At 41.9% G+C, this 52,807-nt stretch overlaps 3 protein-coding genes across 10 annotated transcripts in view; 2 read left to right on the top strand and 1 right to left on the bottom strand.

Moving 5' to 3' along the window:
* Positions 1-4,931: 4,931 nt before the first annotated feature.
* Positions 4,932-9,625, top strand: NDUFB8 (NADH:ubiquinone oxidoreductase subunit B8). The gene is made up of 5 exons (XM_081268495.1): positions 4,932-5,087; positions 5,318-5,444; positions 6,688-6,787; positions 7,203-7,358; positions 9,436-9,625. The coding sequence occupies exons 1-5, from the start codon at positions 5,003-5,005 to the stop codon at positions 9,526-9,528; spliced, it is 561 nt and encodes a 186-aa protein (XP_081124621.1). The 5' UTR covers positions 4,932-5,002; the 3' UTR covers positions 9,529-9,625.
* SEC31B (SEC31 homolog B, COPII coat complex component) lies at positions 9,611-45,092 on the top strand. 8 transcript variants are annotated; one of them, XM_081268487.1, is made up of 26 exons: positions 9,611-9,937; positions 15,426-15,549; positions 15,862-15,985; positions 22,721-22,916; positions 23,126-23,221; positions 24,201-24,344; positions 24,707-24,849; positions 26,032-26,131; positions 26,260-26,421; positions 26,982-27,116; positions 30,112-30,342; positions 31,314-31,388; positions 31,645-31,743; positions 32,192-32,291; positions 32,789-32,967; positions 33,195-33,321; positions 33,712-33,857; positions 34,814-34,987; positions 35,501-35,662; positions 40,935-41,109; positions 41,763-42,077; positions 42,335-42,363; positions 42,657-42,803; positions 43,074-43,193; positions 43,624-43,695; positions 43,926-45,092. In XM_081268487.1, the coding sequence occupies exons 2-26, from the start codon at positions 15,471-15,473 to the stop codon at positions 44,103-44,105; spliced, it is 3,510 nt and encodes a 1,169-aa protein (XP_081124613.1). In that variant the 5' UTR covers positions 9,611-9,937; positions 15,426-15,470; the 3' UTR covers positions 44,106-45,092. The 8 variants fall into 8 exon arrangements, with proteins under 8 accessions (XP_081124613.1, XP_081124614.1, XP_081124615.1 ...); XM_081268488.1 differs by lacking the exon at positions 9,611-9,937 and adding an exon at positions 12,959-13,057 and having other exon boundaries at positions 24,204-24,344; XM_081268489.1 differs by lacking the exon at positions 9,611-9,937 and adding an exon at positions 12,959-13,057 and having other exon boundaries at positions 27,027-27,116.
* Positions 45,093-48,832: 3,740 nt separating this feature from the next.
* The window catches only part of WNT8B (Wnt family member 8B), a gene marked incomplete at both ends in the record, with an annotated part of 22,124 nt that continues 18,149 nt past the window's right edge, over positions 48,833-52,807 (bottom strand). The window contains 4 exons of the mRNA XM_081268211.1: positions 48,833-49,378; positions 49,540-49,682; positions 50,643-50,768; positions 52,277-52,415. Of these exons, the coding sequence (XP_081124337.1) occupies positions 48,833-49,378; positions 49,540-49,682; positions 50,643-50,768; positions 52,277-52,415 (954 nt within the window). The remainder of the gene's footprint in view (positions 49,379-49,539; positions 49,683-50,642; positions 50,769-52,276; positions 52,416-52,807) is intronic.

Below are 52,807 nucleotides of genomic sequence, written 5' to 3'. Positions count from 1 at the left end.
CATAGATGGGGAGAGAAGCACACTTGACCCACCTAAAGATGTCAGAAGGAAGAGCAAATTGCTATGTTGATAGATGTTAGGCAAAGGCTGCTTGAAGGTTGAGGCAAAGGATATATGGCAAGTTGAATTCCTTTAAAATCAAGGGAAGAGCTGGGTGTGGTGGTGTGCTCCTGTAGTCCAGCTACTCCAGAGGTTGATACAGAATCTCTTGAGCCCAGGGCAAGCCTGGGCAACATAGTGAGATCCCATCTTTTTTAAAAAATAAATAAAATAAAACCAAGGTATCATTAGATTTTTCTGTCTATGCCACCATCTCTCCTGCTTGAATATATTCTTGCCAATGGGAACAGTGTTACTATTAGTGGCCAATCATGGGCCTCTCCCATTTCCAAACAATCTATATTGGTTATAAAAGGTCTTATTAATTACTCTTGCTTACTTAGTTCTTATGGCTGACTGTGGAAGGCCAAATTCTAAGAGGGATCCCAAGATTTACACCCCGTGTTGTACATACCATGTATAAATCTCTCCCCTTAAAGGAAAGCAGGACTTGGGAATATGATATAATTAGATAACATTATATGGCAAAGATGTAATTAAAGTCCCTAATCGGTTAATTTCTGAGCTAATCAAATGGGAAATTTAGCCTGGGTAGGCCTGAATTTATCACTTAAGCCCTTTAAATCTGGGCCTAGGGCTGAGGATGTACCTCGGTGGTACAGCACTTGCCTAGTATGTGCAAGGCCCTGGGTTCAATCCCCAGCATCACCCCCCCAAAAAAATCTGTGTCTAGAGGTCAGAGACAGAAGAAGGTCAGAGAGATTTGACACCATGTATATCTTCTCTATTTGCTTTAAAGGAGCAAACAGTTATGTGGCAGAGAATGCTAGGTGGTCTCTGAGAGCTAATACTCTTTTTTGGTTGACAGCCAGCAAGTAAATGGAGAATTTAATCCTACAAATGCAAATAACTAAATTCTGCCAATAAATATTGAGCTTACAGAAGGATACAAAGCCACAAATGACCCAGCCAACATCTTGATTTCAACCTGGTGGGACCCTGAGCTAAGGACCCAGCTAACTAGTACCTGGACTTAAAAAAAAAAAAAAAAAAAAAAAAAAAGAAAGAAAGAAAGAATAAACTGGTATTGTTTCAGCTACTAACTTTATAGTTTCTTTTAAGCACCTAAAATAAATTTTAATTTTTATGAAGCAATAGAAACTAACACACTAGCTTAAAACTATGTAATTATGCTATATACTAACTATAATATACCCACCTGGAGTTATCTCTGAAGAAAAGTTTGGAACTGGGGATGGAAATCAGGCTTTAGTTTTATTTGCAATGGTTGCATTTTCACAAGAATATATTAATTTATAACATTGGGAATTAAAAATAAATTAAACTACTGCTATGGAAATCAGTATAGAGGCTCCTCAAAAGACTAGGCATGGACCACCATATGACCCAGGTATACCACTTCTTTGTATTTACTCTAAAGAATTAAAGGCATCTTACTACAGTGACACATGCATACACACTGGGAATTGTGCAGCACAATTCACAACAGCCAAACTATGGAACCAACCTAGATGTCCATTGACATATGAAAGAATTAAGAAAATGTATATATGTATGTATGTATATATATATATATATATATATATATATATATATATATATATATATGTGGTATATATACATACACACACAATGGAGTTTTATTCAAGCATAAAGAAAAAATGAAATGATGGCATTTGCAATGATGGCATTTGCAGGAAAATGGACGGAACTAGAGACCATCTTATTAAGTGAAATAAGTCAAATTCAAAAGGCTAAGGGTACTATGTTTTCTCTCATATATGGAAACTAGAGAAGAAAAAGGAAAATAAAGGTGGGGTGAATCTCCTAAACATCAAAAGGAGACCAGTAAAGGAAAGGGACCAAGAGGTGAAAGCCAGGGAGGCAGGAGGAAAATGCTGGGAAGTGATATTAGCCAAGTTATATTGTTATATTATATGCATGTACAAATATGTAACAACAAAACCCATCAATATGTACAATTATAATGCACCAATAAAAATGAGGAAATAAAATATATAAATGAAACCTAGAAGATTCAAATTACTAATATCAGGAATGAAAAAAGCAATATTACCAACTTTACAAAAATAAAAAGACATATAGAAGGAAATAGTAGGAACAACTGTGTACCAAAAATTAAAGAACCTAGATGAAACAGAAAAATTCCCAGAAAATTACAAACTACCACAACTGACTCAAGAAAAAAAAATAGAAAAATCTGAATAGACCTATAATGAGATTGAATTAGAAATCAAAACATATCCCCAAAGAAAAGCCGAGGCCCAGATTGATCATTGATGAATTGTACCAAACATTTAAAAAAGAATTAATATCAATCCTTCACAGAGTCTTCCAAAAAAAAAAAAAAAAACAGAGGAATTTGGTACATTGATGAATTGTACCAAATATTTAAAAAAGAATTAATATCAGTGCTTCACAAAGTCTTCCAATTCATTCTCTGAGGCCAGCATTACCTGGATATAAAAATGAGACAAAAACTTTACAAGAAAATAATAGACTTTATAAATATATTCTTTTTAAACATATGCAAAAATATTCAACAATATACTAACAACTAAACCTAGCACCATATATAAAGTGCTACATACCATGACCAAGAGAATTTATTTCAGGAACACAAGGTTGATTCAACATCTGAAAGTCAATCAAATGTAATATATTAATAGGAGAAAACTACACATGATCATCTCAATATACACAGAAGTAGCTTTTGACAAACTTCAATACCCTTTCATGATACAAATAGGGTTCCAAAGGATACCATTGAGAGAGTAAAAAGAAGCCAAATGACTTCGGAGGCTGGGGCAGGAGGATTGCAAATTCAAGGCCAACCTCAGCAATTTAGTGAGACCTAAGCAACATAGTGAGACCTTGTCTCAAAATTAAAAAAAGGGCTGGGGAAGCTTGACACGGTGGCACACCGCCTGTAATCCCAGCGGCTTGGGAGGCTGAAGCAGGAGGATCAAAGCCAGCCTCAGCAAAAGTGAGGCACTAAGCAACTCAATGAGACCCTGTATCTAAATAAAATACAAAATAGGAGTGGGGATGTAGCGTAGTGGTTGGGTGCTCCTGAGTTCAATCCCCAGTACCTCCCCCCCACAAAAAAAGGAAAAAGAGGGGGGCTGGGGATGTGGCTCAGTGATAAAGTGCCCCTGGGTCCAATCCCCAGTACCAAGAGAAAGAAAGAGAACGAAAAAAAGAAAAAAGATAATCCACAGAATGGGAGAAAATATATTTATAAATCACATACATGATGAGGGCTGGGGTGTGACTCAGTGGTAAATCACCCCTCTGGGTTCAATTCCCAGTACCCCCAACTCCTGCAAAAAAAAAAAAAAAAAGATATAGAGAGAGAAAGAGAGAGAGATGGGGAAACAATCTGGGAGTTTTTCAAAAGATTAAATATAAAGTCACCCTATGACCCAGCAATTTTCCTAGGCATATATTCAGAATTGAAAGCATATGTCCGCACATGCATGTGCTGTACAAAACAATTGTACAAAAATGTCCCTAGCAGCACTGTTCATAATAGCCAAAAATTGGGAACAACCCAAATGATGTGTTAACTGATAAGTGTATAAATATAATGTTGTAGATCCATATAACAGTATATCAGTCATCCATAAAAAGGAATGGAAGTACTGAAATGTACTATAATATGGACAAACTTTGAAAACATTTTGCTAAGTGAAAGAAGACAGAAATAAAAAACCACATATCACATGATTACATTTATATAAAATATCCAGTTAGACAAATCCACAGAGACAGAAAGTAGATTGGTGATTGCAAGTGAGTAGAAAAGGGGTAATGTGCTAATAACAGTTGTGAGGTTTCTTTTGGGGTGATGAAAATAGTTTGTTTAGAATTAGTAGTGATAGTTGTAGAACTTTGTAAGTATACTAAAAATCACTTTATTGTACACTTAGGGAATTGTATGATATGTAAATAATATCTTAACAAAAATAAGTAGATCAACTCTGTTTCTCAATCCAAATGAAATCAGGTCTTGCTAATGGATGAAAACAGATGTTATCCAATTCTGATGTTGCCTAACTAGTGCTGCTCATTTACAGGAGGGCAAGTTGCTATACTGTAGTCCTTACCAATAAGTATATACTGAAAAGTACATATCTGTTATTATTGCTTTATATATATTTGAGAGTGACTACAATAATGAATTCTGCTCCAAAACAGTGATCACCTTAAAAGCTGCTGGAAATAGAGGCATATTTATAAGATGTAAATTATTCAAATACCACATGTGTAAATAAGATGAAAACATAGTCATATGCAAACACGTCTCCCAATCTTATTGAGTTAAGAGCTTGTAAATTGTGGTCCAGTTTGAAATCTATTTATTCGGGTCCTAACAAATTGGAGGCTTTGCACCATCTCCAGAGAGCTGACTCTGGTGACTGGTTTAATTTTACATTTGTTGGACTGGAGGGTGACTGGGACATTCAGGTGTAAACACGGATTGAAACTGAGGATCCAATAAAACGCTGATTTGTTAATTGAATAAAGCATCTAAAGGAAGTCGATCGACCAATTAGAATAAAACAAGAGCAAACAAAACTAAGAGCTGAATTTGAAGAATGGTCACTTTGGGTATGAAAAGAAAAAGTACAAGTGAAGGAGAGGAAAAAGACAAGCAGACTGAGAAGAGAAAGGTTCATTTTACGAAGTGACCTGCCTTTTTCTTCCTCGTTACCCTTGCTGACCTCTATACAACCTCTCACCTTCCTACAGGACTCCCAGTTCCAAGTTTAAGCTCCGCCCCATTCAGCCCAGAAGATTTGCCTTCACGCCAGGATTCCCGAGTCGCCTTTGGCCGGACTCTGACGCCGTGACTGGCCTTTGCGCATGCTCAGGGAGAAGTGCGCGGAAGGTGAAGATGGCGGCGGCCGGAGCTGGGGCCTTGGGAGTTCGATGGCTGAGAAGGGCTGTCGGGAACGTGGTGCCGCTAGGGGCACGAACAGGTCCGCGAGAACTGGCGAGGCCACAGTGTGGGAAGGGGATGCCAGAAGATCTGTGTGAGGGAAGGGAGGTAGTGGATATCGCGCGGCGTCTGTGCCCTAGCAGGGTTGGAGGTGATGGAGGGTCGCGCTGATCCGGTGAAGTCCCAGCCAGGCTTCGGCCTCTGCAGCTTTGAGCCTTCCGGGCTGCTGGCGAATGGGGTTGGTCTGACCTGTGCTCTTCTGTGCTTCAGCCTCCCACATTACCAAGGACATGCTTCCGGGGCCCTATCCTAAGACCCCAGAAGAACGGGCAGCCGCCGCCAAGAAGTACAATATGCGTGTGGAAGACTACGAGCCTTACCCAGATGATGGCATGGGGTGAGGTAGAGAGGGTCAGCTCGTACCTGGGTAGTAGTGGGAGAAGACATGATGGGTGGTTCTACTCTGACCCTTTCTCCCGAACCCTCTTGTGTCATTGGTGTGGGTGCTTTTCTTCGTGGTGAGAGTGGGTGGGTGAGCAGCTGCAGCCTAGAGGACCTCAATTTTCTCCTTGGCTCGGGCTGTTTCCTCAAATGAGGAAGCTGAGATTTTAATGGCTCCCTGGAGGACTCCCGAATAGCAGGAACCTTCCTTGGCTCCTTCCACAGCCCTGGGTTTCATTTAGATTGAGCATCTGCTGGGCTTAGGTGCTGTCATCCAGGCACGTGACCAGACTGGAGCTGCCTCACCTCTGTTGGCCCCCAAATTTGCTGGACTCCTGTCATGAGAACCTTATTTGTAGATGGAGTACTCTATATTTGTGTGTACGTCTCTCTTTAGGGCTGTGGAAATGGCCAACCTCCTTTCTCCAGTTGATGTTACCTCTACATACCCCTATTTCCACATATCATCCTTGTGGTTAATTACCTTTAGTGATTACCCTCATCTTTACTTTCTTCCTAGTATCATTCTTTCAATCTTGATTTCAGCATCTCCTATCCTTATTTTTCAGTTATTATCTGTGACACATGTCTACTTTTCATCATTTCCCATGTTTTAATTGTATTTTAGACAGGAACAGCCTTGGTAGCAATCTTTATAAGGTGAACCTGCGTTTGTTGGGGGGGGGGGGGGCCCAGCTAAGCAAGATGTCCTTTGAGGTGTTTGAGGCATGGAGAGGTATACTAACTTGTGGTTGAGAAACAGGGCCTATGAAAAGAATGCTTTTCCAATCTTTTTAAATTTTTTCCAGTTGGCTGGGTGACTCTGGGTTCGGACCATAAAATTTAGTTTCATTTTTTTAATCTGGTAAGGGAATCAGATAATCAATAAAATTGGTAGCTAAGTTCCCTTTTAGCTGTAACATTATAGAATTGTGTGACCTTTCTTTTTGAAAGAATTTAAGGAAAGTTTATATGTTATAATGTTTAGAGTTTGATGTCACCATCTAATTACAGTCTATAGTCTTATTTGGTTGGTTCTGTGATTGTGACTAGAACTTGAAATCTTGATTTGGGAGGCAGTTCATCTTTCCTTAGGTGAAGAAGTTATATCTGTCACTTGGTTTTTCATCTCAAAGATGGGAGACTGAATTGTCTGAGACTGCTCATAGCCCCTTCCATAATTTCTTGCTGTCTCTTAGGTATGGTGACTATCCGAAGCTCCCTGATCGCTCACAGCATGAGAGGGATCCATGGTATGAATGGGACCACACAGACCTAAGGTTGAACTGGGGTGAACCGGTGAGAAAATTTTCTCATAGCCCATTTAACTTTTTTCTCCTCCCTGTATCTTCTTGGAGATTCTCCCTTTAGCTCAAGTGGCACTTCTCTGTCCAGTTAATACTAAGCTTTTCTGCTCAAATAAATAAGGTTCAGTGATCTGAGACCTGAGGTTCCACATGTGTCAGGCACATGGAGCAGGACTTCTGGAAACAATTAAAGCTCTGTACTGTGAAAGTTGTACATGATTGAGCTGTCTCTGGTGAGCAGAACCTAGACTGGGGCCAGCATCTACTCTTGTGGTCCTTTGTGTCTCAGAATATTGTCCATGGCAGTAGAATGCTTCTGTCAAGCTTTGTATGAGGCTGTGTTCACTCTGGACTGCCTGCCTTTGCAGGAAGAGTAGTTTATGATGGTTATTGCCTTTCTGCCTTAGATACACTGGGACCTAGACATGTATATCAGGAACCGTGTGGATACATCCCCCACACCTGTGTCTTGGAATACCATGTGTAAGCACCTTTTCGGCTTCGTGGCCTTCATGATTTTCATGTTCTGGGTGGGGGAAAAATATCCCACCTACCAACCTGTGGTGAGTATTCCCCCGCCCCTTCCCGTGGTATTTGAGAAGTGCTTCCCTTGGCATACCTGCTTAGCCCCCTTTTCTGAGGGAGTGAAGTCTGGAGTAGGGAACCAGCCATTACCAAGCTTAGCTTCCTGGAGTCTTAAGAGACAGGAAGATAGGTCCTTACCCATTGGTCTGGCACCAGAGCATTGCTCTACCCAAACTTCTCAGTCCAGTCCAAGTTAGAAGACTCATGTTAGGAGTAGGGAAGAATGATAATGTTGAAGTCAGCTAGTTTTCAGAGTTGCTACTTGAGGATTAAACCAATTATATTTTGGTGAGTGATCTTTTAAGGTAGAGTCAAGGAATCTAGAACTGAAATCTTATGCTTTGTTAGACATTTGAAAGGAACTTTACAGTATTGGAAGCAAATAAGTGTCCACTGCAAGCATATACAGTTATATTTTGGTCAATGTAAAGGACATAGAAAATCAACTTTCTAGTTTTAAGGAAGTTTAAGAAAATTTAGTTAAATGACTTGAGCAACTTTGAAGAGATGTGGGAGTTTGGCATTGTGTACATATTTATGTGTATAGTGAATGTGTGCAAAATGGAATGACCTGCTCTGAGAATGTATGGTTAACTTTATGTTTTATCCTAATCAGTTTTACATGACAGCAGAATGCTCTTTGATTCATTATACACAGATGTGGCACAAGTTTTCACTTCTCTGGTTGTACACAAAGTAGAGTCACATATGGTTAACTTTAAATGCCAAAGTGGGGGCAAGGATGGGGGGACTTGGGTGGTGGGAGAAGTTGGAGAAAACATTTGGGGCAAGAGAAGACAAAGAGGGAGAAGGAGTGTGAGAGAGCCAAAGTAGAATAGGTATAGTCATATAAAATAGTTCCTAGATAATTAGCTGCATTGATTTCCTAGAGAGCTACTAAAAATTCAGATTTCTGGGTCCCACTTCTTAGAGATCCTAATTCAGTAGCTCCACAGTAGGGTTCTAGGATCAATATTTTCAACAATCTCCAGGTAATTCTGGTGAAAATCTAGACTTGGAAATCTCTGGGTTGTTGTGAGGTGAGATGATTGGTTAGATTGGCAGTTTTTATTGTGTGGCTAAAGGATCTGGACTTCATGAAGTAGGGATGTATTAATCCATTAAATATTTGGGTAGCCCCTACTGTGTATGACCATGCTGGGGATTGGGGTTGCAGTAATGACTTGGTTTGCCTTGAGTAGCAGGGAGCCATTTTTGGTTTTTGAATAGAAAAGTGCATGATGAAGGCTGGATTCTTAGGAAGATTAATCTGGGAATAGTCTCTAGCATGGATTGGAAAGAGAGGGACTGAAGGCAGGAGGCTGTTTTGTTTGCAGTTGGCTGCCCAATGCTACCTCTGCAGAAATAATCAATGTCCTGAAGGTAGCTGCTGTATCTATGCGCACTGACACGAGCCTTTCTGCCAAGCCCCAGGGGCTCCTTGCTGGAGAGTGCACATAGGGCTGGGGTGAGCACTAACTTCACTTCAGGAGAGCAAGAAACAGTGTGGCTCTTCCATTTTTCAGTTCTGTAAGCACATCACCCTTTTCTCCTCCCCTTGAGCTGTGTTCTCTGACAGCTGTTTGTTGGTAAAGCCAGCAGCCCCTAAAGCACGTCCCAGCCATGTCTCCTCTGTGCTTTCCCCCACTGCTGATTCTGCACGCCTCATTTGCTAGGCCACTTTAGTGGTGGAACCATTAGAGGCTGAGTGACTTAAAGGAGATTGAGTCTGTCTCGACCCCGAGAGAGAGTGGGATGGATGGATGCATTGTCTCATTTAGAAAGCTTTGACTCTCTTTCTCTCTCCCTCCCTTCCCCATCCTGCTCCCTTTCTTCCCCTCTCTCACAGTGTAGGCATCACTTCTCTTAAAATTTAGGCTTTCTCTCTGCCTTGGGCTGAGTAGGGAAGAGGAGTGCTGCTCTCATACCATTCCCAGTCCAGCTGGGTCTGAACAGAGGCTAATGTGTATCCATTTACCATGCATATTTGTTAACTCAGAGTAAGGATAGCTAGGTATGTATGTATATTGTTGCTTACCTGTGTTTTTTCCTTAGGGGCCGAAGCAGTATCCTTATAATAATCTGTACCTGGAACGAGGAGGTGATCCCACCAAAGAACCTGAGCCAGTGGTTCACTATGAGATCTGAGCAGGCACCATGGGCTTTTGTGCTCTCTAACCAGAACTCCCTCATTTCTAGAGATTTAACCTTAATGAAATCCCTAATAAAACTCAGTGCTGTGGTATCTGTGCCTCATTTCCCCTGGAATAGTCATTGCAGTGAAGAACTTCATCCTTTTCTTTTTTTCTTTTTTTTTTTTTTTTTCCCCTGCTTACTCTCTGTTTTTCCTGCTCTGGAATTGGAAGGCTGGGAGTATAGAATGGGGCAGCTAAACATAAGAAGATGTTTATTTGTTAATTCCATTGGAACTGTGCAGGTGGGCAAGAATTTTAATTGCTCCTTTTTCATTTATAGGGTCAAAGAAGAAGAAGTGTGTGTTCCTGACTTTGCAAGTTGTAACAAGATTTATTTTTCATGAAAAATCTTAATAATAGTGGTTAGTTTTTTTTAAAAAAAGTTGTTTTCTAACATGTTTCAAGTACATTATAGAGTAGATACATATTTGTGATCATCTCTGATCTTAATTTGTTAAAAGAATATGCATTCTTTGTTTCAAAGCAACTTCTAAAAAGTTGCTTAAGAAGTTGACCTTACTTAAATTTATGAATTAGAGGACAATTGAGTGAATTACTATCAATCCTTTTTATAGCTTTCATTACCCTAATGATTAATACAGAGGAAAAGTGTGTTTTTAAGAGTCTTAACACATCTGTTTTTAAGTGAACCACCCCATCTTCTGTGAGTCTCTTTGGGTCCATTTTTAAAAATTATACTGCTGAAAACTGACCTATAAAAAAGCATGTGTTTAGCAGGGCACACTCGCTAGACTGAAGCAGGAAGATCGCAATTTCAAAGACAGCTTCAGCAATTATTGAGTCCCTAAACACTTGGTGAGATCCTGTTTCAAAAAATAAAAAGGGCTGGGGATGTAACTCAGTGGTTAAGCACCCCTGGGTTCAATCCCCAGTACCAAAAAACAAAACAAAACAAAAACATAAGTTCAAAGTAAGCCATAGAAGTAAGCCTATTCAAGTTAATACAGGGTCTTTTAGTGGTTGTCCATGCAGTGAAAGAGACCTTTGTAAGATTAAAGTGGATGGTTCTACTGAAATGCCACTCTTTGAAGGTTCCCACTGACTTTTTTATTTTCATTCTCTGTTCTCTGTAGCATTTAGTAATAATTTATTTAGCAAATATCTGTGTGTCAAATATGTATCAGAACACTGATAGGCCTTGGGGACATAAAATGGCACAATTGCCTTCCAGTAGATACCTAGGTGAGAAGTGTGGGAGACCAACCTTGCACATGACTGAGTTAACTCCCCTGCTGGGCGATGTGGCTTCAGGCACCCATACTGCTAGACTGCCCCGCTCTTTTCTAGGGTTCCAGTGACTGTCTTTTTTGTGCCTGGGCATGTCTTCCTACAACCCCGTGGGTGGAGCTATGCTCACCTGTTCCTTTGTTATATTACCCCTTATCCTGTTTAGGATAGAATGTTCCATGGAAGTGCCTTGTGTATGTCCCCTTACTGTGCCCTTGGGTGTGGCCTACCTAGATGTCAACCTGCTGACAGTGGACATCATGAAGATAGACTCAGCCCCTTGAACCCTGACCCTTTGCCTCTTTTGAATAGCTTCTCAATAAAAGGGGATAGTGCGTTCTCTCTCTCCCTCCCCCCCCCTCTCTTCCTGCGGACCCTTAAGGTCAGAGGAGCTGTCACAGTGACCCCAAAGAAAAAGGTATTTGTGTCTCTTATGTGGTTATTTGTGCAGCCCAGTTAGCCCAGTTTACCTGGAGTGATCCCTGAGCCTTTTAGTCGTGAGAACAGAAACCCAGCAGAGAAGACTGACAGTTATAATACTAAGAGAAAAGAATTAGAGATGTAAGTTGAGAAAGGTGCACTTTTTTGTTTAATCAATTCTTTTGAAAATGACCTTATGTCTGGTTCAAATTTCTTTTGAAGAACTCCCATCAGTGACACTTCCCCCTTTTTCCCAAATTCTGGGTATTGCCTGAGGTTCGATTTTAAGCCTGGTTTACTTTTTCCCTAGGTCTCATCTGCTGTTGTGCTTAAAAAATTCAAGAAATATTTGAGTGCTTAGGTAGAAAGAATGGTCTAAGTACAGATAATGCCACAAATTGTCTCTTGTCTGACTCCCAAACTCCCAAGTCCACATGAAAAGGAACTCCAGAGTTGTGTTGCAGAGTTGAATCTCATCATCAGGTACCCATTACCCCAACTTGGTAGATAATTAGGCAGGAATACAACAGGCTTCATGCATTAAATAGTATTTTTGAAATCAAATTAGTTCCAAGAACTTCAGCTACCTACAGAATATTTTTTTTAAAAAATTGAAAATGCCACAGTTCCCACAACAAAATAAAATAAAAATCCCTTTACACACCCTCTTGGAATTCTCTGTTAATGGCACCACTATTTCTAGTCTCCCCTGCTCTAGAGCCACAATAGCTTGAACTCCTTACCTTAATCAGTCACAAGAGTCTTGAAGCTCTTCACAATCACTGCTCTATTTAGGTTTTCTCTCTCTATATATATATATATATATATTTTTTTTAAGACAGAGAGTTTTAATATTTATTTTTCAGTTTTCGGCGGACACAACATCTTTGTACGTGGTGCTGAGGATCGAACCCGGGCCGCACGCATGCCAGGCAAGCGGGCTACCGCTTGAGCCACATCCCCAGCCCATCTATTTAGGTTTTCAACACCTGGTTCCTGGATTGTTCTATTGGTCTCTTGAGTTCCTTCCTTCACCTCTTCTCTAAGGAGTTCCATATTTCTAGCCGCTGCATCCAAATTCATAATTTTCACTAACTCCTTGTTATCAGCAGAACTGTATTTGTAAATCACAGTCTGTATCTGGACCTTCTCCTGCCCCAGTCTCTGTTTCATTCATATATGGGAAATGCCCGGGCACCTATGAGCTGGCTTGGCCCCTTCATCCTTGTTGAAATATCACCTGTTCTGCAGGTTGGAGAGGTAACAGCCCGGGTCTGCTGTAGTCTTGCCCTCCACATACCTGTAGCCTTTAATTCAACCAGCAGTTTGTGGGTGCCAGTTATTACTGGACTGGACTGCATCATTGGCTGTCATTACTTCGAGGCTGGATAGCTTTTTACCTTTTCAATTAAGTGGATGCACTGATAGCCCCTGGAGCTAGGGACTAGGGACGGGTTTTCTCCCGCTTTGATGACTAGATAATGAATCAAATTAGTATTTTCACACTTCAGAGACTGTCCTGGGAGACTGGTTCCACTTGAATGGAACTTACTGGTCTGGGATTTGAACCAGTGCACCACACCTGTGATCACAGGCAGGTGAGGGAGGCTACATTAAAGCTACGGTCCTATTTGATACATTCTCTGGGTCTGTTCACCTCACGCTCAGCGAAGCGTCTGGGTAGCGGTTCCATACCGGACCAGGCTACTTTTGACCCTCTGCAGCCGCCGTCCACAGAGCCAGCTGGGCCCCAAAGGCCTTAGCGAGCACAGGCTCCGGCGACGGCTGACCCCTGACCTGGGCTCTCCGCGCAGGTGGGTTTTCCCCGCGGAAACCCAGAGACCTTGCCAGGGGCGCTATTCGTTCTCTGGAGAGCTTCTCCGGGAGCTTGCTAGCTGCTGAGACTTCAGCATGCACCAGCCCCGCCGGCTGGTCGAGTTCGCCCACGGGACTCCGGCCAGGGCTCCTCTCAGAGACCCTTTTAAAGCGATCATCAGATTGCACCCGGGCCCACTCTTCCAGCTGCGCTGGGGATGCCCAGCGGAGTCTCTGAAGCGCTTCCACGGCGCCTTTCAATCCAACTTGGGCCCAGACCTGGGGTGGTCAGGAACCCGCACCTGTTCTCTGCGTCCTGGCGGGAAGGTCTGTCACGACTGACCCTGGTGCGCCGCGTGTGGCCGACGGCAGGAGAGTAGCTGTGCTGACTCTCCTCCTTAGGGACTGGACTGCCAAGGGTAGCTGGCGCTCTCCTTCGCTGCAGATTGACTGGTCATAGCGCCCCGCCCCATCTCACCCCACTAGGGCCATAGCCAGTCTAACCCCCGTGGAGGCCTCTTTTTGCGAACAGGTGCCTCTGAACCAAGCAGATTAAAAGCCTGTTTTCCCAGTTTCTAGACTGCCAGCGATTTAAACCCTTTATGGAGTTTAGATTACTAAAGGGCTAAAAGTACGGGCTCTTGAGGCTGACTGGCGATCTTGGCCTAGCCAAGTTGTCTCTGTAATAACGATAGTATTTATTTAATAGAGCCACTGGGAGAAATAAATGAGATATTCATGTCAAATGCACAGTTGCCAATTGTAGCTCCTTCTTTTGGTATTAGGGGATCATTCCCCCAAATGTGACAATGGCTGTGACCAGCAGGTGGCACCGTGACTGAACAATGTAATCAGAGGATGCTTGATAGAGCCTCAGGTGTTTAGAGGTCTCTTGGAAATCTCAGTTTGATTGGCAGCCTTAAACTTTCTTCAAGGTGGAAAGTACATTAAAGATTAAGTAATATTACCTTCTGTTTTTGTAGGTCAGCAGATCACAGTCCTAGGTTTCCTTCCTCAAGTTCAGTGTCTTTATTTTTATTTTTTTAGTTGTTGATAGACCTTTATTTTATTTATATGTGGTGCTGAGAATCGAACCCAGTGCCTCACACATGCCAGGCAAGTGTGCTACCACTGAGCTGCAACCCCGTGCCCAGTGTCTTTATTTTTTTAAAAAAACATTCTGCCCCCTTGCTGTCATGTTGGGATGGGATTTTGAATATGCATTAGAATTAGATTGAAAGCCATACAGTTAATATGGATATCTGCATTCACTGAACAAATATTTATCAAGCACTATGTGCCAGTCATTGATGCAGGTACTAGTTTTAACATGGTGAAACAAAGTAGAAACAGTGCTAGCTTTTATAAAGCTTATATATTAGTAAAAAGAACAGCAATGCAAAAATAAATAATTACAAATTTCTATAAAGAAAAAAAATTGAGGCTGATTTTGATTAGGTGGGTCACCTCTCTGAAGAGGTTAGACTGAGTCCAGAAAGATATGATAAAAGAGTTAGTCATACAGAGGGTGAAGGGAAGAGCATTATAGTATAGGGAACAGCATTTGCAAAGTCTCTCATGTAGGAAAAACTCAGGAAATAATAAAAGGCTACTTTGGCTTTAATATAATATGTAAGAAGAAAAGTAAGAGATGAAGTGGTAGACTGGAGCTTGAATTTTAGATTCTGAGTGTGATAGAGCATTGAAAGATTTTATGCATGGACCTGCAGAATCCTAATTTTTGTTTTAGAAGTTCATTCCTGCTGTGATGTAGAGAATGAATTGGATGATGGATGTAGCAAGGAGATAACCAGCTGGAGATTATTGCAGTAATCTGGCTGAGAGATGATGGTGGGGGAAGATATAGAATAGAGAATCCCATTTTATAAGACTAACTTAAGTATCTTTGCTATGTCTAAGGAGAAATATTTGATTAGTAATTGTATATAAGAACTTGGCACTAAAAGGAGAGATTTGTGTTGATGATATTAATTTGGGAGTCAAACACATATGATGATATTTGAAGCCAAAGAAATGAACAGAATCACTGAGAAATTATGTGGTTTGATAATTTCTGGTTGCCCAAGGCCCAATGGTTTGATTAGCAGAATATCACCATTGGGCCTTGGGCAACCAGTGTGGTTAAATGTCTGTTGGGCTTTAAGGAATTAGATTTCAATAAAAGAGCTGTCCTTAGTATTAGGGGATCATTCCCCCCAAATGTGACAATGGCTGTGACTCAAGAGCCCTCTTGTATTTGTCAATCTGTGTTGCCCTGAAACAAAATCTTGGTGGAGAGAAACAAAATCAAATGTCTATTGATGCTCCCTGGATCTGGACCTTAAACTTGCTGGTTTCTATTTTCAGTGGGCCAAGAGGCATGCCGGTTTTCTGCCACCTACAGGACAGACAATGAAGCTGAAGGAACTTGAGCGGCCAGCTGTCCAAGTGTGGAGCACAGCCAGTCAGTATCCTGTGTATCTGGCCACAGGTATGGTGATATTGTGGAGCCACTGAAAGTACATACATTGAGGAAAAATTTAGCACCTATAATTCATTATTGAGTATCAGAGAAAGTTTAGGATCATAGAAAGGTGGGGATGACTCACTGCATAAGCAAGGGGATAGAGATTTTTTGGGTACCTGGGATTAGTCTTGGACTATTGTTCAAGGATAGGCCCCTTATGCTTTCTTTGGAGCCCTCTCCTGTCTTTCCTTTCCACTCCCTAACCCATTTATACTTTAAATCCATGTGTGTATTGTTGCTCATATGCTGCCTCTTTTTGACTTTTCTTGTACCTAGGAACATCTGCCCAACAGCTAGATGCCTCCTTTAGCACAAATGGCACATTGGAAATCTTTGAGGTTGATTTCAGGGATCCTTCTATGGACTTGAAACAAAAAGGAGTCCTTTCTGCCTCGAGCAGGTACTCTGTTTGGACTATTGATGGATATACGGGGAAAACCCTCATGATGATACTCATGAAAAACTCCTGGGAGTAGTGTGTACATCTCAGGAATCATGAGGAGTCAAGTGAGGGGAGAAGGAGTTTTGCCAAGCAGGAGAGAAGTTAATTCTGGGTTTATTTTGCAATAAGATTTTAAAAAACAACCAGCTTCATCTTCCTGGTCAGCAGCAGCAGCAGCAGCAGCAACAACAGACAGCACATATTACACAGACATCTCACCAGAGCCTGAACCACATGGACCTCATCTCTCTTTGAACCTAGAGATGTTGGCTCTTTCCTCTCTTGGCTCTTGTGAAGCTCACAATGTTATACAATATCATCCTTTTCTGCCAACAGGGAAGAGAATGAATGATCCTTCTCATTGCTGTTTGGCATTGATTAGGTACTCCTGGATTTCATGGCTCTGGAAGACAAGGTACTCATGGATTTCATGGGTGATATTGTGAAACCGCAATTAGGAGAGGGTCATTCATTCTCTTCCTAGTTGGCAGGTTAGGCTAGAGGAGGCCTTGTAGCCCTTGATAAGTTAGGTATTATTGTTCATTGAGCACATATGCGTGTGCCAGACACTGCTAGGAGCTTTATATTTTATTCATTACTCAAAATAAGCTCAAGTGTTAATTACCATTATTTCCATTTTACATGGGCAGGAACTGAAACTCTGAGAAGCTAGGATTTAAGTCTAGGCATTGGACTCAATGCCTTCTTTCCATTATTCCGCTGCTTTTTTAAAAAATGTTCCCTTTTCTCTCTCCTTTCCGCTGCATGCTCAAACCTCTTTTTTTTTTTTTAAGAGAGAGAGAGAGAGAGAGAGAACTTTTTTTTTAATATTTATTTTTTAGTTTTTGGCAGATACAACATCATCTTTGTTTGTATGTGGTGCTGAGGATCGAACCTGGGCCACACACATGCCAGGCGAGCGCGCTACTGCTTGAGCCACATCCCAAGCCCTCCGCTGCCTTTTTAAAAAGTATTTATTTTTTAGTTGTTGTTGGGCACAATACCTTTATTTTATTTATTTTTATGTGGTTCTGAGGATTGAACCCAGGGCCTCGCACGTGCTAGATGAGCATTTTACTGCTGAGCCACAATCACAGCCCTATTCCACTGCCTTTTTAAAGGTTTTGTAAAGGTGGGACTTAACAGTCTGAATCAATGATCTGTAAGTTTTTATCCCATCAGAAAAATGTGAATATTCATTGTACTCAAGTTATATATTCAATATAAATAATGTATGTTTTACTATACTATTAATAAAGTGTATTTTCTATCATTTTATAGGTTGAATGTATAAATCTTCTTACAGCCTAGTGAGTAATCTTGCTCACCCTATTTTGGTGATTGTTTTTCTAAACAGAGTATGGTAGCACATGCCTGTAATCTCAGTGACTTGGGAGAGTGAGGCAGGAAGATTGCAGTTCAAGCCCAACCTCAGCAATTTACCAAGGCCCTAAGCAACTTAGTGAGACCCTCTCTCAAAATAAAAAAAATAAAAAGGGCTGGGAATTGACTCAGTGGTTAAAATGCCTCTGGGCTCAATTTCCAGTACCAAAATAAATAAATTAAAAGGACTCGGGATATAGCTTAGTGATAGAGTGACCCTGGGTTCAATCCCAAGTACCAAAAAAAAAAAAAAAAAAAAAAAAAATTTTTTTTTCTAGAAGGCAATCTTATATCTGATGGTTGGTGAACCCCTGTGCATTTCTTAGTCTCTCTCAGAGATTAAATATTTAGGCAGAAACACTCTCTTCTTTCTTTTCACAGTTTAACCTAATAACAGAAAGTCTGAGAATATGCTAAGACCTGAATTCAGGTCTTACATTCAATCTCTTTTCCCTTTCTTTTTTTATGGTAGTCTCCTTTTACTTTTTTTTTTTTTTTTTTTTTTAAAGCTTCTTCCTGTGACTCTTCATTATTAACTAGACATACATTTTTCAAAATCTTCCCCTTTCCTCTGCTTTCCCTTTTCACCAAATATATGCCTCAGCCAAATTTGGGTTATGAAGATTTCCTTATTCTCAATCCATGAAGTAGCTAAGAAATGTTATCTATCAAAAATATCTGACTGAAAGAAATGTTATGAACCACTGTGTGGGTATTGAAAAAGGGCAGCCTGAAGCATGCATAGATGAAGAGAATGAATGGATAAGTGCTTCTGGATGCAAGCAGAATCGATGCAGATTAGCATGTGCACTGAAGCAAGTGATGTTTGGCTTGTTAGATGAAGTTCACTCAAGAAGAAATGTTTCTGGGCAAATTATAGTTTTATGTCATTGACTGCAGATATAGTGGCTTTGGCTAAATGAAGTCAGAGTCCAGTGTGTGATCTGCTATACTATGCTCTGTCTACACTGAGGTTCTAAGTCTCTGAGAAGCCTCTGTAGGACATATCCTCTAAATAACATGGAGTGAGTAGGTGATCTGTTTTCTATTGTTCTACCTTTATCTTAATTCTAGGTAGCCAGAATGCTGTGATATCTTTTTGGATGCTTATGTAAAAGATAGTACTCAGAAGGAAAAAAATAATTTTGTGTACTTCTCAGTTTTTCTGTTCTCAAGACTTGCATTTTTGCTAGAGGCATCAAGTTTATAGAGTGGAGAGAACATGGGCTTTGTTATTGGATAGACCTAGGTTCAAATCCTGGCTCTGCTACTTACTGTCCTTTTGGACACAGTATTCAACTTTTCTGGCTCTGCTATAAACATTTCTTCACTAGCAATTAGAGAAATGCAATTAAAACTATGGTGAGGTTCAGAATACAAAGTAGATACTAGGTGGCCTTGTCATAGTAGGTATTCAGGAAAGTAGTTTGTCTCTCCAATAGCTGTTGCTCCATTTCATTGCTTTCATTCTCCAGCTTGGAGCACTGCCTCCACCATTCTGATGTTTAAGGAAACTTGGATTTCCCCAATGATTTTAGCCTGGATGTGAACAAACTCTTTTTTACTTCAGTTTGCTTGCATGAGGTTGGGATTTTTCAAAAGAAACCTTACTAAGCAAATGAAAGAAAAATCCAAAGTGAAGTTGTGCATAAATCACGGAAACAAGAACTTTCACACTGCAGATATTTCTTCCTTTTTTTAAAAATAAAAATCTTATTTGTTCTTTTTAGTTATACATGACAGTAGAAAATGAGTTTTTACATAATTTTTCATTTTTTCGGTTGTACGTGATGTGGAGTTACACTGATTGTGTATTCATTTATGAACATAGGAAAGTAATGTTTGATTCATTCTACTGTCTTTCCTATTCCCACCTCCTTCCCTTCTCTTCATTCCCATTTGTCTAATCCAAAGTACGTATATTCTTCCCTTCCTCCTCCCTTATTGTGTGTTAGCCATTCACATATCAGAGACAACATTCAGCCTTTGGGTTTTTTTGAGGGATTAGTTTATTTCACTTAGCATGATAATCTCCAGTTCTATTCATTTACCAACAAATGCCATAATTTCATTCCTTTTTATGACTGAGTAATATTCCGTTGCATATATATACCATGTTTTCTTTACCCATTCATCAGTTGAAGGGCACCCAGGTGGATTCAATAGCTTAGTTATAATAAATTGAGCTGCTATAAACATTGATGTGGCTGTGTCACTATAGTATGCTGATTTTAAGTTCTTTGTGTATAGACCGAGGAGTGGGACAACTGGGTCAAATGGTGGTTCCATTCCAAGTTTTCTAAGGAATCTCCATACTGCTTTCCAGAGTGGTTACACCAATTTGAGGTCTCACCAGCAATGTATGAGTGTACCTTTTCCCCCACATCCTCGCCAACATTTATTATTACTTGTATTTTGATAACTGCCATTCTGACTGGAGTGAGATGAAATCTCAGCATAGTTTTAATTTGCATTTCTCTAATTTCTAGAGATATTGAACATATATTTGTTCAACCTAATTTCTACAGATGTTTTCATATATTTGTTGACCAATTCTTTTTTTTTCTTCTATGAAGTGCCAGTTCAGTTCCTTCACTGAAGATACTTCTAATCATAAGGTGCTAAATCTTAGTCGAAGATGAGCTTTAATCGGTATAGCATCCTGATCTCATAGGCCTCAGTTTTTTCTTTTCATTCTTGTCTCTTTCATCTTGCCAAAAGCTTCACCATGAGCTGGATGCTAGGGTTGCTTCTAATTTTATGAAATTCAATGTCTTCCCCTTTTGTTCTAAGCTGTATCTAGTACAGTGGTTCTCAGCCATGGATGCTTATTGGAATCACTTGTGTATGCTCCTGTTAAAAATGTAGTTCTGCGATCTTCGCCCCCTTTCCTTACAGCAGTAAGGAGTTCCCAAAATTAGAGGGGGGAATGAAGCCAGATTTAAAGTTAGGTAGTCAGTGTAGTTAGGTAAATCGGGTCTAATATCGAGTAAGATCCAAAATGGAGGCCATGTTGAGAATGAATTCCAGGAAAAGCAGAACTACTCTTGGAATGTTAATGAAGTCCGGGAAAAGCCCAAGGCCCAGAGCCCATCCCAAAGAAATGTTAATGAAGATTACTTCTTTGCCCCGCCTGTGCCCCGCACTTCAGGCCTTCCCACCTACATTCCATCACTGAAAGAACTATAAAAAGGGGAAACAACTGCACTTCCACAGATTCCATCTCTTGGGTCCCCTTCTTCCTCTGGGAGAAGTCTTTTCTGCTGCCCTTTAATAAAGCCTCTACTTTCTACTCTGAAAAAAAAAAAATGTAGTTCTGATGTCTTGTCTCTGGACATTCTATTAATGAGGTCAGGTAGGAATCAATGAACCTATATTTTCTTTAGGAACCACCCATCATTCTGTAATACCATACGGTATCCATTATTGTCATAATTTATTCACATTATCTTGGGAATCCCTTTTGCAGAGAAACTCTCATGTTTAAAGGTTCCCATCTTTTTATAGAAACTCTTTTTCCTATACCTTCTTCTTAAACCTCTCAGTTCCTTTTTCAGGATAAATTTCATCTTTTTTTTAACTTTATTTTTTAAAATATTCAAACTCATAGGAAAATTATAGAAGAGTGTGATGAACAATCATGCTTTTCACTCAGAGACATCAGTTATTAACATTTGTCATATTTGGCCCCCCTCTCCCTTAGCTGCTGCCCCTCCTCCCCATGGTTATCTCTGGTTCTTGTTCATTTTCAGAATAGATTGTCGACACTGCTTGAGCCCACTGAGTGATCAAGTCCCCCACCTTGCTTAATTTCACCCAGGTGTTCTCTATCATGATCTCTCCAGATGCCAGCTTCACCCTCACTAGTGAAGGGTTGAACAACAAAAATGTACTTTCTGCCTGCATACAGAAAGAAAACCATTTTGTTATACTCTGTGTACTGCAACTCAGTCCCTCTGATGGCTTTTTCTCTGCTCCTGATGAGCTCTAGTCCTTGGATGATATGGAAGCCTCTTAAGCCAGTATGGACACATTCTTCTGTAAAGATCAGTACAGCCTTAGAAATCTGCCTTTCTGCTACCACCAATCTGCCTTTCTGGTGGTAGCAGATCTATCATTGTGTTAGCTTCACTGTTCTGCCTCAGATGCCAGCTGATCTGAACTGGTGCTCAGTTCTGCACTCCTGATAGGTTGACTCTGCTTGAATGCCTAGCAAATAAATTCCTGCCCTATTGCCCCATTCAGTTTCTTTGCTGTTCCCAGGATGTGAGAATATTTCATGTAGCTATGGATCTCATGATATTTGGTGTGAAATCTTACTTTTCTAAAGGGCTGTGGAAATGTCCTTGGTTAGCAACTGTGCGGGTGAAACAGACTTTAGAGACTTCACATCCTTCCCTGTAGGTTTTACATGGGACCAAATTTGTCTGCAGAGGATCCAGGGTCTATTTCTTTTGTGCAAGACACTGGCACTGTCTTGTATCCTCAAAAGCATCCTCAGAAAGCAAGAAAAAGTGTTTCCCATCTGGAGCATTTAATGTTTCATGCGCCCATGTCTCTATTGCTGGCCCATTGCAGCCATGTGACAGCTCCAGTGGGCTAGCCATGTGGGAAAGGCATGGAGCGGAGAGGTTCTTGTGTCTTTTTCTCACTTACAATTTGAGAGAAGAGGGAATAGCAGTTGTGGATCTAAGCAATTATAGGAGAGTTGGGTCTTCCTCTCAGAGGGAGGCAGTACTTTGTGATATTAAGAGCTCAGGCTTTGGAATAAGATGGGCTGACTTTGAACCTTGATTCTGCCACTTCCTAATTAAAAAATGAGGGTGAAATTACTAGCATTATCTATAGAGGACTTACAACTTCTTTGAGCCTCAGTTTCCTTAGTTGAAAATGGAGATATTACTAATACCTTATATATGTAAAGCATTTAAAACAGTGCCTGGTACATAATAAGTATTCAATAAATATCAGTTGCTGTGATTATTATCTGGCTATTTGAGTTATGAGGATTAAATAAAGTCATCTATTTGAAGTAGTAATCACAGGGCCTGTATAACCCCAACATTAACTTAAAAAAAATACTCCCATACAAAACAGAGGCAATGACTTCCTAATTTCTAGTATAATATAGATGGAATATTTTTTTCAGAGAAAGGGTAGGACAAATTAGAGGAGAGTTTCATTCTCTGTCTGAGAAATAAAGGAGGTGGGCAGGTCTCAGCCTGGGGTGCTGATGTCTTGATAAAAGGCAAAGGCTGTTTACTGAGATGGACCTAAGTTGGTGCTGATGCTGGTTCTTCTTCTTTATAGGTTTCACAAGCTGATCTGGGGAAGCTTTGACAATGGGCTTCTGGAAAGCTCCGGGGTTATTGCAGGTGGTGGAGACAATGGCATGCTTACTCTGTACAATGTGACCCACATCCTGTCTTCTGGAAAGGAGCCTGTGATTGCCCAGAGACAGAAGCACACAGGAGCTGTCAGAGCCCTTGACTTTAATCCTTTCCAGGTACTATAATTCAGTGATCAAACATGGCCAAGCCATGGAGCAACACGTTTGAAATGGAAACATTCACTTGTAGCCTCTGGGCTGTAACTCTGAACCCTTTCCAGGCTGCAGTGGAGGCTTTGGATATCCTAACTGTGGTCCTTTTCCCTCTTTCCTGCTCTCATCTGTTTCTCAGATAGTTTATCTCCACATGCATTTTATTCACACAGGGCAACCTGCTGGCCTCAGGGGCAAGTAATTCTGAAATATTCATTTGGGATTTGAATAACCTGAGCGTTCCAATGACCCCAGGATGTAAGTCACAGGTGAGGGGGGGGGCTCTCTTTGCCTTGGGGCTATTAGGGTGTACAGCTGATCTTTCCAGGTAAAGTCTTGAATTCTGTAGTCAACCAGAGAACAGTAGATTTCAGACTTTACCACTGGAGGGCAATAAACTCCACAGACTAACATGCTATTGACCAGATAAGAGTTGGGATGAAGGGTGGTACAGGGGCTGTATGTGGAATGGTTGGTTTGTGGTTATTAGCTGTTTTAAAGGTTTTTGGAATGAAGATGAAGGACAGGTGTAGCAAAAGACACTGAGAAAAGGAATGGAAGTGCTACTTGTTATAGTGTAGGTTTGGCGGGGTTGGGTAGGGCTGTGGGCTCAGCAGAAAGGGAGCAAAAGTAGGACCCTGGACATACCATTGTCCTTTTTTTGTGGTGAGGGTCAGCATTGTCTCTGTATGTATCAGGAAGCAATCAGGATCTGGTATGTCTTCTGTCTCTGAGTGTGCCTCTCTGTCAGTCTGTAACTTTGGGCCCATCTTTTTGCTTCCTGGCTTTTCTGTCTTACGCTTATAGTATCATGAGGTAAGTTAAGTATGAACTTGATGGCATCTTATATCCTGCAAGTAGCATTGGATTTTCTTTTTGCCTCACTGTCTATGGGGGTCTTGGGTATCTACGTGTCCTTCCCTTTTCACCTTCCTATTTCTCTCCCTTCTGTTGTAGTAGATAAGAAGACTGTTTTTAAATCTTGCCTCTACCCTCTCAGGAGAAATTTGGGATAGGAGTAAAAACCAAGCATGTCTGTCATCCCCCAACCCCTACCTCATCCGCTTCTATATCAGTACCCCAATGAATCTTCCTGGGAAAATTCAATTTCCAGTTCTCTGAGACTATCTTAGTTTGGGGAGCCCCGTGTCTATTCTTGGGCTTGTGGGTGGTTGGAAGAAGTGGAATAGCAGATAATACTTGGTCCAGGGAATAACAGTCTTCCCACCTCCCCACACCCTGCCTCAGCAGCCCTTAGAAGATGTCAAGGCACTCTCTTGGAACCGGAAAGTCCAGCACATTCTGTCTTCTGCTCATCCCAGTGGCAAGGCAGTTGTATGGGATCTCAGGAAGAATGAACCTATCATCAAAGTCAGTGATCATAGCAGCAGGGTGAGTAGCAGAGGCCAGAACATAGGCCTGGCTCTGGCTTCTCTTTTGCACCAAGCATTTGGAGCTGTTCTGCTCTAGGTCAGGGTTCTGCTTCAACTTTTAGACATGTGGATTCAGCCCCTTTGTTGGTTTCCTATTAGGAATGAATGCTTGGGGAAGGTAAATAGAACTAATTTGGAAGCTTCTGCCCTTCCTTATTTATTCATGATTATCACTTATCTCCTGATGACTGTGGTGTTCCCAGTCACATAAAAGGAACATAAGACCTACCCTGAGAATGGTCCCATCCCTATTGGGCAGAAAAGAGTTTATAACAATAAGAGTCAGATTATGTCACCCATTGAGATCTGCTTTGTTCACAGATGCATTGCTCGGGCCTGGCCTGGCACCCAGACATAGCTACCCAGTTAGTGCTGTGCTCAGAAGATGACCGTCTCCCAGTGATTCAGTTGTGGGACTTACGTTTTGCCTCCTCACCCCTGAAGGTGCTAGAGAGCCACAGCAGGTAGCATCCCAAAACCCATCCACATCTTCTGTGGGATTGGAGGGGGCATAACTGACTTAGGTAGGAAGCAATGAATTGCCTCACGTTAGCTACCAAACATCCTTCCTGGCTTCAAAGCCATTGAGTGAACACATAGCTAGCACTAGCTCGAGTCATAACCAAGAGAAGTTTTTTAGATCCTGAGGTTATGGAGAAGAACCTGTGATTCCATCTAATTTATAGGGAGGGGGACAGGGATGGCATTATGAGAAATATTTGAGTTGATGTTTAGTCCCTGTGTCTTCTATCACTATAACAAATACCTGAGATTATCAACTTATAAAGAGAAAAGTTAATTTTTACTCATAGTTTTGGAGATTTCAGTTCATGATCAATTAGCCCATTATTTTCAGACCTATGGTGAGGCCGTGAATCCATGGCAGGAGTGTCTGGTAAAGCAAAACCAGTCACCTAATGACTAGGGAGCAAAAAAGAATAACGAAGAGGCCAGAGTCCCATAATTCCATTTAGGGCACACCCTCATGACCCAAGGACTTCTCAGTAGCCCCACCTCTTAAAGGTTTCACTATGTTGCAGTAGCACCTCTCTGGAGTCAAAGACTTTAGCCCATGGACCGTTGGGGCATACTTAAGATCCAAAGTATAGCAGCCCCCGTGGGAGAGTTCCTAGGCTCTGATCTAAAGGTAACATTCATTTTTCTACATGCTGAGGTAACCTCCTCCAAGATTTCTCCTTAATAAAAATATTTGGCTCCTGTCTATCTTGTGAAAGGTCCGGCCCTGAAGCAGTCCCACAATCTATTCTTTCTAGCTAAAGGGACCTCTTGCCTTTATACCTCTTTGGGGACTTCTGAGGATTAGGTCTTCACTACCCTCTTTGGCTGAAAGCACTATAGGGATGAGTGTATATGTGATTTATACTGATTTTTGATCCTACTCTGGAGAAAAGCAGGCCATTTAGCAGTGATCTAGGGGAAGAAGGATTGTGCACCACATAGGGTTCAGGCTCTGGAGTTTGACTTCATTCTGGCTGTACAGCTATCTGAAGGCTACTTAATTTTTCAAAGTCTTGTTTTCCTTATTTGTAAAATGAAATTAGACCACCCATGTTATAGAGCTGAAATTTACTTTGCCCATTGTGGATATTCCACAAATGCTAATTCATCTTTCTTTTCCTTTTTAGGGGAATTTTGTCAGTGTCATGGAGCCAAGCTGATGCTGAGCTGCTGCTCAGTAGTTCCAAGGACAACCAGATCTTGTGCTGGAACCTTGGGAACAATGAGGTAGGTTGGTTCTCCTATGGGTGTGCTGGGATGGAGACAAGATGGTTAGAGGAATCCCAACTATGAGCTTATGTGCTTTGGGTTTCCTGGACTATACGGTCTCTAATGGTTGTGTTCCCTCCTGTTAGGTGGTGTATAAGCTACCCACACAGAGCAGCTGGTGCTTAGATGTTCAATGGTGCCCTCGGAACCCTCCAGTGTTCTCTGCTGCCTCCTTCGATGGCTGGATCAGTTTGTACTCTGTCATGGGTAGGAGCTGGGAAGTCCAACACATGGTACAGGCTGAAAAGGTTTGAAGGGCTTGGTGGAGAGTGATGAAGGGAAGGGGCTATCTTTATATCTTTTGGGGGAGAAAGAAGAAAACGTGGCCTGGAAAGAAGTGGGGGCTATTAGAGATGGGCAGACCAGAGTCCTGGATTTGGGAGGGCAGCACCTTGCTTCAGTGCCCATCTTCCTGGGATGGTATGTTTCTGCTACAATATAAAGGAGACTTTCACCTCGATTCTTGTTTTTGGATGTTCCCTTGAATATTTTAGGTATATTAAACCCCGGTGCTGGGACCATTATCTCAGGCGTATGGACTGTTTTATACTTCCCTCTCTCCTATAGATCCATTTTTTCATACTCCATTATAGACTTTGAACATAGTAGGCTTTCTAATAGCCTACTGTGTGGGAGTCTCACCCTCACTTCCAGTTCCATCCCCATCCTCATCCATTGGAACATGAGAATCTGGCTTTTTTTAGGTTAAATTGGGTGTCTCAAAGTTCCTCCCAAAATGGAGTTTGTAAATGGAGTTCCTGGCTAAACTGCCACTTCAAGCAGATGATGCAGATGTCTTTCCCCCTAGATCTCCTCTTCCTTCAGCAAAGGCCAGCCTCTTTCACCATTGCAGGTACCAGAGCATGTGGCCCAAGCATCATTGATACCTCCCTTGAAAAAGCCCCCAAAATGGATTAGAAGGCCATCAGGTGTTTCATTTGCTGTAAGTGTCATGGGTATATGGTGTGGTTGTATATGTGGAGCCTTGCATGTGCCCAGCAAGGAGTGAAGTTCAGTAGGAGGTTTATTCCCACTGCCCCTGTCTCAGTTATTCTAGTTTCTCTCTCTACTCGTCAACCATTCTGAACCCTGCTTTCTGTGTCTAAAAACAATTGATTGTTTTAGACCTCTTGTTATAGAGAATGGCCTAAAATTCCACCTGAGATTTCCCTAACACTTACATATTTGAACTGATGAAAAGTACAAAGAAGGAAAGAACATAGGTTCCAGTTACATGTGACTCCTTTCTGTTCCATTAATAACTCCTCAGCTCCCTTGCCTCTGCTGGTACCTTACCCTACTGAGCCCATTGAATCCTCCTGTGGCCTTTCCAGGCCACCCACTTACATACCATCTCCTCCATGATGCCTGACTTTTTTTTTTTTTTTTTTTGGTATCAGGGATTGAATTTGGGGTCACTTAGCCACTGAGCCACTTTCCCAGCCCCCAACTTTATTTTTTATATCTTATTTTGAAATAGGGTCTTTTTAAGTTGTTCATTGCCTCACTTAGTTGCTGAGGCTGGTTTTGAACCTGTGACAAGATGCCTGACTTTAACCCTAGTGAAACTTGACCTCCCTTCTGTATTCCCGACTTATGTTCTAACTGTACTAAAGTTATTCGTATACTTTTCTGGAGGCCTTCTAAGTAATTGAGTCCATAAGGGTAGGGACCATGTCTTGTTCATTTTTATATTCCAAAAGCAGTGCTCCTCAAATTTTCATGTATATAAAAATCACGCGAGGATCTTATTAAAATTCAAATTGTGGCTTGTTTGGTCTTGGGTAGAGCCCAAGATTCTGATTTTCTAACAGATTCTTAGGTGATGTCCTTGCTGCTGGTCTAAGGATCAACTCTTTGAGTAGCAAGGCCCTGAAGCATCCAGCACAATGCTTTAAATAAAATATCAGATTTGAGTTGAAAACATATATATAAAAATAAAGTTTCAGGGGCAGGGGTTGTTCAATGTAGAGTGCTTACCTAGTCCGTGTGAGGCACTGGGTTTGATCCTCAGCACCACATAAAAATAATTAAAGGTATTGTGTCCATCTATAACTAATACTTTTTTAAAAATAGAGGTTCATGTTTTTAGAGCCAACAACTTAATTAGGAAGGTAAGATGCAGACACTCAAGCAGCAGTAAGCTTAAAGAAAAAAAAAAAAGGAGGTAGGTAGTGAGATGAAGAATTCTGGGGTCAGGAAGCCTGAATTCTTACCATAGCTCCATCATTTATTAGCTGGATATCCTTGAATAAGTCATTTAACCTTTCAGGACTATATTGTTTTGTTTTGTTTTGCTACTGGGATTGAACCCAGTGGTTCTGTACCACTGAGCTATATCCTTAGCCCTTTTAATTTTATTTTGAGAGAAGGTCTCACTAAGTTTCCCAAGCTGATCTCAAACTTGAGATTCTCCTGCCTCAGCCTCCCAAGTAGCTGAGATTATAAGTGTGTACCACTGCACCCAGAAGACGTCAGTGTTTGTTATCTATAAAACAGGGATAGTACCTGCCAAGCTTAAGTTAGTGACTTGTCATGAACTTCAGATGAAAACCATGTAAGCACCTTATGAAATTGTCAAGTACTATGAAAATCGAAATGGTCTGATGTAATGGTTTTGTTGAGTTCTAAGCTGTGGTGCAGAATTTGTGCTATAGGAATCCAGAGAGAAAATAATTCTGACTGGAAAATTCACTGAGGGTGTGAGTCTTTGGAAAGGAAATAATGAACAGGGAGTAAAGCTGTAGTTGTCAATCTTGGCTACACATTGAAATAACCTGAAGCTTTAAAAAATACTGATGTTTGCCCCTTCCTTCACATACCAAGTTTCTGATATTATTGTCTGGGTTAGAGTCTGGCGACACTGGATAGCTCTCCAAGGTAGTTTTAATATGCAATCAAGGTTGAGAACTCCTGAAGCAAGGGAGTTGCCTACACTCCTATTTTGTGCCAGGTGTTTTATGTCAAGTATCAAATTTGGCAAGATGGATGCTGCAGGTAGAGGTGGTACTGTGTGTCAAGGCACAGAAGTAGGGATGAACTGGGCATTTTGGTGATGTGGAGTGATCATATAAATGAACAGAGAGAAAGCAATGCTGGGAAAGGCAAGTTCGACCCTGGCTTTTTGAGATTTTGATCACATTAGAAAGAGCAATGTAAGTGTTTTCTTGAGGCCTGTGAAGCCATTACCATCTCCTAAGTAGCAAAGGTGATACATGAAGGGAAGGGATGGGAATCAGATTAGGAAAGAGAGTGGAAAGAATTGGACATAACTTTTCTTTGTTCATATATGAATACATGACCAGTGAAGCTCCACATCATGTACAACCATAAGAATAGGATCCTAATTAGAATAATTTTATACTTCATGTACATATAATATGTCAAAATACACTCTACTGTCATATATATCTAAGAAGAACAAATACTTAAAAAAGAAAGAGGAATAAAGAAAAAATATAAAATCAATATGTTAAAGAGAAAAACAAACAAAACAGGTGGTACAGCAATAGGGGAGGATCTGAGATTTGGGTTGGAGGAGGAAAAAAACAAAACTAAGGGCTAGCAAACTCCTCCGGTAATCTAAGTGTGTCAGTACTGGGAGTAGGACCTGGTGGGGGAGCTTGGCTGCAGTGGGTATGAAGACTGTGAAATGCCAAGGTATTTAGGCCAGGTGCCTGGGAGGGTGGTGGTGCCAGGATGGGGGAGGATGAGCACCAAATAGTGACGTTTTAAACAGGTGGAATCAAAAATGCAAGAAGTGGTTTTGGTATGAGATACATTTAATACTCAATTCCTGATCCTATTCCACTCCCAGGGGCTCTCTTTTATTATTTTCCTGCCCTAGAGTAAATCAGTAGCCTTCCCTATGATCCTGACATAGTGTTAGTTTTTGGCATGAAGGTATAACCTTTGACTTTCTTACTTTTTCTCACCAGTTTGGGGGGAAGCTGGTCACTTTTGGCCTTTCCAGTACCCCTGCCCAGGAGTTGCCACAGCCTTGTCCCCGCCTTGTCTTCATCAGTCAAGTCATTACAGAATCTGAATTCCTGATGAGGTCACTTGAGCTTCAGGAGGCCTTGGGATCAGGAAATCTCATGAAATATTGTCAGAACAAGAGCCAGCAGGCTTTGCTGCCATGTGAAAAGATGCTCTGGCAGTTCCTGAAGGTAGGAAACTTGAAGGCTGGCCGCTCATCAGTGCTTCCCTAAAGCCTGGAACTCCAGCTTCTGTCAACTCCAGGAGATGCACTACCACACTGTGGTCCAGATTGCAGAGGCCTAATCCCCTGGGTTTTTCCTGTGTCCTCTAGACACAGAATCTTCACCCTGTATGAGAGGCTTAGAAGCCACTTGTGAAGATGGGGAGTGTAAGAGATGTCTTCCTTGATTGCTGCTATTGCTGATGCTCAGGATACTTTATCAGAGCCAAGGAAAGTTTTCACAGTATCATGCCAAATGCAGAGGAGTTGATGGGAAGGATGGAGAAAAAGAAGGAAGGGAAGAAGTTTAGCTGGAAGAATGCATCATCATAAGTAGGCTTTGAGTTTGTTTCAGATAACCCAAGGGAAGTCCTTTTGGTGGGCCTCAGGGTGCAGGTGCCACTCTGGAGGCATGGATTCAGTTCTAGTTCTCATTTAAAGTCAGGTTGCACCAGGAAGAGTACTACATCTGTCAAAAGAAATGAGCAATTGAGAAGTCTGAAGGAAGAAAGGGAAGTAGCTGGCTGACTTAGAATCTTTGGGATTCTAAAAGGATGAAAAAAAAATAGAACAGGGCTGTCCAGGGGGTCTGTGAGAAATTTGGGGTCTATGCATCAGACATACTAGAGCTTTATGAAAGTATACATCAGGACCTGGGAGAGAGGAAAGAATTTGAGAAAGATGTAGGAAGAAAGAGTAAGAAATGATGTAGGATACAAGCTCAAGGAATGGCAGAATGGGAAAGAGAACAGAAGTAATCAGGAAGTCAGTCTTTGTACTGCTGAGCAAGAAGAAGAAAAAGAGAAAGATGGCTTTTCTGAGGGCACTATGATAGAACTATATTTGAGGGCACACTGGCTCAGCTGTTTAGCTTGGTGCAGGAGGAGGGTCATTCACATTCATTTGGTGGAGACTTTTCTGTTATTCTCTGTTCCTTAGGTGACTTTAGAGCAAGACTCAAGAATAAAATTCCTAAAGCTTTTAGGATACAATAAAGATGAGCTTCTAGAGAAGGTAAGCTACTCTTCACATCTGAAACGTGGACTTAATGCAGAGAACAAGAGAATTCTGCCAGAGAAAGCCATCTCAGGATACTACTTTATGGGCTTAAGTAATACATAAATGAGAATTTTACTTCTTGCATTTAGGCTTTTTCCCTGGAAGGTAGTTGAAGGATCTTAGTTCAGTTGATGGAGCATGGAGGTGGGAAGAGAATTTCAGCCTTGTTTGAACTAGAAAGTGTAGTATTAAATTAGATCTCTCTCTGCAGGTGACCACATGGTTGAAGAGGGACTTGGGGCCAGCAGAGAGCCCTCAGCCCAAGAAAGATAACTTTAACAGTAACAGACAACAAGTCTTCTGCAGCCAGGTATGATAAAATCCCAGCCAACCTTACCTGGTCTAGTATAGGGCACCAGTCTCTAGAGTATCTTCTATACTGTCACTTTGCTGTGCTCTCAATAAGGTGCTTAATTTCTGTAAAAATCTTCAAACTCCCAACTCTTTTGGAACCAGAATAAGACACAGAGTCCATAAGCTTTGGGGTTGGAAATGGAGCTCTTCTCAAATCTTACTGGTTAATTTTTTAGTTTTTAGTATTATCTTACCCAAATAGTAGCCATACATAGTGATACAGGCCTGTAATTCCAGCTACTCAGGAAACTGAGGCAGGAAAATTGCAAGTTCAAGTCCAACCTGGGTAACTTAGTGAGACCCTGTCTCAAAATAGAACATTAAAAGGACTGAGGATATAGCTCAGTGGTAAAGAACCTCTGGGTTTATTTCCTATGTAGTCACCTCTATCCTTCCTTACACAGGCCTCCAAACATACTACAGAGGATGCCTCTGCATCCTCAGCCTTCTTTGATGAGCTGGTTCCTCAGAATATGACCCCATGGGAGATCCCCATCACAGAAGGTACCCTTGCCTTAAAGAAGAGAAAATCTCTGCTTGGGAGCAGGTGGGCTCGGAGTTCTTGGACTTGAGATAGTCCTTTTTTTGTCTCCTGCTTCTTTGCCACCATCTTAAATATTGGCAAGTATCTTACTAGTTAGAGCTCTCTCTGGTTATATTTTTATGGATAATTTCCTGTAGAAAATCTTCTACTAAGATATTTTTTTACTATTCTTATATCTTTTTTTGAAAAGGCCTTGGAACTTTCCATGCTGAGCAAGCACACATGATAACCCATGATATTGCCACATAAGTCCCCTGCCTTGTCTTGAATCTTGTCTTTAGAGACCTGTCACCCCTGGATACCTCACTACATATTATTGCTAAGGAATGAAACTTGAGGGTTTTCTTGGGAGCAAGGAAAGCTGAATGGGATAGAGACAAGAGAGGGTGTGCTGTAGATCCTGCAGTGGACAGGAAGTGAGGGCAGGCTAATGTGGAGGGGATGCCTCTATCTGCAGACACTGATGGACTCCTGAGCCAGGCCCTGCTGCTTGGGGAACTGAGTTCTGCTGTGGAGCTGTGTCTGAAGGAAGAGCGTTTTGCTGATGCTATCATCTTGGCTCAGGCTGGGGGCACAGATCTGTTGAAACGGACACAGGAGTGCTATTTGGCCAAGAGGCAAACCAAAATTTCCTCGGTAATTGTTTATCATGCAGAGAAGAAGGAAAGAGATTACTGGACCTTGTCAGGTGGAGGCTTACACCTTGGGACTGGTGTTTAGAGTACTCTAATTACCCTTACCCTACTCAATTGTCTAACAAGAGGCCTGCTCATGAGTATCTCTCTTAGTACATCTTTGTGTGTGAGACTGCTGGCCATGTGGATGGATGGCTGAGAGCCTCCTTCCTTCTCATCTTATTATAGCTTCTATCCTGTGTTGTGCAGAAGAACTGGAAGGATCTGGTGTGTGCCTGTAGCCTGAAGAACTGGAGAGAGGCACTGGCCTTATTGTTAACATACTCAGGGCCAGAGAAATTCCCTGAGCTCTGTGGTAGGTGTGGTCCTAGCTTTGGGATAAGCACTATGGCTTCAGCATGGAGTTAATGGACATAAGTAAGGAGGAGGCAAAGAAGCAGCCTGAACTCAGCGAGGCCAGGCTGTACTGTTAGAGCCAGGGTCTGGCTCAGCCAAAAAGCATGGATAGCAGTTCATGTCCCTATTTCCAGTAGGGATCATTTATTTTTCTGTTTTACTTTTGTGTGTCACATCTTAATGTGAGAGCTTTGCCTTTCACCAGAGGGCAAAGTTAGCCTTAGTGTAATCTTAAAACCAGGTAGCTACTTGTTTCCATAGCTCATGATCCTCTACTTATTTCCAAACAGAGAAGAGAGGAGCAGCATAGGGAAGCTGTGTCATTAATGAAATCTGTATCTCTCTGCAGACATGCTGGGGACTCGCATGGAGCAGGAGGGTGGCAGGGCATTAACCTCTGAAGCTACACTCTGTTATGTGTGCTCAGGAAATGTGGAGCGGCTAGTAGAGTGCTGGGCAAAAGGCCACCAGGCCTCATCCCCCATGGCTCTGCAGGTACCTTTTCTCTTTAGGATTCTGGCCACTCCATATCAGGCCCTCTGGAGAGGCTAGTGGTGGGGATGTGCAGAGATAACAGAGGTGGGTCTTCTGGGTACAGACTAGAGCCAAGGTGTTGGGGAGGAGCAAAAGTCCCTCAGGGTCTGGGATCTTCTCCTAAGATCACTTCTTTCCCTCAGAGAAGAATAAGCAGCAGCTGCGTGGGCATTAACCGTCATAAACTTTTCCCATTTCAGGTTTGGTCATACAAGTGTTTTCAATATTTGAATAGTTGTAAGCCTGAATTTTCCATTAGCTTCTGTGAAAATTTCTGTGAATCTAAATTGTATCAGATGCTCATTGAATGACCAGAGAAGATAGGGGTCACAGATTCACAGAAAGACAAAAGTCACACATGAAACAATTACAATAACAGAATCTGGGGCTGGGGATGTGGCTCAAGCGGTAGCGCGCTCCTCTGGCATGCGTGCGACCCGGGTTCAATCCTCAGCACCACATACAAAAACAAAGATGTTGTGTCCGCTGAAAACTAAAAAATAAATATTAAAAATTCTCTCTCTCTCTCTCTTAAAAAAAAAATAACAGAGTCTATGGTTGATGATGTACTAACAGAAAGGGTAAATAAAGCAAAAAGAGGAGGCAGAGATTAGTAAGAATCCAAGACCCAGATAAGTCCAGTTGAACCCAATCCCAAACAGCTTGGGAAATTAGGCCAAGTGGTCCTTTACTGTCATGTCTCCAATATATTAGCTTCTGCCTTTAACTGGGTATGGATCAGATATTAGTAACTTCTAGTGCCAAAACAGAGGCTTATACTAAGCACTGTGGGACTTTAGGGAAGGGGCTGATTTTGTCTGGGGAAGTCATAGTGAGACATTCCTGGGTGAACTGCCTGGATTTAGAGAACAATGTGCTTTGAATAGGTCTGACCACCCTCATCCTTGTCCCTATAGGACCTGATAGAGAAGGTAATGGTCCTTAACAGGAGCTTGGAACCTCAGCAGGCTCCTAATGGGATAAGCCCAGGCCCTACTACAACCTACAGGATCACCCAATATGCCAACCTCTTGGCAGCTCAGGGCAGCCTTGCCACTGCCATGAGCTTTTTACCCAATGACTGTGCTCAGGTGAGTGGGGCCATGTGAGAGAGCAAACCATTTCATTCTGTCATCTAACACTGGCTGAGCATTTCCACATTTCAGGCACTGTGCTAATACTGAATCTCCTAGGATAAATAAGAACTCATCCCTTAAGCAATTCACAACATGTTGGGGGAGATCAGATATTAGCAACTTCTAATGCTATAACAGAGGCTTATGCTAAGCACTGTGGGACTTAGGAAAGGGGCTGGTTTTATCTGGAGAAGTCAAGGAAGTCTTCCCAGTGGTTAAAACAGTTGAGCTGGACCTTTAAAAGTGAAGTAGCTTACCAGCAGATGTAGGGTTTTCTAGGAAGAAAGACTAGCCAAGAGGGAGTATGCAAGTGTTTGTCAGGGACTAGGGAACTTTGAGTTATTTATGGTGTCTAGAATATAGAGGATCATTGGAAGCTTGAGTGATAAAAGGGCCAGTCTTCTAAGAGAAGATGTTTGCTTGTTTTCATTTTGTTAACATGGTTCTTCCTTATTACAACTCTTGTAGCCACCAGTTCAGCAGCTAAGAGATCGGCTTTTTCATGCCCAAGGTTCTGCTGTCCTGGGTCAACAGTCCCCCCCTTTTCCCTTTCCCCGGGTTGTTGTGGGAGCTACCACCCCCTTCAAAGAGACATCATCTTACAGATTTGGATCCCAGCCTTCTCACCAGGTAAGACTTTATTTGTTAATTCATTTGTTCATTCATTCAAAAATACTTAGATTCCAGACATAGTTCTAGGCACTTGGAATATGTTAGTGAAAATTCCTGATTTCCTAGAATTCTGTTATCTTTCTAATAATTATTTATTGAACAACTACTAGCCTTTTAGAACACAAAGGTACACAAACTATGATCCCTACCCTCAAGTAACTCATAGTCTAGTGAAAAAATAGATATGTAAAAAATAACTACAGTAAAATTCATAAATGTCATGATTGGGCTATGGGATCACACAGAAGAAAGCAGTTTATTCTGTGTGTGTGCTGGCAGAGTTACAGTTCAGGGAATGCTTTAGAATAAGTATGATGTATGATCTGAGTCATGAAGGTTAAAAGTTATTTAGAAGAGAAAATTGATAGGTGAAGGCTGGTTTAGGCACAGGGAATATAAGCAGAGGCTTTTTGAGGAATGACTGATTATTTTAATGGAATTTCAAAATAGGTGTATGTGGTCATGGAGTGTGAGGTTAATGAAGGTGGAGCAATGAGTAGGAGATCATTAAGGATCCGACATTCTGTGCTGAAGAATTTAGACTTGTCCCTTAGAGCAGGGAGAAGTTACTGAACACTTTCGTCTAGGGAAATAGCACGATTAGCTATGTGTTTAGGAAGGGCAAGGCTCAGGGCAGTTAGGAAACCATAGCAAGAGATGGTGAGGGGCTATGGCTGTGGCTGTGGCCCGGTGGTAGAGCGCATGCCTAGCATGTGTGAGGCTCTGGGTTTGATCCTTAGCACCACATAAAAATAAAAAATAAAATAAATAAATAAAGGTATTATGTCCATCTACAACTAAAAATATTTAAAATAAAAGATGATGAGGATATGAAAAACCGATAACTGGATAGGGAGGTTATATTTAAGACATTTAGTAGATAGAATTCACAGAAATTGGTGATAGTTTAGAGGCTTGCGTGTGGTAGGAAGATTGAGAGAAAGGAAGGAGTTGGAAATCCTTCCCAGGTTCTATCCAAAGTGTCCAGGCAGATTGGGTACAGTTAACATGTGAGACCAGGAGCTTATTAGAGGTATTGGGGAATAAAACCCAAAGAGATTTGAGGATAGAAGTATCTTCCATTTCCATCTTAATTTCACTTCTTTTTCTCTCCTCTTTTCCTCCCTTCCTTTCTCTCTTCCTCTCTTTTTTCTACTATAATTACAGATTCACAGGAGGTTACAAGGAATATTTGGGAACATTTCCCGAAATACTCTGTACTAACATTGCACATAACCACAGTGTAATATCAAAATGAAAAAGTGAACATTGATATAACCTATACATTCATATTTTATCAATTTTTCATGTATTAATTTGTGTGTGTAACTGCAGTTTTGTCACATGCATAGCCTTATGTAACCAACACCTCAATCAAGATATTCAGTTGTACCATTATAAAATTAAAAGATTTCAATACTCTCTAATTACCTTTTCATAGCCACACCTAACCTCATTTTTCTGTTGGCATCGCTAATATGTTCTTCAGCTTTTTAATTATGTTATTTCACTATTGTCACATAAATAGAAACATGAATACATACCCTTTGAGACTGTCTTTTCTCAGCATTATGTAACTCAGGTTCATCCATGTTGCATCATTTATTTTTTTTTAATCTTTATTTTGTTTATTTATATTCATGTGGAGTTGAGGATTGAGTCCAGTGCCTCACACATGCTAGACAAGTGCTGTACCATTGAGCTGCCACAGGTTTTTAAAATTTATTTTAAATTTTTTTAGTTATTTACCCTTTGAAGGACATTTGGGTAGTTCTCAGTTTTGGGCTATTATGAATAAAGCTGTTGAATGAAAATAAGTCTTAATTTCACTGGGATAAATGCCTCAGAATATAAGAACACAATTGCTGAATTCTATTATAAGTTCATTTTTTGTTTTGAAAGTAATAGCCAATCAATTTACTAGAATGGTCATACCATTTTACATTCTCACCAGCAATGGAAGAATGATCCAGTTTCTCTGTATCTCCACTAGCCTTTGGTATCATCATTGTTTTTCAACAGCCATTTTGATATATGGGTGATGATAGTACATTTTGGTTTTAATTTGAATTTCTCTAATGACTAATGTTTTTGATATTTTCAGATATTTGCCATCTATATATCCTCAGTGAAATGTCTATATGTCACATTTCTATTTGGATTGTTTTGTTTTTTAATGTTGAGGTTTAAGAGTTCTACATATTTTCTAGATATGAGTCATCGATTAGTTGGATATGTCATTTTGCAGATATTTTATCTCAATCTATAATTTGTCTTTTCACCTTTTTAAGAACCTTTCACAGAGCAAGTTTTTAATTTTATGAAGTCCAGCCTATAAAGTTTTTCACCTATGGATCATGCTTTTGGTGTCAAGTTTAAGAATTCTTTACTTAGTCTTAGGTCCCCCGAGTTTTCTCATATATTCTTTCTATAAGTTTTGTCATTTTGTTTTATATTTACATTCATGTTTAATTTTTTAGTTGATTTTTTTTGTAGAACATATAAAATTTAGATCAAGATTCTTTTTTTTTTTTGGCTAATGGATATTCAGTTGCACTAGAGTATTTACCGTAAAGGCTGACCCTTCTCCATTGAATTGATTTTGCTCCTTTGTCAAAAACTAAGTAGGCATATTTGTGTGGATTTATTTCTCAGTTTTGTTCCCTTGATCTTTGTGTCTGTCCCTCTGTCAATACCATTCTATCTTGATTACTACCATTATATAATAAGTCTTGGTGTGGGGAAAAGTAATTCCTCCCACTTTATTTTTCTTTTTCAAAATTGTTTTGGGTATTTTAGAACCTTTCCCTTTTCCCATAAATGTTGGAATAAGTTTGTCTCTATCTACAAAGAATTGTGTTAAGATGGTCATCTTAATTCCTGGTCATAGGAATTGCATTAAAACTATAGATTAATTTAGGGAGAAACAGCGTCTTACTATGAGTTTTCCAGTTCATGAACATGCTTTTCATCAGTATTTTACAACTTTCATCATTCTTATTCTTTGTCTAATTCACGTTTAACTATTTAATATTCTCTTTTTTTTTAATATTTATTTTTTAGTTCTCGGCGGACACAACATCTTTGTTGGTATGTGGTGCTGAGGATCAAACCTGGGCCGCACACATGCCAGGCGAGCGCGCTACCGCTTGAGCCATATCCCCAGCCCTATTTAATATTCTCTTGAGCTTGAAATCAAACATTTTGATTTCCACTCATTCATTGTCAGTGTATAGAAATGCAATTTATTTTTGTGTGTTGGTGGTGTATCTTGTTACTTTCCTGAATTTACTTAGTTGTTCTAGAAGTTGGTTGGTTGTGTGTGTGTGTGTGTGTGTGTGTGTGTGTGTGTATCCCTTGTGATTTTGTATATACACAGTCATGTTTACATATAGGGACAGTTTTCTTTCTTTCCAGTCAGAATGTCTTTAATTTATTTGTTACCTTATTGAAGTGATTGTGACTTCCAGTACTATGCTAAATAAGAGTAGTGAAAGTGAATATCCTTGCCTTGTTTCCAGTCTTAGAGGGGCAAACATTCAACATTTCACCATTAAATATGATATTAGATTTAAGTTTTTTGTAAATTCTCTTTCTGAAGCCAGGGAATTTTGCCTCAATTCCTTGTGTTTTAGCCTATTTTGTGCTACTAAAACAGAATACCAGAGGTTGGGCAATATATAAAGAACAGAAATTCATTTCTCATAGTTTTGGAGGCTGGGAAGTCCAGGATCAAGGCACCAGCAAGTTTGGTCTCAGGTTCCAAGATGGCACCTTGTTGCATCCTCCAGAGTGGAGGAAAGTGGTCCTAACATGACAGAGGCAAGATAGCAATTGAGAGTGCACCTACTTCTGAACTCAATTTTATAGTGGCATAAACACTTCCAAAATGTCCCACTTCCCAACAATGTTGCATGAATTTCCAACACATGGATTTTAGGGGATACATTTAGATCACAGTACCTTATGTACTAGATCATGAATGAATTTTGTCAGATGTTTTTTCTGCATCATTTTATATGACATATAAAATATTTTTATTCAGTTTGATGATATGGTAGATTACATTGATTGATTTTTAAATATGTTAGACCAGGCTTGCATGAACTGGAATAAATCTGTCTTGGTTGTGGAATGTTATTTTTATACACATTGTTGGATTTGACTTGCTAAAATTTTGTTAAGGGGACTGGGGATGTGGCTCAAGTGGTAGCGCGCTCGCCTGGCATGTGTGCAGCCTCGGTTCGATCCTCAGTACCACATATAAACCAAGATGTTGTGTCCACCGAAAACTAAAAAATAAATATTAAAATTCTCTCTCTCTCTCTTTAAAAAAAAAAGAATGTGGTCCTCATTAATTATATAATGTATTGCAATTTCTTAAAAAAAGATAAAATTTTGTTAAGGATTTTTGTATCTAAGTTCGTGAGTAATATTAGTCTGTAGTTTTATTTTGTGCTGTCTTTGTCTGGTTTTGGTATAGAATAATGCTGGTTTTATAAAATGAATTAGTGGGGCTAGGGATATAGCTCAGTTGGTAGAGTGCTTATCTTGCATGCACAAGACCATGGGTTCAATCCCCAGCACCACACACACACACACAAAAAAAATAGGACTGTTCTTTCTATTTTCTTGGAAGAGTTTATGTAAACTATATGTTAATTTGAACCCTTGGTCAAATTCTCCAATGAAAACATTTGGGCCTTGAATACTTTGTGGGGGATTGAATTTTTAAATTATAAATTCAATTTCTTTCTTTTTTTTTTTTTTTGGTGTGGTGCAAGGGATTGAACCCAGGGCCTTGTGCATACTAGGCTAGCACTCTACCAACTGAGCTATATCTCTAGCCCTTATAAATCCAATTTCTTTAATAATTATGTGACTATTTATTTTTATCTTTTGTTTTGGCTATTTTTGTTGCATGTGGTTCTTGAGGAATTGGTCCATTTCTTTTAAGTTATTGAATTTATGAATTTAAAGTTACTTGCGTATTCCTTTATTATTTTTTTAGTAGCTTCAGGGTCTGCTATAATGCTCCCTATTTCATCTCTGATATTGATGACTAATGTCTTCTCTCTTTATCTTATCAGTCTTTATAGAGATATATAAATTTTATTAATATTTTTCAAATAATTAATTTTCATTTCATTAGTTTTCTGTATTGTTTTTCTGATTTCAATTACTCATATCACTTTTCTTTTCAAGAGCTGACCCTTTTTTCTCTTCACAGGTTCTAAGTCCATCTTCAAGGCCTACGGACACATTTCAGCCATCACTAGTAATGCCCTTGACACCCTCCCATCCTATCCCCTGTCAGAGCTTCAGGACGAAGACTATAAGTGACTACAGGACACCTGAACCCCAGGCAATCCAGCCTTTGCCTTTGGGCCCTGGGGTCAGGCCTGGTGAGTAAGTGGAGATTTGTTTGGGCACAGAATGGAGGTCTCAGGAAAGACAGACATATTCCCTCCCAAATTCATGTTGGTCCGGTTTAGAGAGGATCTGGTTTTGTTTTGTTTGTTTATTTTAGTTTAAAAATTAAAAAAAAATTTTTTTTGAGAGAAGAGCTTCAGAGTTGCAATCAAAATTCCTATCCCTTACTGAGTTTTTAACATTCTCTCTTATGTTAAAGACTTTGTATATTTTGGTTATATACCAAACTTGTTATACTGGTGATTTCAATCCTATAGGATTATTTTGATAAGGAGAACAGTTAAAGTACTTTATAAATTATAAGATCTCTTTACACTTGGAATAAGAAGTCAAGAAGAGTAGCTTGAGATAAAACTGCCTTTTATTTATTATTATTGTCAGTTGTGGTGTTTTGGTTTTTGTTCTATTTTGAAATTTTTGAGACAGGATTTCGCTATGTTGCCTAGGCTAGCCTCTAACTCCTAGGCTCAAGTGATCCTCATGCCTTCTGAGTAACTGGAACCACAAACATGTGTCACCATACCTGGCTTGTTTTATTTTGTTGCTGACCTATTCCTGTCTGATATACTGAATCTCTCCCAAATTGAAGTTTGGTGACAAATTACCTATTTCTGTTCTACTTCAGCTTTATCTCAGCTGCAACTATTAGGAGGACAAAGGGCTCCACCCTCAAACCCTGTGAGATTCCCTGGAACATGGCCTGTTTCTGGTCTTCCTTCACCCATGGCAGCCCCAGACATCATGGTGCCTGGCTCTACTTCTCTGTCTGAGACTCCTAGACTACTCCCTCTGCCTTCTGTGAGACCACCAAGTCCCAGCCCTCTGAGCTCCCAGCTCCTGGCCCCTCCTGCCTACTCTCCTATAACTTACCCTCCCAGAGGGCCAGGTGCTCCATGCTCTAGCTCTCTCTCAAGTGCTAGCATCTTGACCCCTCATCAAGGTCAGTTTTCCTTCCATGGCTTCCCCCTTGTGGGCTGTTGCCTCCTTTTCCTCCCCTCCTACCACTGTCTCAGAGTCTTTTCCCTCAAGCCAATGAACTGGGGCCCTTTGGTTTGGAGGTTGTTAGCTGGGAGTGTGGCTGGTCTGCAAAGGGAGGCGTGACAGATTCCAATTAAAATAATTTTTCTAGTCTTCAGACTAAAACTTTTTAATGTTCCTGACCATGCCCCTAAAAACTCCTATCTTTTTATTCTACAGGACCTCAAGGAAATCTCCAGAGGAAAAAGGTCAATGTATTGTTCCTTATCCACCCCCTCATATATTCAGCAGTGACCCACTTTCTAGTTCTTTATAGAATTCAACCCCTTTCTTCCCATTCTTGGGCTGCCTCTGCCCTTTTCCCAGTCTTCCCCTTTAGCGCCACCTTCTTTCCCTTCTATATACATCCACCAGTCTCCCTTTTTCCACTTTCCCACTCACTATCTTGTTTCCTTAACTCACTATATGTCTACCATTCCCCAAAACTAAGGCCTATAGGGTTTCTCAGCTTAGATTCATGTGCCTTTCTTTCTCTCTTTAGCTCCCGGAGGCATTTATGCCTCTAGCACCAATTACTGCTCCAGTTAGGAGCCTTATCCCTGAGCCACAACGGGTCCTTCCATCACAGACCCCCATTTCCAGTGTGAATCATGCTCCCCCTGGAGCTCCAGGAGAACTCAGCCTACAGGTGACAGGGACAACTGTTCCCCTGCTCTGGGAAGCCTTCCAGCCCTCCTTAGGAGTAAAAGTGGGGAGCATGTAGCTGGGCATCATTTTTCAAGGTAGAGGCAAACCTATTCTCTGTTCTTACTATAGAGAATGGAGGGCTCTCTCCTCAGCTCTGTTGTACTCTAATGGGAGCAGTATGCCTGACCCTGAGTCACTGAGGATGAGACCTTAGGAAAACCATGAGAAAGGTAATTTTCTTGCCTGTCCCTTCTCCTCACTCCTTCATTAGCAACGTCAGCAACCACCTCCTAAGATGATAGAAAGAAAGGCACTGCCCCCAGAGCATCAGTCCTTGAAGACCAGCTTTGAGGCACTTCTCCAGCGCTGCTCCCTTTCTGCAACTGACTTAGTAAGTTTGAACCTTCCTGTGATGCCCTCTTCATACTCTCAGCTGGTTTCAGGATGTCTCTGGAGACCAGTTCCTTCACTATCCCTGTATATGCTGACCATATTTCAGACTTTTTAGAAGTCCATGCAGAGTAGGGGAGGGACTTGGAGTCTGGTCCAAAGTCTAGCTCCATGGTAGCAGGACCCAACAGCATGGAGACTTATAGGCAATGGGGTGTACAGAAGAAGGGGGAAGCCATCAGGAAGAACAAGTGCCGTTCATTTCCTAGCTATATCAGCTTAAGCAAGTCATTACTATCTATGGGTTTTCATTTCCTCCTCTGTGAAATGAAGGAAGTAGTACTAAGTCATTCTAGCTTTAATGTAGTGGATTCTTTATAGCCCTGTGTTAGGCTTATGGGCTGGGTCAAAAACCATTTGCCTTCCTACAGAAGACAAAAAGGAAGCTGGATGAGGCTGCCCAACGTCTAGAAGGTCTATATGAGAAACTCTGTGAGGGGACGGTGAGTATATACCCGTGTTCCCTCTGCCTCATGCCCTCCCACTACTTTCCATGAGCAAAGGAAGCCCAGAGTCTTCTTTCCATAGGAAAGACTGCTCCCCCACCTCAAATACCCACATATTTCCTGAATGGGAAGAGATGGGGCTCTGGAACTTGAGGCTGTCTTATCTCTTTCAGGCTGCCAGGGTGGGGCTGGTCGAATTTATTAACGTAAGGGCAATCCCTCCACAGCTCTCACCTCATGTCCTGGCTGGGCTACATGAAGTTGCCCGATGTGTGGATGCAGGAAGCTTTGAGCAGGGCCTTGCAGTGCACGCCCAGGTGGTGGGCTATAGCAGCTTCAGCGAAGTGTCCAGCTTCATGCCTATCCTGAAGGCTGTCCTCACCATTGCACACAAGCTGCAGGGCTAAGCCAGTCAGCCTCTCTTGCCAAGAGGCCACTTCTGTATTACTTAACTACCCCCTGCAGAGAAGGAAAATTGTGCAACAGATTCTGTTTGTTTTTCCCCACTTTCTTCCCTTGCTACCAGGTATATGATGTTGTGGACTTGGCTCCAAACCAGCTGAGTTCCTGCTTTTTTTTTTTTTTTTTTTTTTTACCCCTTTATGCCTGACCACCTCCTGTCTATCCAAAACACTCAGCGCTGGAGGCAGGACATAGAGCCAGGTCTTACTTTCCCTAATACTGTTTTCTGACAGGACCTAGGCCATGAGGTCTTCTCCCCCAGGGATATTCTGTTCGAGTGGCTTCTGATAGGGTGAACAGGGTCATTACTTCCAATTCTACCTCTACTGTAACCTATCTTGGAAATCTTTTGTTTTTCCCTTCTGAGGTTTGTGAGCCTGACCTTACCTTCTCCTTGCCTCTGACTTTATATTTCCAGATCCATATTCCCTTGTAGCCCCATCAGCTGGGGACAAGTTGGGTGCTGTTTACCATTCAAACAAGTCATAGACATGAGGGTTTGCAGTTGAACAGAACCAAGAGAGGAAGTTCTAGTCCTTTAAAAATGGAACCTGTCATGTGCCAGCATTTTTTAAGGGTAAGCAAAGTTAAGGAGCAGGCAGAAGGGGTTAACTGCCTTTTGCTGGGAGCTATCTTAGGCTATGAGATAGGAGGAGAGGGACAACAGCCTACAAAGGAATGGTCTTCGACTCCACATTTGAGCCTGGCCCAAGGACTTAAGCTATTCATTCTGTGATTATAAGCCCTATTCTGGAATAGGAACCATATTAACAAAAGATGTCTTCTAGCCCTGCTCCTCAAGGGTTGGGGTTCTTCTTCCCCTCAGCCACCATATAGCTCAGGGCTTCCTTCTCTGGCTGCATTTTCATGGTAGGAATTCTGCATTTGATGTATGATATATTTAATAATGCAATAAAGCTGCTTTGATTTGGTTTGCTCAGTGATCTCCCAATTATTGTCTCCTCTGGGACCTATTTTGCCATTACCTCTCTTTTGAGTCCTTTCTCTTCTTGCTCCCTGTATCCTAATAATCAAGTGAAAGTCTTGGAGAGAAATATGAAGTCGAGAGTTGAAGAAAGGATCTTGATTTCAAGTCCAGTCCCATGGACTTGCTGGCCAAACTGCCCGTGATGTGTGTGTATGTCTCCATCCGTGCCTGACATTCAGCTCCAGGGTTTTCCCCACACCACTTGAGGGCTGAGCTCAGCTGCACAAAAGGACTGGGTGTGAAGCCAGGGGGTACTAGCTCTAATCCTGTTGTCGATCCCATCATGTCTGCAGGCTAGATGTGTGTGTTTGGGAGGGAGGGATTGTTAGGCAGTATTTGTTTGTAAAGCCACTTGCTCTTCAGATAATACTTGCACTAACTTCTATTGATGAAGCAGTGTGAGCCCCAGCAAAGTCCTTTCCCAAAGTGTCTTTGAAGCCAAGAGCCCATTGAAGGGAAGAAAGGCTGGGAGAGGGGATTAGTTTGTTCAGCAGCTGTGAATTTCAGTGGGAGGTTGATGAACTCTGAAGTCTTTGTTTAAATTAAAGGGGGGGAGAAAAAAGCCGCTGTTGGAGCGAGAGCCCCACTTGGGGCCCTGAACTAACACAAGGAGAAGTCTGAGCTGCAGGGAGCTGTGTATTGACTGCGAAGACTTTTCCCAAACACTTTCGGAAAAGGTGTTGTGAGAAGAGAAGGGGGCGGAGTAGCGGATTAACATGTGAAATGAAGTTTTCATTGACTCTGGTGGGGGTAGAAGGCTATTTTAATGGCATTTTGTTCCCCTATTTTCTCTTCTGGAGCTCTTTAGAGATATTGTTTTGCTAAGACAGGCTTTCTTTCCCCTTCTTTCCAGTCTAAGGATTGCCTCTATGGGAGCCAACATAAATATTTCTCCTCCAGGAATGTGGGTTAATTAAAAGGAAATGAATGAGTGGAAGCATCCAATCCAGACCCACAATAGGCAAGTGCCCTGGACTGCCCTCCCCTCCCACCACCACCAGCACCACCAGCACACTGAGTATGACCCTGTCTTTGCCCTGACCTGATGCTAAGGCCAGTTGAGGCTGGGATTCTTTTCAAGAAAAGAAAGCTCTGCCTGTGTGTAGGCTTACAGGCCAGGGACAGGAAAGAGACAGTGTTTTGCCCACCCTACCCAGTCAGTGTTCTTGTCACTTCTTAGGACCTCCCTCCGCTTCTGTCCTCAAGCTGAGACAGATGGGCTCCTAAAGAGCCCACAAGAGGAAGGAAGGGGCCTGGGTTCCAGTACTCACCCTACAGTGACTTACAAGCCAGTCATCTTTCTCAGCATCAGTCTAAGTCTGTAAAACAAAAGGTTTAGCTGACCTCAGAGGTGTCTTCCTAAGCAACAGTTCTGGAATTGCCTATGTTTGTTAAGGGGAACACAGCCCTGGAAATTAGTGTTAGACACAAACCCATGAGTGCACCAGTGTTGACTGAGTGAATGAATGAATGAATAATGAAAAAGGGGTTAAAAAAAAAGCAATGCAGATCTAAGATAGCTCAACAATGTTTTCTTTATAAAACTCAAATCATTCTGGTATCAATCATATCTATTTGGGGATACAAAACAATAACCTATGAAAGAACATCCTGGCAGCATAACATGTTTGGAGTGCTGACCTGTTGTCACCAATTTGAAGCACAATAGTTCTCTTATGTTGGGAGACCTCTGGGAGAATACAGCTTTACTTTACAACATTTACTTTTATATTTTCTAGTCGCCTTGCCAGATTTTCTTCCTATCACAAGTAACTGCCAAATGAGACAACTAGGTTAGTATATGCTGCTGCTTGATTAGAAGAGTGGCTTGGGAGACCCAGGAGGCCCAAGAGCTGAGAAAACAAGCAAAGGGCCTTTTGCTGATAAAGCTGGAAATTAAGCATTAAGAAACCCTGAAGGGAAGTGTATCCCCCTGGTAAGGAGGAAAGAGAACCTCTCTTCCAGTAAGTATTAGTCAGACCAGAAGATGTAGGGGTGAGACTAGGGCCTGGGTCTGATTTGGCCACTGTCTCAGTTTGGAGTATAAGAGCCCTTCTATTTTTCCAGAGCCTTGGATTTTGTGACCTCTGCACTTTTTCCTGCTTTGGAAGAAAAGGGATAAGTCTAGCATATGACCAGTTCTACTCTGGAAGAGGTGCCTGGTGTCCAGACCCAGGACTGGCCCAGGGCAAGGAAGCAGGCTGGGAAGCTCTTGGGGCTGCAGAAGGACTGTAAGGAATTGGCTCTTCATTCCCAAGAGCTCTGTTTCATAAACAAGTTCATGCGGAATGCTTCTCTCTGAAAATGGAACCAAAAAGACTCAAGTACCACAAGCAGCAAGCTTTTGGCTACGGAGTGACTGTATTAGTGGAAGGTTTATGTGGATGATTTACTAATCCTCAAAAGATTAGCCTCAATCAAGTCAGGCTAGCTACTTAGGCTATCAAGGAAGCAAGTTTCTAGGGAAAACAGTATCCTGCCATGGTGGGAAGAAAATAAGAGTCTCAAAGTTATATCTTCTACCCCACCCTACCCCAGTATCCCCAAGAAGAAGCTCAGTACCCAGGAAATGAGGCACATATCATAATGATTGCAATAAATTAAAGTTCAAGGTGCTGAACTTCCTATTAGCAACAGTTTCATTGCAGGAAGTTTACTTATTGAAGGAAAGTATCCAATGCCCTGAACTCTGCCTGTTGGAGAACCAGGTGAGTGAAAGGAAGGGGCTCTACTTCTTCCTATGGCCTGCCTTTAGAGGTGCAGACAGGGTGCGAGTGGGAAATTGCCTTTATTTACCTCAGTTTTGGCTCAGAGGAACAAAGCTTTGGAAAGGAAAAAAAGGTGAAGTTGTTTTCTGGGAAGAAATAGGAGCAGGGAGAAGATAACTCTGAAGGAAAGGAAATAACAGTAATCTGTGTTTACATAGTTTCTTGACCTCTTGGGTATAATTCTGGAGTACCTTGGGTGATCATCTAGGAAGATAGTTACCTCACTGGTAAAGTCCATTGGTGACATGGTGTCACAAGAAGTACCACCCTGGTGTTTAGCAAGTCAAGTTCCCTTTTACACCATATTCTACTTCTTCCTCTAGGGACCAATCCCTAAGGTACATTTATTCCCAGGTCAGTTTTGTTTTGTTTTGTTTTCAGAGGAAGGGGAAAAGGGGAAGGAAAGAGAAAGTGTTAGAGATTCCTGGGAGTATCTGGGTCAATAGCAGGAAGTTGCAAGATCGGGATGGGCTCTGCAGGAAGGAAATGCCCCTGCCATCGGGCTTGGTAGCAGACAATGGGCAAGAGAAAAAGACATGGCTTTACCTGAGCCCTCCATGTCTGAGAAGGGTCCTTCTAGTTCCCAAGTCTTAGTCAGGCTTAGGCCAGTTGGGAGGTGGGGTCGGGGAGGAGCGCCTATTTTTCACCCTAGTCCAAGGAAGACCAATAGCGCAGTCTTAGAACAGGTCTCACACCAAAGTGTGGGCTGTGAGGAGACGCAGAACCAATTCTAGGAGAGCACAGAGAAATTGGGGAAACGTTAGGGAAGTGGCAAGCTCCAGAAAGATTGCATCCTCTCCTTCTCAGGATCTCTGGACTTGAGAGTGCGGGGTCCCCAATTCCTAGGTTCCTCTATTACTGGGGTCGCTAAACGAAGCCAAGGACAAATTGGGAAAGGAGTCAGGAGAGGAGACCCTTAGGGTTTTCTCCCGGGTTTGTGCGCAGCGCCTCCCCGCGGCCGCTCTGCGCGGCTACAGAAGTACTTGGTGACCCGCCGGCGGCACTGCTCACAGCGGACAGCACAGCACCAGTGGAACTTGCAGTTACAGCTGGACACGGTTTCCGCGCGGCGCTCCTCCACCGCCAGCCCACAATCCCCGCACAGACGGCGGCAGCTGCGGCGCTCCCAGCGGCCCAGAGCCCGCCCGCGCCGCAGGCATTCCCGGCCTTCAGTGCCCAGCAGCCCTAACGTCTTGTTCTCCAAGCAGTAGTCTGGGGAGTCCTCCAGGTGCACCAGCTCCCTGGTGGAGATGGAGCGGAAGGTGTCGGCGATGGCGCCGCGGCCGGCAGCGCTGTTGCCAGCACCCTGCAGTAGGTCCACCTTGAGAGCGGCGTGGTATTTCTCCTTCAGGTGCGCGCCCACCTCGCGGAACTCAGGCAGCTGCAGCCAGCAGGTCTGTGTGGTGCAGCTGCCAGACACGCCGTGGCACTTACACGTGCGTTTCATGGTGCCCTTCACCGCCTAGGGAGAGAGTGGAGTAAAAGCCCTGCCCCGGAGGGATTGCGAGGCGCCCAGCTAGTCTGCTCATCCAGCCCGTTTAGTATTTGAATGAAGAATTGTCCATACCGAGGGCTGGTAGTGGTTAGTACTAGCTGCTTAGTCCCAGGGTCTGTGACACTCACCTTACGGCCGGCCTCGTTATTATGAAGATTCATGGCTGCCCGGGCATCCTGTCCTGTTTCCAGGGCATCCACAAACTGCTTGGAGATTGCCTCTCCGAAGCCCACGTTGTCGCTGCAGCCTCCCCACAGCCAACCTTGACCCCCTGGAAAAGTGCAGGGGGGAAAGGTCATTGAGCAGGCCAACGCAGAGTTTCCAGGGCTGCTGTTTCTAATTGGACTTGGGGGGAGGGGGTAGCAGGGGTCACTGTCTGGGATAGGAAAAGATTAAGGTTGGGCTAGTGCCCTGTGTCGAGATTAGTTTCAGTCTAGAATGTTTGTTTTTGCCACCTTTGCGGTCCCACTTCCAGCCTCAGCCAATTCCCTGCTCAGGGCTCCATGACATTTGTGGCTGTCTAGTGGACTGATTCTCTGCCTGGGAGCTCCCCTGCCTCTACTCAGTAGGCAGAATGAGCACCATGTCTGTCAGTGATTGAGGTCCTCAAGAGGTAAAATTGTGTGCAAAGGTGAAGAGAGCTCAAGGCTGAGGGGCAATTGAAATAATATGGAAAAACGAAGCTGGAAATTGATTGGGTGGACACAGAGGAGGATTAGCGGCTGCAGTGGAGGCAGAGTGGAGAGTAGAGCAGGATAGACAAAATAAAAGTCCTCCTGCATTCAAGAAGGAGGTGATTTGAGTCTATAGAGCAAGTTGTTCCATCATCATCACCACCATCATCATCTGTTTAAATTAAGGAAATCAATCAGTGGGAGAAGAGGGTCCCAAGCAACATTTAACTGTGTTTGTCACTGTAGGGTTTGTGCTCAAACTGGGTCACCCATCGTCAGCATGATTTTCCTTGTATTAGAAAAATGTTGAGCTGGGGATGTGGCTCAAGCCATAGCGCGCTCGCCTGGCATGCAAGCGCCCAGGTTCGATCCTCAGCACCACATACAAACAAAGATGTTGTGTCCACCGAAAACTAAAAAATAAATATTAAAAAAATTCTCTCTCTCACTCTCTCTTTTTAAAAAGAAAAAAAGAAAAATGTAACTTTATCCCACCAACCTTTTCATTCTTTAAGTGAACTTCCCTGGCCTGTACTACGTATCTCATTGCTACTCACCCAGTTGCCCGTTGCGGGAGTCATCACATCCACAGTTGTCAAAATCTCCAAGGCTGCAGTTTCTGGTCAGAGTGTACATGACTCCAGCAGAACTGATGGCATGTACAAATGCTGTCTCCCGATTAGCTGGCAGGAATAAAAAAACATCTAGAGAGTTAGAGGCAGAGGTTGCAGTTAAAAGAAACACTGGTTATGTTACTTTCCTTTAATACCACCGTTATACTTGCCTTTCCCAGCTTGGTCCTATACCCACTTCATGATGTACCTTACTCATTTCCAGGGTCTGCTCCATTCCTGGCCTCAGCCCTACTCTTCTCCCCTTCCATCTTTTTATGAGAAGGTGACTAGATTGTTGTCAATATACATGATTATAAAGGATTTAGGTGGGGAAGACCCTGAGGAAGAAATGGGGAAGGAAATGAATTTGAAGGCCAGGTTGTAAAGAACCCTTCCCTACCTCCTTCTTGAACATTGGAGTCTAAGAGCAGAATATCTGATTGGCAGCTCTTTCTTTTTTCAAACAATATTTTAATATATTTTTTAAAAATATTTATTTATTTATTTATTTATTTTTGGCGGACACAACATCTTTACTGGTATATGGTGCTGAGGATCGAACCCGGGCCGCATGCATGCCAGGCGAGCGCGCTACCACTTGAGCCACATCCCCAGCCCAATATTTTAATATTTATTAAAAAATTAGTGTTCATGCCAGGCACAGTGGTGTACTCCTATAATCCCAGTGGCTCCGGAGGCTGAGGCAGGAGAATTGCAAATTCAAAGTCAGCTTCAGCAAAAATCGAGGCACTAAGCAACTCAGTGAGACCCTGTCTCTAAATAAAATACAAAATAGGGCTGGGGATGTGGTTCAGTGGTCAAGTGCCCCTAAGTGCAATCCCTGGTACCAAAAAAAAAAAAAAAAAAGATAAAGAAAAAGAAAAAAATTGGTGTTCATTAACGACTTGCTCTAAAAGGATCGAAAGGAAGTGTCAATAACAACACTGAAAATATGCAGGACAATCTGCTTTAACAGGTCATGAGGCCACATATTTCCTAGAAAAACTACAAATGCCATAATTTCATGCTTCTTTAAGGCTGAGTAATATTCCATCGTGTATATGTACCACATTTTCTTTATCCATTCATTTGTTGAAGAGCATCTAAGTTGGTTCCACAGTTTGGCTATTGTGAATTGAGATGGCAGCTCTTTCATTTACCAGCATGACCACTATTTATCTTCTTTCTGAGAATCTAGTCTTCAAGTTTCCACTTGCTCAATATCTCTCTGCTGAGTCTACTGAAGGAAGGGGCTAAGGGATATGAGGAATTATGACCCTGACCTGCCTTCTGATGCTGATGCTGCTTATGTTGTGAAGAAACCTTTAGCAATCAAGGATGTATAGGATTGGAGGTGAGGCAATGTCCGTTAATTGAACAGTGAGCATGTTGGAGAAGAAAGGAGAAAGCTCCATAGATAGGAAAGAGAGATGAAGAAAGAAAAGAGAATATCTCACAAGAGAGAAATGTCCTAAGAGACCAGGTGAAGAATATGGTATAGAGGAGAAAGGGGGCCATCCCTGAGGCTTCACCTTGGAACTAGAGGCCTGGGGAGCCATGCCCAAGGCTTTCCTTACCACTTCGAAGTCCACCATGGCTGGAAAGTTGCAAGGCTCTCTCAGGGCAGTTCCAGCGGTCCCAGGCAAACTGGTATTTGCATTCTTCAATACCACTCTGAGCACCTGCTGCCACACTGCTGGAGTAGATCAGGTAAGCCTACAGGAATATGAGGGGGAGGTCAAAGTTCAGTCTGAATTCAGGAGGCATTTGCCCCAAACTTGCCAAGCACCACTCTTCATGCCCATTCCCCCATCCCTCCAAAATAGTGGCAAAGCAAGTACTTTAAATATATCATCTCATTTAACATTACCAGTAGTCTTGTGAAATAGGTGTCATTTTATAACTTAGGAAACTGAAGTTCAGAGAGGGGAGGTCATTTTCCCAAGGTCCCACAAGTAACAAACGGCAGAAAGTAATAAAACACAGTTTTATCAGATTCTAATTCCATTAGTCTTTATTCATTATACTAAATTGCCTCTTCAAAATGAGTCCCAATCACATAATTCCTGAAATTTCAGCTGTTCTCATCCCATTATTATCTTAGAAAA

Source organism: Spermophilus citellus (genome assembly GCF_964194105.1).
Source record: "Spermophilus citellus genome assembly, chromosome: 15".
In the NCBI taxonomy this organism is placed as follows: Eukaryota; Metazoa; Chordata; class Mammalia; order Rodentia; family Sciuridae; genus Spermophilus; species Spermophilus citellus.
Note: the sequence above shows the minus strand (reverse complement) of the source record. Positions and strands in the feature narration are given on the sequence as shown.

Bases quoted from the DNA above. Each gene is read 5' to 3' on its own strand.
- SEC31B (XM_081268487.1), top strand. From the start codon at position 15,471: ATGAAGCTGAAGGAACTTGAGCGGCCAGCTGTCCAAGTGTGGAGCACA. The intron at 24,345-24,706 runs GTGAGTAGCAGA...CTTTGTTCACAG, and splicing joins TCAGTGATCATAGCAGCAGG to ATGCATTGCTCGGGCCTGGC. The intron at 43,696-43,925 runs GTGAGTATATAC...ATCCCTCCACAG, and splicing joins AGAAACTCTGTGAGGGGACG to CTCTCACCTCATGTCCTGGC.
- NDUFB8 (XM_081268495.1), top strand. From the start codon at position 5,003: ATGGCGGCGGCCGGAGCTGGGGCCTTGGGAGTTCGATGGCTGAGAAGG. The intron at 6,788-7,202 runs GTGAGAAAATTT...TTTCTGCCTTAG, and splicing joins GGTTGAACTGGGGTGAACCG to ATACACTGGGACCTAGACAT. The intron at 7,359-9,435 runs GTGAGTATTCCC...TTTTTTCCTTAG, and splicing joins ATCCCACCTACCAACCTGTG to GGGCCGAAGCAGTATCCTTA.